We start from the raw sequence: 72,089 nt of genomic DNA on the forward strand, positions 1-72,089 counted from the left end.
TATAGGTGACAGTCTGCACGGTATTATTTATGTTAAATGAATGTCAAGCACTTGATCCAGTGAATGTTTCCGATCACCACTGGGGAAGTAATTTTTTCCCTCTTGAGGCATAATTGGCATAGGCTTCAGGCTGGGTTTTTTTGCCTTCCTCTGGATCAAAACAGTGGATATATGATAATGTATTATTATTATATGTATTATATGCATTATATTTATCATATATTATATTTATACATGTATGTGTATTATTATTATGTATTATAATTATTTGTCACAGCAGCAGTAGGACCATGCCGGAGTACTGAACAGGTAAATGTAGAATAGGGAGAAAGAAGGTTCTCTCCTGTGACTGCACGGTGGGTTGATTGATACAGACGCTGCTACGGCTTGTGCTGGGTGACAGATTGCTTGGATTTCCTATCCTTGACACACTGCATATTCAGGACCAACAGCAGGGCTGCTGAACTTCTCTCATGGTGGGAGATGCAGCTCCTGATGGTAGCAGAGTTTCGGGCCATCCTCTCTGTAGGAAGAGGCAGCCTAATACTTACTGATTGATATAATGACATAGTGCTGATCTCAAGTGAGGAGCATTGGAGAATGGCAGCGATTTCTTATGGCAGTGATCCCCAACCAGTGGCTTGTGAGCAACATGTTGCTCACCAAACCCTTGGATGTTGCTCCCAGGGACCTCAAATAAGGTGCTTATGTTTGAATTCCTGACTTGGAGGCAAGTTTTAGTTGCATAAAAACCAGATGTACTGCCAAACAGAGACTCCTGTAGGTGCCAGTCCACAAAATAGCCAATCACAGCCCTTCTTTGGCACCCCCTGGTTACAGGTGTCGCTCTCAACTCTTTTCACATTTGAATTTGGCTCACTGGTAAAAAAGTTTGGGATCCCCTATCTTATGGAATTCTGACTTTAAATATAGCCTTGGGGTGAGGCTGGCAAGGTCCTATTTATTTGATGAAATGTGATTAAATGCTTTGGTCATTTTACCCCCATGGAGCTTCTTTAAGGTATGTCACAATGGGTTTCAGTGGGAAGACTGAAAGTGAAGGGTGAATTGAGGAGTCCCGTTGTCATGATCAGGGCCAGGCCAAGGGGTAGGCAGAGTAGGCACATGCTCCAGGCACGTATCTGCTCTGTTCCCGTGTAAATGTGCTTCTGCGCATGTGCGCAAGGCAAATTGCGCTTCGCGCATTCGCACACGGCACTGCGCGCGAGCGTCAACTCGGCATTGCGCGCAGAAGTACCAGTTTGCCAGGCAAAGTTGCCTAGGGCGCCTGTCGAGTCTGGCCCGGCTCTGGTCATGATTATGCCCATGTTATCTGATTATACTTAATTACCTGCCTACATTTAGAATATAGTTCCTGTTTATACAGTAGTTCCCTTTGCTCTGCTCTGGTGTTGTGGTTTTGCTGTAATGAGTAGACACAAAGTAATACACATTCTCCTGCCATGTTCCAGTACTTTTATTTTTGCATTTATTTATTCAACACTTTTTTTTGGTTTAAAAAGTACCCCAGGATCTCAATGCATTAACGAGAGCTAAAAGGAAGCGCTCCCCCCCCCCCCATGGTGCAGAGCTATAAATGAAAAGCAGAAGTGGCAAACATGACAAATATGAGACATAGATTGTTCCGCAGAAGGTTAGCCAGGCATGACATGGAAGCTGCTAAAATAAAGAGAAGAAACCCCCACCGGCCAATGAAATGTACTGCTGGGAAATATCTTTTGTGTTTTGTAAGATTTCTAAATTACCCTGTCGTAAAGTTTTCCATTGTGAATCAGGATACGTCCCCTGCAAGGGAATTAAGGGGTTCACCCTCAGGAAATGGAATGTGCTAAAGTCAATAAAATGGTTCATTGTAGGAACTTCCTACCAACGATGGACATATAACATATAATCAACATATATGTCTTATAGTTATAGTCAGTGTGTATGACAGCTCCATGTCCTGGTGTAACCCCCTTATACTCAGTATCCTGCGATTGAATAACAGTTTAAAGATTGAGTGGACTTTATATCTCAGATAGAAGACAGAGCACGGAGACCTGCACCACTACCCCCTATAGAGCTGCCTCGATTCTTAAGGAGTGACCAATGATCCCTTTTTATATAGAAGTTGCTGGTTTTCATTGCTCTTATATCAAGAGTTCAATAATGGGAAAGATTAATGCAACTGTTGAAATAATAGACAACTTTGTGGTTGCACAAAAATGTTGCATTAAAGGGACTTGCAACTAAATTTGCTCCTTGCACTTGCAAATGTTTTCACTTTGTCTGATGTAGTGCAAGAGAACCCTGGAGCTACCACTATCCTGGACATGATGGTAAGTTGGTACTCACCAGATACCCTAGATCAGGGATCCCAAACCTTTTGATCCCATGAGCAACATTCACAAATAAAAGATGTTGGGGAGCAACGCAAGCATGAAAAATATTCTTGGTGTGCCAAATAAGTGCTTTGCAATTTGGTAGCCCCTATGTGGATTGTCAACCTCCATTGAGGCTCTGTTTGGCAGTGCACCTGGTTTTAATGCCATCGAAATTTGCCTCCAAGCCTGGAATTCAAAAATAAGCTCCTGCTTTGAGGCCACTGGGAGCAACATCTGATGGGTTGGAGAGCGACATGTTGCTCACGTGCTACTGGTTGGAGATCACTGCCCTAGGTATAGCTTGTGAAATATACACACATAAATCACCATAAATGGATACAATCCTGCAATCCTAAGTGGTGCAGTTAAGTACTTACCAGATACCCATGTCTATAAAGGCATGCATCTCCGTAGGTATCACTTGGCTCAAGTCTTAAATGTACTTTTGTCCTGCCTGTGATACTCTCCAATAACAGAAGAGGTTAAAGGAGCATGTCAAAGGTAATTATACAATATCACATAAGTAAAGTTTCATGGACAAACCAGGGGGTTTGACCCATGCACATCCCATGGAGCCATCAATGATTTTGCAATTTTATAATAATAAATCTATGTAAAATAAGACCAGAGCTTAATAAGTAAGACGATCACATGGGGTTTAATTTAACATTGATTTAGTAATTTTATGTTCACACACAAAAATTAAAACATATGTGTAGTTGCATCATGGGATGTACTTTGATCTCTAGAACTTCTCTTGTGTTTTAGTTGTATTTTAATTAGCCTTGATGTGCTCTCCTGTTCCCCCAGGATAATATACATGACTAGCAATTTACTTGGTAGGGCCTTGTACACTAATGTGCATTATCCAGATTTCTGAGCATTTAGTTGAGCTGTAAATGCAAGAACGCCTTGGTAATGCCTGTCATCAAGAACATTTCCCTTGATCCTTCCTGTCTTTCCAATTATCACCACGGTACCTCATTTGCCTTCTGCCTATCAACTTGTAGAGTGACTTGTCTTCACTTGCTCGCTCTCTTTTCTTAGTGCAGTCTTTCTACTTGACCCTTGACATCTGACTTCTGACCTGCACTCTTTACTGAAACTATTCTGACAAATTAACAGTTTTCCCTTCAGTGCAACATTCCCTAACACCCCCTGATTACCCTTGAGATTTCTATGCTGGTGTTCCCCAGAGTTCTTTACAAGGATCACTTCTCTTTTCTCTCTGCACCTTCTCTATTTGATCTCATTATGTCTTTTGGCTATACTGCCCACCTCTATGATGGATCTCCATATGAACATCTCTTTTACTGCACATTGACCCTGTGTAGTTCATACAGGGTGGAAAATGATTGATGTTATCCAATTGAAGAATGAAGAGCTCAGAACATTTTATCCTGAATAACAGGTCATACTTTTACAACTTCTTCAAACAGATGGAGGTCATGAAGTCCCTTATAACTTCAGGGTTTGGCATTCTGGCTCCATCATGGCAGTAATGCCACAGGGAATGCCATTGCACTACTTAAGAACACAAGAAATACCCTACTTATTGCATTCTCAAATAAACTGGTGGATACTCTGACACCCTTGGGTATCCCAGTCCAACAATGGACATTTGCTGGCCTCAAGCCTAGAATTATCAGCAAAATTATTCTCATTCAAGTAGTAGGGTAGAGAACTACTAGCAGGGGTCCATTACATGATTTAGGGCCACGCTGCATACATTAATTGACCATACACTGTCCATACACTTCAATATCCAATTATTTGACAAGGATTTGATTGGCTCTTTGCCCAATCTGGCATCCTATGAGCTGAGGGTCAACAAGCGTCATCATTTCTTTAGACAGTGCCAGTAAATTCAGATCATACTGGGTCCTACAGTGACCCCTCGAGCGATGACTGCATCACTGAGCCGATACAATCCTTGTCCAATGGGGTTTTCAATCCTTTCCCAAAAGACATCTACAGTATGTATGGCCAGCTTAATGGTGTCCAACAGGAGGCCACCAATTCGGCCAAAAACTGCCAGCTTAGTCTGGAGGGGCTCAGTTAGCAACTTACACCACACCAGCCAGTGTTTGGCCACCTTTACCCCCACACGTTCATGTCTGCTAGAGTTACTGACTGTAATAACTGGGTACAAGATATTACGCCATAACTAGCAGAATTTAGATCCAGTTTTGAGCCCATATCAATCACTCTTTGAACTGAAACAAATTCATTCCTAGACATTATTGTCTTTTGTTTGCCACTGTGCTCACTTGCATATGGCAAACAAACAGTGCCAATAAGTTAAACCTACAGAACTGCAAGGGGTATGCTTAGATACCAGTACCCTTTATGAATGTTTTCAATAAATTTCCATGTTAATGAGGCCTCATCCGTGGCTGAATTTTTAAAGAAGCCCTTTAATATGCAAATTTAGCAAATTTACAATTTGTCCATCTCTTAAAGGAAAACTATACCCCCCAAACAATGTAGGTCTCTATAAAAAGATATTGCATAAAACAGTTCATATGTAAAACCCTGCTTCGTGTAAATAAACGATTTTCATAATAATATTCTTTTCTAGTAGTATGTGCCATTGGGTAATCCTAAATAGAAAATTGCTATTTTAAAAAATAAGGGCCGCCCACTGGGATTGTATGATTCACTGTGCACACAAACATACCAACAAACCATACATGTTAGGTCACATGAGCCAATTAACAGATAGAGTTGTGTCTTTTGCTTCCTCACTTCTTCCTGTTACAGTTAGAGCTGCAGTATTTCTGGTCAGGTGATCTCTTCCTGTTACAGTTAAAGTTGAAGTATTTCTGGTCAGGTGATCTCTTCCTGTTACAGTTAGAGCTGCAGTATTTCTGGTCAGGTGATCTCTTCCTGTTACAGTTAGAGCTGCAGTATTTCTGGTCAGGTGATCTCTTCCTGTTACAGTTAGAGCTGCAGTATTTCTGGTCAGGTGATCTCTTCCTGTTACAGTTAGAGCTGCAGTATTTCTGGTCAGGTGATCTCTTCCTGTTACAGTTAGAGCTGCAGTATTTCTAGTCAGGTGATCTCTTCCTGTTACAGTTAGAGGTGCAGTATTTCTGGTCAGGTGATCTCTTCCTGTTACAGTTAGAGCTGCAGTATTTCTGGTCAGGTGATCTCTTCCTGTTACAGTTAGAGCTGCAGTATTTCTAGTCAGGTGATCTCTTCCTGTTACAGTTAGAGGTGCAGTATTTCTGGTCAGGTGATCTCTTCCTGTTACAGTTAGAGCTGCAGTATTTCTGGTCAGGTGATCTCTGAAGCAGCACACAGACCATCACGAAATGGTGGCTCGAGGCAAGAAATGTAAAAAGACAATATATATTGCAGTTTGGTAAGATTCTTTAATATGCCACTTAATATGATGTAAACTATCTGTTGCTGAAGTGTTCATTTTGGGGGTATAGTTTCCCTTTAAGAATAAAGAATCAGCATAGCCCTCATTTCAAGGGGCCTCTTTTTTGTTGTTATTCTAACCCTAACCCTTATCAATCACTCTTTGAACTGAAATTAATTAATTCCTAGAAATTAAACAGGGAGCATTTGTGAGCAGTGAATTTTTCCTTTCCATTAACTTTACTACTACCAATCCGCTTACTGTAATGTTGAGTCCCAAAAAGGACTAATCCAGAAACTATTAACTTCACATTCCTGTGACAACTCCCTAATGTGAGCTCTGGATTTACAACAGTGCATTTCCATTGCTGCTTTACAACACCCTTATTATGCATTAACCTAAGAGACATTGCTAATGACCTGTCTAGGGTGGCCTGTCCCCTCCAGGTGATACATAGTATTTTCTTGTCAATGAGACTGGGCCATTTAACCTGCTTCCAGGGGGAGTTATTTTGCATGACTGTACAGTGTCAATTTGGCAGTAATTTACTAGGCAAGAACTCGACCATTGAACAGTGTTTTTCTCAGCTCTATGCTTCACACTGTGGTGTAAGTTTAGGTCAGTAACAATGAGAATAGCTCCTCTGTGGGGCAAAATATCTCACAACTGATCCATCAAATGAATGATTGACATTACTCTTTACATTTGATATAAGGCTGTATCTGAGACACTAGCGATGAAGTCCTGGAAGCTCAATTCCCATCATGCCCTAAGTCTGCTCCTCCTGGGTTAAAGCTACTTCAGTCATATTGTACTTAAATCCAACTAAGATATAATTAATCCTTATTGGATGCTAAACCATCCTATTGGCTTTATTTAATGTTCACATGATTTTTTGTGGATATAGTATGGATATCTAAATTACAGGAATATCCTTTATCTGGAGAACCCAGGTCCACCAGCATTTTGGATAATAGAATTAAAGTGGAAAAATAGAGTTCACCACAGTTCCCAATACCAATAAACAAAAAACACTGATGTTTTTCTCTGGTGAACTGATGTGAAATTTTCTGTTTCCACTTTGATAAATGTACCCCGTGTAAGAAATGGCATTCTCAAAAAGAAGATAGGGTTCATCTGAGGGAAATCCCCAGCTCCATGTTCACTTTTAGAGATATTTCAACTTAAAAGGGTAAACTCTATTTTCACCCAACAAATATGCCCCTTAAAATTCTACCCAACTGAACAAAAAGCTGGGGAGTTCCTCTCTGGTTTCTCACATGGTAAGGGTTGGACTGGGCAGGTGGGACACCACAAAAAACTTGTTGGGGTTCAAGAAGAAAAAACGTATGCCTGGAGAGGGGACTAGCGGAATAAGGTTGTGGCTGGGGTGAGCATCACCATAGAGGAACTCTATTTTGACCTTAATAAATATACCTCCAGTTTAAGCCATATTTTATCAACATTTTCCTCTTGATTTTAAAAATATATGTATACATGAGATAATCAGGGTGTAGACTCTAAAAAAAAGGTTGAACTTCATGGAAATGGAGCAATTTTTCAAGCTCATCTCCTATGTAACTACGATATATGACATGATATGTGATACAGTTCAGTGATACAGAGGCTGAATCATCTCTTGAAAACGGTTGGCACCAGCAATCTATTTTATTAGAAGAGGAAGTTCTGGTTATCAAATTTTGATTCATTAACTGAAGAATGTGTCACAAAGGCGGCAGTTTCTCGATTTTTCTATTTTACTTTTTGGAGGGTCTGAGTAACTTAAGCCTCATCATATGTATGAGAATAATCATTTCCATTGCCTGAATCTTATATCAATGGCAGTAAAATGTTGGGACTGAGTATCCCATGGGGTTAAGGGTCCAAGACCTAAAGTGGCTTAGTGGGAGCTTCTGGGTGATGAAGATGAAGAAAGGACATTCTTTCAGTTTGCCACTGTGCTCACTTGCATATAATGGTGCCAATGAGTTAAAGCTACAGACCTACAAGGATACCTAGACGCAAGTACCCTTGATGAATGTTTTCAATAAATGCAATCTTTGCGCTCATGTTATTCCCGCGGCTGACTTTGCAAAGGAGCCTTTTAATATGCAAATTAGCTTCAAATTTAAAATGTATCCATCTCTTAAGAATAAAGAATCTGCATAGTCTTCATTTAAAAGGGGCCTCTTTTTTGTTGTTGTTATTCTTCTGACATTTTACATGTCACTAGTTAAATCCGGAGAAATAGCCCGTGACCTTTGAGGAAGGAAGTGCATGGCGGTGACCTGGACTAATTACTTAATTTCCTTGGAGGCTTCATCTCACCCCAATCCAGTTTCCTTCTGTCTTTATCCATATTACTATCATTATCCTGCACCAAACATCTTGCGCATCATGTACACTTCACTCCTCTATCTTGTTTATTGTGTTCCAGAGCTCATATTCATGTTACAGAATTAGAACCCAAATTTAAATGGAGGGAATCCTCGGCTTCATGATAAACTAGTAATGCAATTAATGACAAGACCCCCGTGGCACACAGAGGATTAGCAGCCGCTCTTTTGTCTATCTAGTTCCGAGGAATGCTAATTCCCAGTCTACCTGCTGAGAACAAACAGCTGCCATAAATCCTTCATCACCTGAAAAGGAAAAGAAATGCATTAGGGATTCACCAAAGGGCTTGTCAAAGACTTAACAACTCCCCGCAACCCTTTCCACTCTCTCTGCACTCACAACAGTGAGATAATAGGAAGGAAGATCAGAAACCCTTGTTCGCAAGCTGAAAGCCAGCAAATCTTATTAAACAAAATGAAAGATTTCTTTCAACACAATAAAAGAATTGGGAAACAATTTCTTTCCTAATGATCGCAGTGTGTTGCCATTAGTGATGGGCGAATTTATTCGCCAGGCGCGAATTCGCGGCGAATTTACGCAATTCGCCGCCAGCGAATAAATTCGCGAAACGCCCGCGAAAATTCGTCAAAAAAAAATTTCGCCACGCCGAAAAAAAATGGACACCGGCGTCAAAAACGAGCGCCGAACGTCAAAAACGAGATGCCGGCGCCGTTTTGTGAGTTTTTCGCAGTTTCACAAATTTCCCGCAAAATTTGCGAATTTTCCGGTGAAGCAAAACGGCGGAAATTCGCCCATCACTAGTTGCCATTCATCCAATCAGATTGCAGGTTCATGCCCCTTTGTGACAAGCTGGAAATGCTATAGAATTAATGTTTGTGTTCATGTCTAATCACAGGTGTGCATGCTCATTAAATCTGGGGTAATTCATTCATTTATAGTTCATTCGTTTTTTTAATTTAAAAAAGGGGCAGTTTTCAATCCAATTTGTCATGTTGAGGCATAGAGGCATTATCAGACTGGAGGTCTAGGGCCCACTGGGGTTGCTACATTTTCGGCCTCCCACCCCAGACATGAGATCCACCCAGCACCACGACCCCCCTCCACCCTCTCTCCCACAGTGTGTACCTGGTTGTGTGCCTAGTTTTCACTTTTTGCCACCACTATCGAGGGCTGGGGGGAGGTCAGGGGACAGCACAGTGGAAGGGGTCTCTCACGAGGGCCCCGCATGAAAGAAGAAGATTAAAATAAATAAATCATGAAAGAAAAAAAATTGCTTAATAATACAAAAACCTCTAAATATTTACGTTCCTCAGGCAATTACTAGCGAAAAAAATCCAAAACCCATAAAAGTCAGATTAAAAATGAACAAATAGGACAAGTCTTCTATGTCTGCTGGGCTCACTAACCTTCAGAGGTCATCCATAGTGTCTAGCATGTAACTGCAGGTCAAGCTCCTTTTTTAAGTCATAATTTTTATGACTTTCAGTCATGACATCAGAGCCCTTCTTAAAAATAAAGAAAATTTGAAACCAACAGCAATGTGTCACATTCTAAGTAATGGCTGCTGCTCTATGATCAAGATTCTTGGGGACTGGAAGACCCGATGAAGTGGACAGGATAGAGTTAGATGAAAAGAGAACATGTCCCTGAGCAGGTGATTTGAGGACTTGTCCTTCCGTGACATATAAATTTAAGCTATAGTGCTACAGTAGCAACTCAGAATTATATGTTCTGCTCTTTTCTGCTGTAATAGGCTCACCTAGAGCTTGCAAGGCCCTCTGGCATTGATGGAAGACCTAGACAGGAGCTTAGGGGAGTAGTGAGAAATCCGGTTCTTGAAATAGTTCCTCTGACTTTGCATGCATTTTATTCTTTTCTTCTTACTATGACCATCTTAAGCCTGTCTTGAAGTTGAAGGGAGCCAATGGCCAATATCTGGTCAATCATCTCATGGGATTGAATTGATGGATACTGTACAAGGGACCATGCATGTGCATGGCCACCTTTGCATCGTTCAGGTCGCGCCCTGCCCCCCCCCCCAAATGATAGGAACTGCAGGAAGAGGAGCCTTCAGGTCAACTGCCAAGGCCAATAATCCTCAATTCATCAGGATCACAGGATTTTTGGTCTTAATGGCCCCACAACTGGCGAAACAAAGCGAAAGGAGGAATCGGCACACAGGAACATATGCAATATGGGGTAAACCCCTATGTGTTTATTGCGTCAAATGATGCACAACGTTTCGGGGGCAAGCCCGTTCAGGCATGCCCCTATCGCCACAACTGGCGATAAATGCCTTAATGGTTGGTCAGTATTGTCTGTCTAACCAAATCAGGGCATATATGGACAGCTTGCGGTGGCAAGGGACAAAATGGCATGAGTAGATTGGATCCAATGTGATCAAAGTGGATGCAAAAATAAACATTTAGGGGTTTCACCACATGCACTAAAACTGCAATCAATTCTATTTGCAAATAAGCATCTTCAAGAAACCCTTCATTTTAATTAACTGAAAAAAACTTACTCTTCCTTATATTCTAATTCAAACCTTTTATGGATTTGGGTTTTTTTTTTTTTGCAAGACCAGAGAGGCATTAGCACAAAGCTTGTGAGCTGAATGCATGAACAAGAAGCAAAGGCGCGGTGTATAAACAACACCAGCAGCATCCTATGTAAACATGTCATCAAGCTTTGCCCCTGTCTTCCTGAAGGCACCAAGTGAAAAATAACATTTTAGTCATCCAACCTACAAGTCTTTCCTGAAACAGCATTCAAGAAAATAAACAAGTCAAGTGTTTGTCCCCCCCCCATATCAGCCTCTACCATGAAGGCCGGTTTCCAAGTGTCGGAGAAGGATTATGAAAGCAAGGGACCAGCTGTTGTGCCAAACTGGACTTAGATGGTTGGTTCTACAGCTCTTTATTTAATTGGGCTGAGTAGAATTGTTAATTTGATAGCACTGGTGAATAAATGATTCCATGTTTATCTACAGGCAAATGTGAAACTGAATTAGGAGATACATTTTATTCTCATCAAAATGAATCTAACCAGAAGGGCCTTTACATAAATATCAAAAATATTCTTTGAAGGAAATGACAGTAATTATGTAATCCTCAAAAAAACTTTCCAAGTTGTCTTCTTTTGGTGTTCCTTTGCCAGTACCATGAACCCCGGCAGGGGGTGCAGGTCTAAAACATTTTTGGGCAAGATAAATCCCATACTTCCCTTGAGCACTTCCCTTATGTGAAACCCTTCTTTACTAGACAGTAAATTAATAAATTAATCTATGGATATTTGTGGAATCCCTGAGATCCCCCAGTGCCAGTGACTAAATGGCCACCAACATTTATGACAGATGCTGTATCTAATCAAAGAGAGTGACCAATGTATCATGATGTTCCCATGGTTGATGTCCTTGTGCCCATGCCTGAGGCTGAACCACGTGCCATAAGAGCCATTTTTTGACAGTTTGATGAGACCGGTACCTTTTATTTTTATTTTATTGGCATTCAAGACACTAAATGCACAAAGCCTCCCTCTGCTGCCTAAAACAGAAAGTAACAAGATTAGCGATTTATAATAAAGTGCCAAGGAACCATCAGGAAGTCAGTTCACCACCGTTCAGTTTCACAACTGCTATGAGTGATCACCCAACTGCTGTAGCGCATTCATCTCAGGGCAGTACCAGCAAGAGACTAGCCTTGCTCAACTGAACTGAAGACTTTCCTTACTGGCGCCAGCAACTGTCACTCACTGATGTAGTTCATCCACGCAGGTAAGTCAGTTCATGTGGTCCCTGGTCTTAAAACATGTCCAGCTGTGCAACGTTGGCCGAAACTGTACAGTGTTTATATGGAAACCCAATTAAAATATATTTCTTCACAATTATATAAATAGCTCTGAGCTGTGGACTCTAAATTCCTACGTATATTCTTTCGAAGAAATGACAAATGAAGAAAGGAACAGATAAGATCATGTGTTAAACCAGAGCGGATATGAATGGCTTCAATGCGAGTAGGGGGACCGGCTCCCTTGCAGCATGGAAACCTATTGAACCTGAGACTGCCTGTGATACTTTCAGCAGAGTGGAATCCTTGGCTGGGGGTTACCTAACTGTATGTGCAATTATTTCTATTTAGTCACTGCTTTACCAGTAAAGGGGTAATTACCCATCTGAAGGTGCCGTGACTCTTTATTACACCCTGCTGTGTTGAGGGTGCAAATCCTTTCTCAAGGATACTTTAACATAGACTGGATTCAGGGGCAAAACTACCAGGGTGCAGCTGCACACAATCCGGCACAAAAATTCTGTTTGGAGGATCGTTGGGGGGGGGCTGGCATCTACTAGTTCTGTTATTGACTGAATTATTTTCTCTTATACATAAACTTGACTTTGGTAACAATGCACATTAAATGGGCAATAAACAGACATGACATAAAGAAAACCTTCCTCCTTTGTACAGTCTTACTTATATGTATGCATTGGAGCTGCTGTTGGGTTTGTAGATATTGCTGACTACATTAGTCATGTCAGACCTAGTGCTCATAAATTGAATATTCAGTTGTTGATGGAGCAAACCTTACCTACTGCAGCTCCTCTCATTCTGTATAAAGGTCAATATGCAGAATGAACAACCAAAGAAACACACTGCTCAGGAACACACAAGGGCTCAACTATTAAAGCCTCAGAAGCCAGTGCTAATGGGTAGTAACGTGCAGGTTAGTAAAAGCTCAACCCACACCCGACCCTAACCCACAAAACCTTAACTCACCGCACTTACCCCTAACCTGCCTTTGTCGTAGGACCTGTGCCCAACCATACCCCCCTCTACTTGATAGATATAAACACACATCTCTGGTTCCAACTCAAACCACTGGTTTACACTGCCCAGGAAGAGGGCAAAGTAATGGCAAGTACTGAATGAACTGCAAATATTTACTGCCTGACAGCACAACCCCACATTTGTTCCATTTAAGATTTAATAGACTCTGCAGACCACAAAAGGGGATGGGCTTACTGGGAAGTGGGAGGTATTTGGAACAGCCTAAGACAGTGACCCCGAACCAGTGACTTGGGAGTAACATGTTGTTCCCAGTGGCCTCAGAGCAGGGGCTTATTTTTGAAATCCAGACTTGGAGGCAAGTTTTGATTGGATAAAAATCAGGTGTACTGCCAAACAGAATCTCCTGTAAACTGCTAGCCAAATGGTGCTACCAAGTGGCCAGTCATATCCTTTATTTCGCATCCCAGGAGCTTTCATGCTTGTAGTACTCCCCAACTCTTTTAACATTTAAATGTGGCTTACGAGTAAAAAAGTTTGGGGTTTCCTGGTTTAAGGTGTTTTGTATTTTTATTTTCCTTGAAAATGTCCAGTAGTTTTGTATGACAAATTTTTCATAAATATTTCAATATGTGCATGAGACCTGGCTTGTTACTTACTTGGGCTAAGGGCTACCTAAGAACTATAACAACAGGATAAAGTAACAGTGATCCAAAAATCTTGTCTTATTGCAGTGTAATATCACAAAATGACCAATATTACAGAATCACCATGTGTATGCTAACATACACACTCAACCCAATTGATTCCATGCAGGATTCGACATCTTTGCAACATGATCTTGACAAACTGGCAATCTGGGCAGCTAAGTGGCAAATGAGATTCAATGTTGATAAATGTAAAGTCCTGCACCTGGGATGTAACAATATCCACTTATACCCTTAATGGGACTGCACTAGGCAAATCCATTATGGAGACGGACCTTGGAGTCCTTGTAGATGATAAACTTGGTTGTAGCAAGCAATGCCAGTCAGCAGCATCAAGGGCAAATAAGGTCATGAGTAGTGATGGGCAAATAAATTTCGACAGGCATGGATTCGCTGTGAATTTCCACGTTTCGCTGTCCGCAAAAAAATTTGTGAAACTGTGAGGAAAATTCACTGGCGAAAAATCCACCGCGACAAGCACAAAAATTGTGCATCAGAATTGCCACATGCATAAAAATTGTCTTGCGTCGAAATTATTTGGCCACCCATTGACTTTAATGCATTTGGACAAAATGTGGCGCCTCAAAATTATTTTGATGCCCATTGACTTCAATTTTTTCGCCATTTCGCGAATTCGTCAGTGAAGCAAAACGGGCCAGATTCGCCCATCACTAGTCCTGAGCTTTAGTAAAAGGGTCATAGATATTCTTCCACTCTATAGAGCACTGGTAAGGTCCCATCTAGAATATGCCGTACAGTTTTGGTCTCCATCACTCAAACAGGACATTATTGTATTAGAGAGGGGACAGAGAAGGGCAACTAAGCTGGTAAAGGGAAAATCTTAGCTATGAGGAAAGACTGGCCAAATTGGGGATGTTCACACTGGAGAAGAGGCGCGTAAGGGGTGATATGATAACTATGTATAAATATATAAGGGGATCATATAATAATCTCTCTAATACTTTATTTACCAGTAGGTCTTTCCAGCTGACACAAGGTCACCCATTCCGATTAGAAGAAAAGAGGTTCCGCCTAAATATTGGGAAGGGGTTTGTTACAGTGAGAGCTGTGAAGATGTGGAATTGTCTCCCTGAATCAGTGGTACAGGCTGATACATTAGATAGGTATAAGAAGGGGTTGGATGGTGTTTAGCAAGTGAGGGAATACAGGGATATGGGAGATAGCTCATAGTACAAGTTGATCCAGGGACTGGTCCCATTGCCATTTTGGAGTCAGGAAGGAATTCTTTCCCCTCTGAGGCAAATTGGAGAGGCTTTTTTTTTTGCCTTCCTCTGGATCAACTGGCAGTTAGGCAGGTTAAATATAGACTTAAAAGGTTGAACTTGATGGACATGTGTCTTTTTTCAAACTTACTTACTATGGTACTATACTGCTGGATAAGCTGCATTACTGCCAGACCAATAACTGATAAATCATTTTTTCTTTTTTTAGTTGACTGACTTTTAATGGAGTCATGTAACAACCAGAGAGTAGTTTGTACACTAGAGTTGAAGGGTATTTAGAGATAAGAGCAGTAATGTAACAAGATGCTACTGGGTTCCATAGCAATGTCTGTTTCTGGGCCCCTTAAACTCTGTCTGATATTTCTATAAAATAAATTAGCAAAGTCCAACCTGTGGCCCTTCATCTGTTGCTAAAATTAGTATTGCTGCATATACAGTAAGTGTCTTCTTTTACATGTCTGGCGCTGATAACAGCAGAACTTGTTGAGATAGAGAGAGTAAAATACTTTGGTTTCTGTTCTGTCCCCCCAACAAAAAAGGCAATTTTCCATTCAATTTCTTTCTTCTGTTTCATTTACTGTAGAATGATACCAAGGCTGCTGTGCCTGTGTGTGGGGGGTACAGAGCAGATGCTCATTAGTAGTAACAAACTGTTAAATCACCTGTGAAATGGAAACGTGGAGGAGGCTTCTGCCTGTTATGACTCATGACATTTTTGTAGCGGGGACTCCAATCTGTAGGTAATTTCTACTGTTTCTCATCTGGAATATCCACTGAAGGCAGGGCAGCAACAGAAAAAGCAACAAATAAAGTGCATAGGAACTCCACTACCTGCCCAGAAATGATGCTGACGTTTCACTTAAGGGTCAAACATACCAACAACCACAACACTATAATGCTATTTTATCTCCACACAGTTCTCCTGAGCCTTGTATATATTGGGAGATTGTCTGCAGTGCCAGGGATTCTTCAGCAGTTGGTCAACACATGAGCCTATTCAAGTACCATAGTAAGCCAGTGAGAGTCCCACTTCAGCAGATTACCAGGATGGGGATCACCTCTGCTATAAGTCTAAGCACTTTAGTCTCTAAGCTGGTGGGTAGCAAATCCTACACATTATTTGATCCCTTAATAGACCAACTACCTTGCTCCCCCTAGGCCTCATCTATCAAAATATGGCTTGATGCAAGGTCAAATGTAGACACAGATGGGCCAATTCAAGTACCATGTTTGGTCACTGAGGGTACCCCTCCAACAGACCACCAGCAAGGTCAAAATGTAACACAGATAATCAAGTTTTTAGCCCACCCTGCTGCATTTCCCTCCATTGACATTGGGGGCCTCAATCTCCATGCTTTGGATCTTATCCTTCTTTCTTCTCTGTTGTTGTTGAACAGGTATGCCTATCTGTTTTTCCTTTTGCAGGGGGCTCATAAATTATATAAGGATAATGACCCACTGGCACATCCCAACCTAAATTATTACAAAAGGGGTTGTTGGCAGCTTTTCTGAAAATGCTCTACAGGGATCAATGAGGCAAATCAAGCATTGAGTCACGTAGGGATTATGTGTATAACAAAGTACTCTTTTTTTATTATAGCTCAGACAGGACAACATATACCCATTTCTACATGTGTAATTGGTCCTATTCATCCCTGCAGGTTTGTACACTTCCCTCATGAGAGGGAAAAAAAACTGAACCAAGACCTAATTTTCTGTGTTCAACATCCATGTCCACCCTTCCCAAGGGCACAGACTAGTAGGGATCACAATAACAATTAATCCAGAGGAAGGCAAAAAACCCATTTGAAGCATCAGAGGGGGAAAATTCCTTACTGACTCCAAGATGCAATGGGACCAGTCCCTGAATCAACTTGTACTATGAGCTATCTCCCATATCCCTGTATTCCCTCACTTGCTAAACACCATCCAACCCCTTCCTAAAGCAGAACTAAAGCTTAACTTAGTAGCTAGAAATTTTTCCATTATGTCCTGGGCTACTGTACCAGCCCAAGGCAACCACAGCCCTTTAGCAGTAAAGATCTGTGTCTCCAAAGATGCCCCAGTAGCTCCCCATCTTCTTTTCTGCTGATTCACTGCACATGCTCTGTGCTGCTGTCACTTACTGAGCTTAGAGACCCACTCACAATATACAGTACATATAGAATAGAAATGTCACAATAATAGCTTCTCAACAGCCAATCAGAGCCCACTGAGGATATGAGTGTCACAGACACTTTCCAAGATGGTGACCCCCTGTGACAAGTTTGAAGTCCTGGATCATTGCTGCTATTGACAAGCTCAAACTTTAGCCTTGTGCAATAAGTTCATTATATAAAAAATGACATTATATATTAATTTTTAGGGTTTAGTCCTCCTTTAAAGCTATCTAATGTATCAGCCTGTACCACTGATTCAGGGAGAGAATTCCACATCTTCACAGCTCTCACTGTAACAAACCCCTTCCCAATATTTAGCCGGAACCTCTTTTCTTCTAATCGGAATGGGTGACCTTGTGTCAGCTGGAAAGACCTACTGGTAAATAAAGTATTAGAGAGATTATTATATGATCCCCTTATATATTTATACATAGTTATCAAATCTCCCCTGAAGCGCCTCTTGTGAACATCCCCAATTTGGCCAGTCTTTCCTCATAGCTAAGATTTTCCCTTTACCAGCTTAGTTGCCCTTCTCTGTCCCTCTCTAATACAATAATGTCCTGTTTGAGTGATGGAGACCAAAACTGTACGGCATATTCTAGATGGGGCCTTACAAGTGCTCTATACAGTGGAAGAATGACCCCCTCCTCCCGTGACTCTCTGCCCCATTTAATACAACTCAAGACCTTATTTGCCCTTGATGCTGCTGACTGGCATTGTTGCTACAGCCAAGTTTATTATCTACAAGGACTCCAAGGTTCTTTTCCATAATGGATTTGCCTAGTGCAGTCCCATTAAGGGTATAAGTGGATATTGTTACATCCCAGGTGCAGGACTTTACATTTATCAACATTGAATCTCATCTGACACTTAGCTGCCCAGATTGCCAGTTTGTCAAGATCCTGTTGCAAGTGCCACATCCTGGATGGAATTAATTGGGCTGGATAATTTTGTGTAGTCTGCAAACTATGCAGATGAGATGTATTTCAAATTCAAAAATGGAATGTCCTTGAATGCATGAAGCCAGAGAAACTGTGAAGGTGTTGGTGATGTGAAGGCTGGGTGTAGTGGTTAAGGTGTTACCCGCAGGCAGAGTTGAGCAGTGTTATGAGCTCACACAAGGCAACTCCAGTCTCTTGCTCTTTGCAGTATGTGTCATTGAAAGGTTGGCTTGACATTTTCTTCATTATACTGATTATTTAGACAGGTCTTCTGAGAACCTACAAATGCCAGATTTCATGGTCTCTTGGAGCCACAAGAAATAAAACTTATTTGTGTTTAATATGAGTAATAAAGAGCTGCTGTAGCCTTAAAGGGGACCCGTCACCCAAACAAAATTATCCAAATCCTATTTTATCATGTTAGTCAAGCAAAATTAACTTTAATTACACTGTATAAATTATTTGAATATTGTTTCCATCAGTCTGGGAATTCATAATTATAGCAACCAGGAAGGAGCCATTTTGTGGACACTGTTATTAAGGCAAGCCTTGTATCATCTCAGAATCTTGTTTGTGCACCAGGGGACAGGGACCCAATGTCCATCCCCATGCCCTGGTTACACAATTAAATTGTTAAGAGAACTGGGGGAATGTGGGGAGAGCAGTGACATCTAGGAAGTGCTGAATGGAAAGTGAAAGTAATTGCTTGCCCCGCCTCTATGCCTAGGCATAGAGGCGGGGTAGGCAATACTTGATTGACAGCTGATATTTTTAAATGAGTTTACAACAGCTATGAATGCTTTAATAAAAAAAAGAAATTGGATTTCATATTTAATTTAAGAAGGACTTTTATTATACAGATTTTTATGTCTGTGTGACGGGTCCACTTTAATGTTCTAGCCTAGTTCGCCTGGTTTATGGGAGTGCTTGTGCTGGTGCAATGTTGTGCTGTTTCTTTGTATAGACTATGAGAATACCATATGCGTTGTTCAAGATATGGAGAATAGTTATATCCCATACAGTATAACTCCAAATCAGTTACATCAGAGCTGCCACCCTACATTGTCAAACCATGCCTTCTGGTTTCTAGTATGGAGGATATAACAAAATGGGGTGACTATGGGAGACCATAATAGCTTAAGCAAGAGTCACTTAACAAATAGATACATACAGCTGTTTTGTCGTGGTAGATTGCAGGTGCAGGGGACTGGTAAATTAGTCTCCCAGTTTTATTTAGCAGGCAGTCCCCTAGTGTTATAGATGCCTAACTGGGTCCTAAAATACAGTTAAGAGGGGGACTTGTTCCTATTCCTGTTTAAAGCTATGCCCTTTGGTGTTCACAATAGTGACCAGTAGATGGCACTGTGCTAAAGTATAAAGTCCTGGACAGCCATGTGCTCAGGGTCCATTTTGTGTAAGCCCTGGCCTGAGCAGGCAGGCAGAGCTCGAGTGTAACCTAGACAGGTCAGGTCTAGTAAGGATAGGCTACTCACCTTAAGAGGTCACTCTAGGAGTGACAGATAGACAGGCTATTAAGTTGAGCAGCTCAAGGCTCCTCTGAGGAGTGTGAGTGGGACCAATTGCCCAGAAATAGGGACTAAGTGTACAGACCTAGGGATGTGAGTTTCCCCTCAGGTTCCACTTACAGAAAAGGCTGAAAGCTGGGTGTACCATGTGCGACTGCTGTGCATGTTCCCATCCCTTTGGGGACTGATACTGACCAAAGGTACTGTGAGTATATGCCTATCCACTGTTCTGTATGATCCTGCTTGCTCTTTATGTACACTCTACACATTCAGCATTTCAGATTCAGTTGGGAAATACGGAGCTCCCGACCCTCTCGATCGAGCTCCCAGGCATAGGGTCGCCACCCCAGCCTCAGAGGCCTTCCTGCCTCTACCTAGTGGTAGCTGAACTCACTACTCCTCAGTGACGTATAATCAGTAGAAATCCTCCAGCAGTAATGGCTGACTGAGCATATCTCCTTTTACAGGGCACAGTGACACATTGTGGCTGTTTTTGGGATCATCCATGCTGCACCAATCCAAGAGCTTTGCCCCTGGAAACTCTAGGAGACCCTGTATCCACCATGAGGCTCCGAATGAAAAGGGGAATTTAAGCCTTAAGTCTCATTTCAACTGCTACGATTCCCCCCTGAGTTCACCATTAGTCTTAAACCTCCCTTTCCCATACCACAGGTTCTGTTCTTTCTATATTGGAAAGGATGGGCAGGTCCAATAGTGCTTTTCCAGGTTCACAGGAATCCTTAGTTCCCACTTGGGATTTACAATGAAGATGATTGGTTCAGAGGGGTGTTAGAGCTCAGCAATATTGCTGAGCTTTAACACCCCATAGATCAAAATTGTATTTTGGTGCTTAAAGCACATCACTTTGATAAAGGCGTCACCTTGCTAAAACACTTTCCTGATGAAAAATATTATCAGGAAAGTGTTGGGAATGGGAAATGAACTGGAGGAGAGCTTATGCTACATTGTTCCAAGATTGAGAACTAGCTAATAGGAAGAGATAAACACATGCTTTCAATAACAATTTCATTAACAAACAACGTTTAAAACATTGAACTTTTTAAATTAAGGTACATCTGAAAATTGCTTAGAAATATATTTTCTTTCTTTATCTAGAAACTTGTTTTTGGGTGGAGTTCCTACTAATTAATAATTATTTGCTTTAAGTGTCTTCAGACCCCTCCCAATTTCTGATAAAGTAAGTTTATAAAAGCAGCTATTCAATGTTGATTCCTGCATCGGTAGTGTTCCCGCGGAATACCTGCAAAGTGGTCGGGTTTTGGCAAAAAGTCCCTGATTCCTTGACCATGTGGGCAGTGCACAGGTAATCCATCTGGGTACCCAAAAAAGGTGCAGGCTTGATTCCTTCTACCCTCTCTTGGTGTCCCCCGGGTCAGAAGGTTAGTTGGCTTATTGCTGGTAGGGTCGGGTAGCGGAAACATGCGGATCAAATTGCGGGTTGCGTTCAGGTTGCAGGTTGTGGGTACTAGTCAGGATGTGGGTTTCAAAAAATTGACCACTGTAGGATTCTATTTCAACATACTTTCCCTTATGACATTTAGCCAAAATTTGATCGAATGTACCCCATTCAACCCAGAAACCTGTTGCTTTAGGTACATCCTCTGCCCATGTACCAATCATAGAGACTGAGGGCAATTCCAGCTCTGCCCCTACAACACATGTGACATCTAAAAAAGTATGAGGGACCAGGGCAGAAGTTGAACTATAAATTGATTGCTTGTGTGAAATGACCTTATTTTTACACTCGTTACAGATAAGACCAGTTCCAGTTTAGTGGATAAAGAAACTCATAAAATCTGGCAGATGAGTGGCAAACACACATCAATGGGATTTTTGGAAAATCCGGGCCCTCGTTTTCTATGCAATGTTTCATGTTAAACAAGTAACTGGCTTCTATAAAAATCTTAATTGTGCGCCACATAGTAAAAGAGCCCATAAAGATGAAGTGTATTGATCTTCCTGGTTGACCTGGTGTGGAGCAATGCAAAAATCTGGAGGCCTGGTACCAGTTCAGGTCATTTGGAAAGGTCTCCCCTTGCATACTGAATCCAAGTCATTACTACTAATACTGGTTGTTACTACAAGTGGGAGGACACTATAGTCCTTAGTGTATTAGTATCTATAGTTCATGTGAGTGTATGAAGGGCTTAGTGTATGGATGCTGCGTTTCGTTTGGAGGGGTTAAAATTGATGGACTTTGGACTTTTTTTCAACCCGCTCCTACTATGTAACTATTATAATTACTTACAGTCAGCTGCAATTTAAGCCAAGTTTTATCCGTGAGAAAGGGCCTTTGACATCCGAAACATGTCGTGTGGACAAAAATAAAAGCTTACTATGTAACTATGTAACTATAAGTTGAAGTAGCCAAATGAGAGAATCTTTACCACCACGCAGGGTCAAAGCAGGATGTTGTAAAGATTTGGAACCGAGGCCAATGAATGGATCATGAGGGGCTTCTATGGAAAGAGGACCACATCAACATGCTGATGTAGCCATAACCCACAAGATTTTTAAACCTGACCAATAGATCTACAGGCAGATATTGTTTGGACAGGCTGGTGAGATAAGTCAATAAGCTGCCGACTTGATCTGGAGGGAACGCTTTTATCAGCCCATGTGTGGCCAGCTTAAGACCTCTAATTGTCTCTCTTTGGCCAGCCTGAACAATGTAGCTCTCCCGGTAATGTATCTGACACTGTACAATCCTTTCCACATGACTGTATAGTAATGCCAAACTTGCATCGCATGATCATCATCATCATCATTTATTTATATAGTGCAGACAAGATACGCAGTGCTTTACCTTAGTTATAACAAACAGGGAATAAATGGTGGATAACAAACAAGGGTTTACAGCAGGAATGCCCATACTTTTCTAATGCGAAGTCTACTTTTAGTGATGATGTCCCATCGTGATCTACATCCATAAAAGCATTGTTAGCATTCTGTTCCATGGAAAATATTACTTACATATTATATTGATTTATGAGAGAATAAGGTGGTAGCTGAGAAGAGATTGAAAAAGTGTTTAGATTGATTGATGCTAAGGAAACCTGGACCAACCTGGACAGAGCCGGGCCAAGCCGGGCAGGCGCCCTAGGCAGCCTGCCCGGCTGCTGCGCAGGCTGGATGAGCGCTTCTGCGCATGCATGAAAAAACGCTTCTGCGCACGTGAGAAAAAACGCTTCTGCGCACGCGCGAAAACTCGCTTCTGCGCACGCGCGAATTGACGCATGCATGGGACAGTGGGCGGCCGGCAGAGAAGGGACCGGACTAGGGGTAGGAGTAAGTACGTGCCTGGCGCCCCTCCACCATTGCGCCCTAGGCACATGCCTACTCTGCCTACCCCTAGTTCCGGCCCTGAACCTGGACATGGCAGACATTCCCACAGTGGGTTGGGCCAATAGGTATTTAAAAGGATTCTGTCATGATTTTCATGGTGTAGATTTAATTTCTAAATTACACTGTTTACACTGCAAATAATTCACCATGTGAAATGGACTGCTGGGGGGACGGAGGGTGATATCACTCCAACTTGCAGTACAGCAGTAAAGAGTGACGTTTATCAGAGGACAAGTCACATGACTGGGGGCACCTGGGAAACTGACAATGTCAGATTTCAAAATTAAATATTAAATACATGTGTTTGCTCTTTTGAAAAAACGGATTTCAGTGCAGAATTCTGCTGGAGCAGCACTATTAACTGATGCGTTTTGAAAAAAACATGTTTTCCCATGACAGTATCCCTTTAATGATCAAATAAGGCAGCCTAAATGAATACAATGTATTAGTAGGCCAAACATATCTGTGATTTAAATTCACTCCAGTGTAAAGAATTTTTGGCCCATGCTAGAAGAGATTTCCCAGTGCCTACATTGTGCCATCACAAAGCCATGATTTATATTTTACTTCTAATATGGTTCCGCCCTCTGCTCCAAACATCGTAGCCTCGCCCATGACTGTATCTCAGAATGATTCAACTCATTCATTCCTTGCACAGCAAATTTTAGAGGAACGTGAATGGCCCATAATGGGCAGTGAAATATACTATAAGGATTTTAAGAGCTTGGAGACAGTGTTTTTTATTGTTCCCTTTCGTCTTCCTTTTTCTCGACTCTCCAAACACTGAGTTATGATGCGACGGCCTTATTGCTTCTGTCAATCAGTTCTAAGGCTTTTATTTCCTCATAAACAGGGAGCGTTTCCCCGGCAGCTCATTCACAGGACGCTGCTTTGGCAATATTCGGATTTTATTAGCAGGATCTCTCAAATAATCTCTGGTATTTGGTGGAAATGAGACATTTCTATTTCATATCATCGGAGTAAGAATTGGTTGGCCGCTGTCTCTTTTCCTTAGAATTAATGGATGTAGTACTGTGGATCAGGTACAATAGCACACTGAAAATGAAGCTGCCGTTGTTTCATGTATATACACAGTATAGTGTGAGTGGGTCCCTAAGCTCAGTAAGTGACAGCAGCACAGAGTATTTTCTGGGAATCAGAAGAAGAAAAAGAAGATATTGGGGCATCTTCAGGAAACACAGATCTTCCCTTGGATTGCCTTGGCTGGTACATAAATGTGACCTATATTTTGGACACAGCTGAGTACAAAAATGAAAACCCAAATGACCGTTTGCATAGTGGAAGAATAAATTCATATTGAGCCGGCGAGTGAGTAAGAGCGTACAGTCATACAACAGGAGTGCAGAACATTTTCTGATTTCGGTTACCAAGAGTGCAACTGTGCCGATCGCTAGTGAGAAGAGTTCTGCGGTTTCAGCTTCCATTGAAGGTGTCATGTAAATTCACATCTGCAGACTCGTGCACAATCTGATTTAATGTATCTGTTCCGAATGCACCAGCCGAACATAAAGGTTTAAGTCCCTAACTGAGGACTGCCTGGCTTTGAATGAGTTCTGTAATATTCCATCTACATTTCTTGCTCCAGGTCTTCATGTGTACCATGGTGTTGATCTTTTTACCCAACCTCTAGCCCGGTGATCCCCAACCTGAATTCCAAACCCAATCTGAATCCTAATTTACATATGCAAATTAGGGGTGGGAGGGGGAAATCATTTCTTACTTCCTGACAAAAAGTCATGCGCTTTTCCCCCCTGTCCCTAATTTGCATATGCAAATTAGGATTCAGATTCGCCTCCGCCAGGCAGAAGGATTCGGCTGAATTTGAATCCTGCTGACGAAAGGCCGAATACTGTCCGAATCCTGGATTTGGTGCATCCCTACTACCAATAGCCAATCACAGCCCTTATTTGGCACCACCAATCAAATTTTTAATGCATGTGTTGCTCCCCAAATTGTTTTACATCTAAATGTGGTTTATGGATTAAAAAGGCTGGAGAATCCCATAGATTCCACAGGACTAGACCAAGGGGCAGATTTACAAAATTCGAGTGAAGAATTCGAATGTAAAAAACTTCGAATTTCGAAGTATTTTTTGGGTACTTCGACCATCGAATTGGTTAAATTCGATCGAATTCGATCGAATTCGAACGATTCGAACGATTCGAAGTAAAAATCGTTCGACTATTCGACCATTCGATAATCGAAGTACTGTCTCTTTAAAAAATACTTCGACCACCTACTTCGGTAGATAAAACCTACCGAAGTCAATGTTAGCCTATGGGGAAGGTCCCCATAGGCTTGCCTGTGATTTTTTGATCGAAGGATTTTCCTTCGATCGTTGGATTAAAAGCCTTCGAATCGTTCGATTCGATCGATCGCAGGATTTGCTCAAAATCGTTCCACTTCGATATTCGAAGTCAAACGATTTTAGTTCCCAGTCGAATATCGAGGGTTAATTAACCCTCGATATTCGACTCTTGATGAATCGGCCCCCAAGTGTTTATTTTATTTTAACGCCAGTGTCAAAATTGACGTGGGCATCAATTTTTGAGTTTCACTAATTTTTCACTGGCTTGCGAATTTTGCGGGAATTTAGTGGATTTTTGGCGAAACAGGAGAAATTCGGCCATCACTAATAAGGGGTCTTTCCAAAATTTGGGTCTTTATACCTATTAGAAAATCATGTAAAGATTAAATAAACCCAATAGGCTGGTTTTGCTTCCAATAAGGAATAATTATATCTTAGTAGGGATCAAGTACAAGCTACTGTTTTATTATTACAGAGGAAAAGGAAATACATCTTAAAAATTTGGATTATTTCATTATAATGGAGTCTATGGGGTATATTTATCAAAGAGTGAAGCTAATAGTGAAGTTCCGCCACTAGAGTGAAATTCCACCACTCTCCATTCATTTCTATGGGATTTTTATATGCGTATTTATCAAAGGGTGAACTTTCACTTTCACCCATTGATAAATACGCCTTTCAAAATCCCATAGAAATGAATTGAGAGCTGCGGAATTTCACTCTAGTGGCGGAACTCACTCTTTGATAAATTTACCCCTTAGGGACATGGCTTTCCAGTAAGTAGTGTATGATTAGTGTGTGAGTAGTGTTTGAGTAGTGTATGAGTAGGAGCTGATATATCATTTACATTCAGTGAGATGACCTCCTAATCCATCTTTCCTGCTGTGCCTAAAAAAAGCCCTTTTGATACAGAAATGTGCCTTTTTCCAAGACCCGAGTGACCCTGAGAGAGTTTTTGTTTGTTTACAAAGTGCAGGACAAAAGCAGAGACACAAATGACCCTGAAAAATCCTGCCTGGGACTAATAGAGGCATCACCTTTTTCTTTCCCTTGTTCCGGCTTGTTTTCTACATCAGGCGGAAATAAGTGAAAGTATTTCGATATAATAGTAAACATCTGGGAGGCTGCTTATCATCACTGACCTCTTGGACGTGTGAAAGTATCTCCTTCCATCTCATCTTAGCCCACCGGGAGTTAATAGGAGTGTTGTACTTCATACCAGTGCTGCATGAAACCACAACGTGAGAACATTCACCTCGTACACTATAGAGATTTAATGAAGTAATAAGACTTCATAAATGTGCTTGTAGTGTGACAAGAAGAGATTCAATAAAACTATCCCAGCATAGGTATCCTCCTCTACTAGAGAAGGAAGGTGAGGCAGAGCACACTCCTAAAGCTTATTAAATGAGAACACCTGGTGCACAGTGTTAGGAGTACGGCCTCCGCCAGTGAATCCTCAAGTAGTAAAACACTGGCACTCAAGGAACTTCATGCAGGGTTACCCCTTGCTGGTTTATTAGGTGCGGACGTGCAACGTTTCGGGGCGAACCCATGCTTGATAAAGGGGTTCGCCCTGAAACGTTGCACGTCCGCACCTTATAAACCAGCAAGGGGTAACCCTGCATGAAGTTCCTTGAGTGCCAGTGTTTTACTACTTGATCCTCCTCTACTAAGCACAATTCAGCAGGAACAGTCTCTCTTGCTAAATTGTGCTTAGTACAGGGTACAGGGTACATAGTTTTATGGGATCTCTCTGTACAGACTATGAGCAAACTTAGGGGTTGTTCCTGCTGAATTGTGCTTAGTACAGGGGAATACCTATGCTGCCATAGTTTTATGGGTTCTCTCTGTACAGACTATGAGCAAACTTAGGGGACTGTTCCTGCTGAATTGTGCTTAGTACAGGGGATACCTATGCTGCCATAGTTTTTGGGATCTCTCTGTACAGACTATGAGCAAACTTAGGGACTGTTCCTGCTGAATTGTGCTTAGAACAGGGGAATACCTATGCTGCCATAGTTTTATGGGATCTCTCTGTACAGACTATGAGCAAACTTAGGGGGCTGTTCCTGCTGAATTGTGCTTAGTACAGGGGAATACCTATGCTGCCATAGTTTTATGGGATCTCTCTGTACAGACTATGAGCAAACTTAGGGGCTGTTCCTGCTGAATTGTGCTTAGTACAGGGAATAAATGTTTCAATATTCTAATTAAGAGTAATATAATATTCTTTGCTAATAACCCCAGATAATATAATTTAGCATTCTTGATGAACATGGACGTAAGCCAGTGGCTTGTTTGAAGGAACATTTCATTTCATTGCATTGTGTTAATTGGTGTATTTCCATGTAACGGAAGGTATTGGTATGACAATAGCCGTTAGTAACATTTCACTAAAGAGGATGTGTTTCACATCAAAACAAATTTGAAAACTGCTATTAGTGGTTTCCATAGCGAAGCAGCAGTTTCTACTACACGTTATTGTTTTAGAGAGAGAGAGAATGGGTTGGCTGCGTTGGAAATACCCCTCACCGCAAACCTGAGATGTGTCACCAAATGTACATGAAAGCTACAACAGGAGGGTATGAATGACTTTGTTTTACAACAGGGAAAGTACCACAATTCCACTTCTGCTTTATAGACCTACAACTATGACAGAACAGTGTCAACAGGAACCTCCGGAATTGTGTTTCCTCTGCCTAATGGTCTTTCCACTTGAGCGAGTGTGAGTGATATATTTATCTATATATTTATCTCCTGCTGCCCACGCATTGTACTCATACTTTACTCATACTCTACTCAAAGCTGCTTACCCATAATCCTCCCACAGATTTCTGTCACATGCGTAAAAGGTGCCAGGGATTTTTCTGCCTTGATTTATTTATTCATTGTTGCTTTTTTTGTTCTTCTAAAGTTTTTTGGAAGCCGAAATGAAAATTTAAAATCTTTATGTTTGGGGGGAAAATTAGGCAACAGCCATATACTCAACTAAAAGTCAGTCACTGAAAAGATTAGTGATCATATAAAGGCACAAGGCTGCAGGCTGAGTTATACAGGGAACTCTGAGTATCACTCATGTATTATAAGGGATAATGTACCCCCTACTGTAAATGATAAGGATATTAGTAGTCATTGAGGGGTTGTTCTGTGACCATATAAAGGCACAAGGCTGCAGGCTGAGTTATACAGGGAACTCTGTGTATCACTCATGTATTATAAGGGATAATGTACCCCCTACTGTAAATGATAAGGATATTAGAAGTCATTGAGGGGTTGTTCTGTGACCATATAAAGGCACAAGGCTGCAGGCTGAGTTATACAGGGAACTCTGAGTATCACTCATGTATTATAAGGGATAATGTACCCCCTACTGTAAATGATAAGGATATTAGAAGTCACTGAGGGGTTGTTCTGTGACCATATAAAGGCACAAGGCTGCAAGCTGAGTTATATAGGGAACTCTGAGTATCACTCATGTATTATAAGGGATAATATACCCCCTACTGTAAATGATAAGGATATTAGAAGTCACTGAGGGGTTCTGTGACACATATAAAGGCACAAGGCTGCAGGCTGAGTTATACAGGGAACTCTGAGTATCACTCATGTATTATAAGGGATAATGTACCCCATACTGTAAATGATAAGGATATTAGAAGTCACTGAGGGGTTGTTCTGTGACCATATAAAGGCACAAGGCTGCAGGCTGAGTTATACAGGGAACTCTGAGTATCACTCATGTATTATAAGGGATAATGTACCCCCTACTGTAAATGATAAGGATATTAGAAGTCACTGAGGGGTTCTGTGACCATATAAAGACACAGGGCTGCAGGCTGAGTTATACAGGGAACTCTGAGTATCACTCATGTATTATAAGGGATAATGTACCCCCTACTGTAAATGATAAGGATATTAGAAGTCACTGAAGGGTTGTTCTGTGACCATATAAAGGCACAAGGCTGCAGGCTGAGTTATACAGGGAACTCTGAGTATCACTCATGTATTATAAGGGATAATGTACCCCTACTGTAAATGATAAGGATATTAGAAGTCACTGAGGGGTTCTGTGACACATATAAAGGCTGAGTTATAAAGGGAACTCTGAGTATTACATGCAAACAAATTTTACATATCATTGTTATACATACCATATTTTTATTCTATGTCGGATGAAAATTTTAGTTCAGTTCAGTGTTAAATGATGATTTTCCCAAATAGGGTACATCATTATATAAATAAATTTGATTGCAAAAGACAGAAAATATATCTACAGAACAAGCCTTGCCTATCAAACCAGTGACATTAAATTAGTAAAATGAACCAAAGCAGCTGCTTGTCCCTAATTTACACGGGATTCTAAATTACATCATCTTCAGCTTTGTTTAGAAAGCTGCAGATTTAAATACCAATGTGGGCTCCCTGGTTAGATAAGCACTGATTTAATAATGCTAATCTTAAATAAATGAAATATCATGTTCTGGTGGGATTCAAAAGACCCCAACATGGCACTGGTTACCCCCTGGTATTGAACTTCAAAGTTGACACAGATGCCCTTGTCAATCTAAAGTGGAAGCTTGCAGTGACTTTAGGGATTAGAGGGTACATTTTGGAACAGTTGGGGTTTAAGACATTTTTTAGGATTAGGCTACCAGATCCCTAAATCCTCATAAAGAACATATTTTCCTATTTGTTTTAATGATGTAAAGTCCAAGCAGAAGTCAGTTATCTACATATAAAACACTTTTTCATGATTTGGCTCAATCCCATTGTCCCTAGAGGCCTTTAATGGTAACCCCTGACCCCTGATTGTGTTACTTTGCTTTAAGACTCAACAGCTGTTGGAAGGTTCCATCTAAGCATGGAATGACTCTTTGACAGAACGTTCCTCACAGCCTCTTCTTTTCTTATCTCAAGGACTTTAATCAGCAAAATAAGGTTGTATCATGTGAAAGTGAAGATAGCTGTAAAAGGGTCTCATATGTGCTCAGATACCGTAGGGGTCATTTGATAAATTTTAGCCCTACTGCCTTTCCAGTAGTACAAGTTTGACTCTATTGGGAGGCCAATTCTGTAGATAATTATCCATTTTCATTCGGTGTTTTTCTGTTTAATTTTTATATTGTAAAACAGGAGCTATGCAGAGAGGAAATTTGGATTTGCTGCCCAGTGCACAGAAGTGACCCATCCAATTCATCGTTAACAAAGCCATCATGGTCCTTGATGAAGGTGAGGAGCTTTCTTGGAGGCTTCTCCCATTACTTTCTGAGAGGCAGATGTACCAAAGTCCAAAGGCCAGGACAGTCAAATAGTAGGACTAAAATATGATAGATTTTAGTCCTACTGCCTTTCCAGTAGTACAAGTTTGACTCTGTTGGGAGGCCAATTCTGTAGATAATTATCCATTTTCATTTGGTCATAGTTGGTTGGCCATTTGGCAGCCTCCATGTGGACTGACAGCCTAAAGAAGGTTTTGTTTGGAAGTACACCTGGTTTTTATACAAGTAAAACCTGCCTGGAATTCAAAAATAATCACCTGCTTTGAGACCCCAGGGAGCAACATCCAAGGGGTGGGTGAGCAACATGTTGGGATAAATGCAATAGGTCATTATTGCCGGTCAACTTGAAACAGCAGAGAAAGCTATACACAATGGCTAGGTATATAAGAAGATACAAAAAGCTTACAGAGACTCAGGCTATGGCTGTCTTTAGTTGTTGTGAGGCCTGGGGCAGAGTTGACTTTGTACAGCCCAATCACGTATAAGGGCAGTGGCAGATGGGGAGATTTGTTATCTATGACTATTTATGAGCCACTGCTGGCGATAAATCTCCTTAAAATGCCTCTCCATTTGAAATAACTGGTGCTATGACCAAAATATAGTTAAGTCGCCCGAAGTTTCCCCTTCTCTAAGACATAGAACTGTGAATCTTACTTCCCTCTACAAGACCCACAACTCGTATGGCTTGTGAACTCGTATGGCTTGAAATGGCTAAACTGTGCCATATCCCACTGATTACTCTATGTGGCCAATGATCATCACCTAAGAGACCCAACATGAACATAGCCAATAAAGCTTGAAGACATTACTGCCAATGGAGAGCCCAAGACTTGCTTGCATGTTTACTAACACACACAGCAGTTCCCTAATTGCCCTCTCTTGTGGTTTTAGTCGTTGGTGGCAATGCCAAATACTGTATTTCTGTTTTGAACTATTTAAACCCAAGAAAGTTCCTATTCAGCCTCAACAATTGCTACTGTTTGGATTTGACTCTCACTATTATGACATTGTTCTTTTTCTGTTTCATTTTTATATCGTAAACACGGAGCTATGCAGAGAGGAAATTTTGATTTGCTGCCCAGTGCACAGAAGTGACCCATCCAATTCATCGTCAACAAGGCCATCATGGTCCTTGATGAAGGCGAGGAGCTTTCTTGAAGGCTTCTCCCATTACTTTCCGAGAGGCAGATGTACCAAAGTCCAAAGGCCAGGACAGTCAAACAGCAACAACGGAGAGTTACTTGAGCCTGAAACTGCAAGACTAGAACTAGCAAGAGTAAAAGTATTCAACATTCGTCCTTTACTATTTACAGTAAGCAAATATAAAATGATAATAAAAGAAAGTGATGGTAGGGAAACCCTGTAGGGGTTTAAGATGAAAGGGGCGGCTTGAAAGGGATTTATATGCATTCAGTAGCCAAATTTCCTTGTTGACAGACTTGAATGGTTGATGAGCTTTATGGTTTATAGAATTGCCTGTGGCACCTGTATGTGCAGGATGTGACGGCTCTGTTACTCCGGGGCTGATATACACACAGTATTATCTTACAGAACAAGGTTTAATGATGCAGCAAACAATCTCCCTTAAAGGTGTTTGGCTGGAATCTGACAGCAGCAGGGGCACATGTATTAGTCAGCAGCACTCAACATACCAGACCATTCCAGGAACTGACAGCAGCTGGTAGAGTTTATACAGTATCAATACTGGAGAGGGTTGGGTGTTTAGCAGAGAGGAATGGTGTGACCATTACACCAGCACAGGGGCCTCCTTAACTCCTCGGTAGTGATGGGCGAATGTATTCGCCAGGCGCGAATTCGTGGCGAATTTGCCAGATTCGCCGCCAGCGAATAAATTCGCGAAACGCCCGCGAAAATTTATCGGCGTCAAAAATTTTATTTCCAAAAAACATCAACAATGGGCGCCGGCGTCAAAAACAAGACGCCGGCGTCGTTTCGCAAATTTTTCGCCGTTTCGCAAATTTCGTGCGGAATTCGCAAATTTTCCGGCAAAGCGAAACGGCGCAAATTCGCCCATCACCACTCCTCGGCTAATTTGCCTTACTGAGTGGAACGTGCCGGGTCTAGCAACAATGAAGGAAGCACAAAGGGAAGCTTTTATCCTCTACAGTTTTATATTTTAGGCCAGAAGTGCACAGGGCACTATATTTTTATGATATTTTTGACTCCATGTTTCTAGGTGCCATTTGGAGCTGATCAGCCACACATTGACCAACTCCACACCCGCAATACATTTCCGCCTCTTTAATTCCGATAATGTGTAAACTTCCATTCTACCCTCGGCCGCCCCAGCAGCGGCTCGTTCAGTAGCTTTTCCATGTTTCAAATGAAATCTGTCGTTTTGGGCGACTGCCAGCAAAGCAATTAAGGATTTCAGGAAGTCTGATCAATGACTGTATGAATTATTAACAACCTATTTCAGCTGTCTCCACAAGAAGCGGAAAAACTCACTACACGGCACATGAAACACGACAAGACTTTTATTGCACAATTTACCCCCCCCACCAAACAAAAAAGACAAATGAGCAGTGGATCTGCCGTGGCCCTAACTGCACCGGCTGTGGCCTGGGATTGACTTGCCTGGTTGAGTCTGACTGTTTTATACTCTCAGTAACATAATGGCACAAGCAGAGAATATTTCAGGGTTAATCAATCTGTTCCTCAGCAACACTGTCCCCATCAGCTGAATTCACTATTTTGGATTCGGCCAAACCCCCGAAACCTTCGCGAAAGATTCAGCCGAATAAGGAACTGAATCCGAATCCTAATTTGCATATGCAAATTAGGGGTGGAAAGGGGAAAATATTTTTTACTTCCGTGTTTTGTGTCAAAAAGTCACATGATTTCCCTCCCCACCCATAATTTGCATATGCAAATTAGGTTTCGGATTTGGTTCAGTCGTGCATAAGGATTCAGCCAAATTTGAATCCTGCTGAAAAAAGCAGAATCCTGGCCAAATCCCGAACCGAATCCTGGATTCCGTGAATCCCTAGTTTTTTGTCATGTGCAAGTCAAGTGAGACCTGGAAATTATACCTCCGTCATCACCTTCTTGCTTCTGGGTGCATCTGGCACCTTATTCAGCACAGTACAAAGGAACGGTAACACCAAGAAAGGAAAGTGTTTAAAAGTAATTAATATATAATATATCGTTACCCTGAACTGGTAAATCTGACCTAATTGCTTCAGAAATTCTACTATAGTTTATATAAACAGGCTGCTGTGTAGCCATTGGGGCAGCCATTTAAGCACAGGATACACAGTAGATAACACATAAGTACTACTATAGTTTATATAAACAAGCTGCTGTGTAGCCATGGGGGCAGCCATTCAAGCACAGGATACACAGTAGATAACAGATAAGTACTACTATAGTTTATATAAACAAGCTGCTGTGTAGCCATGGGGGCAGCCATTCAAGCACAGGATACACAGTAGATAACAGATAAGTACTACTATAGTTTATATAAACAAGCTGCTGTGTAGCCATTGGGGCAGCCATTCAAGCACAGGATACACAGTAGATAACAGACAAGTACCACTATAATTAATATAAACAAGCTGCTGTGTAACCATGGGGGCAGCCATTCAAGCACAGGATACACAGTAGATAACAGATAAGTACTACTATAATTAATATAAACAAGCTGCTGTGTAGCCATGGGGGCAGCCATTCAAGCACAGGATACACAGTAGATAACAGATAAGTACTACTATAGTTTATATAAACAAGCTGCTGTGTAGCCATGGGGGCAGCCATTCAAGCACAGGATACACAGTAGATAACAGATAAGTACTACTATAGTTTATATAAACAAGCTGCTGTGTAGCCATGGGGGCAGCCATTCAAGCACAGGATACACAGTAGATAACAGACCAGTACTGCTGTGTAGTCATGGGGGCAGACATTCAAGCTGTAAAAAAGGAGAAAAGGCACAGGTTACATAGCAAATAACAGATAAGCCCTGTAGAATGCAATGGTGTGTTATCAGTTCTCTGCTATACAACCTGTGCCCTTTCTCTTTTTTCCCAGCTTTGAAAGGCTGCCCCCATGACTACACAGCAGCTTTGCTTATATAAACTATTGTAGTCTTTCTGAAACAAGCACACAACTTTTACCAGTGCAGGTCAATACTACATTATATTATAATTACTTTGATACACTTTTAGTTTTTGGTATTACTGTTCCTTTAAGGAACAGGAACAACAATAAAATTGAATTCTTTTAAGGTAATTAGAATATAATGTATTGTTGCCCTGCTCTGCTTCAGCAACACTACTATTCTTCTAGTTATATAGTAGCATATAAATAAGCTGCTGTGAGTTATGTAGCAGATAAGCTCTTTAGAATATAACGGTGTTCTACAGAGCTTATCCACTATTTAACCTGCGTCATTTACCCCTATTTTCTTCATTGCTGCACAGCAGCTTCTTTATCTGCACAATAGTATTTTTTTCTGAAGCAAAATTTCTGAAGCAAATGTACCAGTTTTACCAGGGCAACAGCACATTATGTTATAATTATTTTTTGGTTTTACTGTTCCTTTAACTGGCATTTTAGTAGAAGGTGTAACGATAATTGTTTGTATTAGCACAGGAACCTTCAGTGCTAAATGAATGCAATTTTGAATGCAGTTGTACACATTAAAGGACAACTAAAGTAATTATTTATTTCATAGAGCCCCTGCAGTGTATCTCCCACCTCCAGTCCAACCATCCAAACCCTCTGCTCCCAGTATCTGCTCAGTAAAGGCTCAGTACATTGGGATTGGCATATGCTCTGTATGTTCATGTCCCTTTTAGTCCCTGGATCCCTGGTGTTGATCACTGACCAAGGACAGTATCATAATTAAAGGGATATGTTTCTTGCCTATCAACCATATAAAGCAAATTGAACTCCAGGATAACTTGTAATATCCTGATATATTATAGTAGGGGGTACATCATTACTTACACTATACAAGTTTCAATGAGCCGTATTACTGAGCACAATTTACTAGGCACAGTGTATACGGATATAGCAGCTCATTTTTGTATGACAGTGAATGAAAAATAAAACATATTTACTGTATAAGATGATGAGAAGCCTGGTTTAAAGAAAAGTCCCAAGAGAATGTTGCCAGTAGTGATAACTGAGTTTTGCTGGGGGCCCCAGTGCTCAATTTCATTATATGTGGGTGAAACAGATAATCTACCCTGAAGTTTTTGTGATGCAAAAATCCTTGTTTTGCCACCAGTTTGCAGAGAAAAAAACAATTGCTCTCCCCAGAATGATGGGAAGTGTAGTTCAGAGCTGGAAGGATACAGTAGTCCTCCAGCTCTTGTTGAACTACAACTTCAATTTAAGGGCATTATACTGTATATTGGGTAGAGCACTGAGAGCAAGACAGGAATAGAGTATTTGGAACAAGACAGGAATAGAGTATTGGCAGAAGGACATGAATAGATTATTGGGAGCAGGACAAGAATAGAGTATTGGGAGCTTGACAAGAATAGAGTATTGGGAGCTTGACAAGAATAGAGTATTTGGAGCAGGACAAGAATAGAGTATTGGGAGCTTGACAAGAATAGAGTATTGGGAGCAGGACAAGAATAGAATATTGGGAGCAGGACAGGGATAGAGTATTGGGAGCAAGTCAGGAATAGGGTATTGGGAACAGGACAAGAATCGAGTATTGGGAGCAGGACAAGAATAGAGTATTGGAAGCAAGAGAAGAATAGAATATTGGGAGCAGGACAAGAACAGAGTATTTGAAACAGGACAAGAATAGAGTATTTGGAGCAGGACAAGAATAGAGTATTGGCAGAAGGACAATAATAGAGTATTGGGAGCAGGACAAGAATAGAGTATTTGGAGCAGGACAAGAATAGATTATTGGGAGCAAGACAAGAATAGAATATTGGGAGCAGGACAGGGATAGAGTATTGGGAGCAAGTCAGGAATAGGGTATTGGGAACAGGACAAGAATTGAGTATTGGGAGCAGGACAAGAATAGAGTATTCGGAGCCAGAGAAGAATAGAGTATTTGGAGCAGGACAAGAATAGAGTATTTGGAGAAGGACAAGAATAGAGTATTTGGAGCAGGACAAGAATAGAGTATTCAGAGCAGGACAAGAATAGAGTATTGGCAGAAGGACAAGAATAGAGTATTGGGAGCAGGACAAGAATAGAGTATTGGGAGCAGGACAAGAATAGAGTATTGGGAGCAGGACAAGAATAGAGTATTTGGAGCAGGACAAGAATAGAGTATTGGGAGCAAGACAAAATAGAATATTGGGAGCAGGACAGGGATAGAGTATTGGGAGCAAGTCAGGAATAGGGTATTGGGAACAGGACAAGAATCGGGTATTGGGAGCATGACAAGAATAGAGTATTGGAAGCAGGACAGGGATAGAGTATTGGGTGCAGGACAGGAATAGAGTATTCGGAGCAGTAAAGAACTAGAATATTAGGAGCAGGAAAAGACTAGATTATTGGAAAGAGTAGAGTCTTGAGAGCAGGAAGGGACTAGAGTATTGGGAGCAGAAAGGACTAAAGTATTGGGAGCAGAAAGGACTAAAGTATTGGGAGCAGAAAGGACTAAAGTATTGGGAGCAGGAAAAGACTAGAGTATTGGGAGCAGGAAAGGACTAGAGTATTGGGAGCAGGAAAAGACTAGAGTATTGAGAGCAGGAAAAGACTAGAGTATTGAGAGCAGGAAAGGACTAGAATATTGAGAGCAGGAAAAGACTAGAGTATTGGGAGCAGGAAAAGACTAGAGCATTGAGAGCAGGAAAGGACTAGAGTATTGGGAGCATGGCAGTGATAAATTAGTAGGAGCAGGGCAGGAATAGGGGAGTTGATTTCAGTTCTCAGGGCACTGGAGCAGTTGGCACATACAGTAAATGTGTGAGTCAGAAGGAAAGTGCAGCGGATAGAGATAAGTTAGTGAGTGCTGATAGGAAAGGCCAGGCCCCGTTCATCTGGTTATGATCAGTTTGTTCCAACAGTCGGGCTCACACTTTATTTTTCTCTTGTTTAATGAATCAGCCCTTGTGGTAACGATTGTAACAAATAAGTGAGAGCAGGAAATTTCTGTAACACCCACAAGAGCTTCTAACACTCTGACCTAATGAAAGGGTTGAATTCATACACAGGATATTGATGTGTATTGCGGCTCATTGAACAACACAGAGCCACATGCAAAGTGCAGTTTTGGAAAGCAAATTGCCTGATTTATTTTTATCCAGAGAACACTCATTAAATAGCATCTTGAATGAAATTGGTCAATACAGATGCACTTCATTTGAGGCGCTTGTTTTTGTAACTTCATTGGAGTTTAAATGGCAACACTACCCGCTTGCACTATTGTACAATATTCATCAACATGCACACGGGTACTTCTACAAGATGCTAAATAACGCTTATAGGCACACACAGCTATTGTATTCATATTTCAGAAGGGCTGCTCGGGTCAAAAGTAGGAAAATCTGGCAGGATTCTGCAGCTGATATTGAGTTTGGCCAATGACCAAATCATACCCATGGCCCATGACATCACCACTCCTGCCTGAAATTCAGCCCCGTGATGTCACCAGACCGACCCCCTGCCCGGACTTCTCTGCCCCGAAAGGTGGCAACCTTACAACCCTAGTCGGACGGGCCCGGCTGAACACCAGCAAATATTCTTGGAAATGCCACAAATCTAATCTAATCTAAAAGAGGGTATCATTTTATTCAGGGGAGCAAACTTTTGGGAAGCCCTTTGGATAATGAGTTGTTGTTCCTTATCTCAAAGCCTAACACAGACTGCAGCTGGTGGAAGGGTTTGTTTATACAAAGGCTAGTGGATCAGTTATCTATTTCAAGCAGCTTGTATGAACCAGGAAGTTGAATTGTAACTTAAGGTGGCCATAGACATAACAATTACGATCTTTCTTTCCAAGAAAGATCGTTCGTTTCAATACACACGTGTAGTGCAAAATCATCAGATATACAGGTAGAAACAATAGAATTCAAAAGCCTTCAAAGGCACCCAATCAAAATTTTCCGTCCAGCTCGGTTGACGAGCCGACCGATATTTAAGTCTGATATAGGTCGGCTCTTTTCCCACCATAAAGCACCAAATAACGTATGAAAGTACGATATTAACTGTGCATCTATGGCCACCTTTACTTTCAGTTGCAGGCAATTTGTTACAGAATCCCAATGGATTCTATAGGTCAGCGACCCTCCTCACAAAATAATGCACCCATCTGGGGTACTTTTCTTTGACTTTCCATCTATATAAATCTTGGCATTTCAAAGATTTAAAATAATCCCTCCATTATGTACAGAAAATGACGTTTCATTGGGTGATTTCAATGACAGAAGATTGTTGGAAGTCAAATTATAGGTTCTCCAACTTAATTTAGCCACTAATAGTGGGTTGTAAATTCCCAGCAGAAATACCTCCGTGGTGCCATAAACATTCTTCAGTCAGAGGGCACGGGCCACTTTCCAGAAAGAAAACAACATGTTTGGATTCTTAATTCTGTAAACCTGATGTACAACAGTCATTGAAAGAGCTTGAACTAAATAGGAGATTTCAGGAATCCTGATGTTATTGTTGGTCCTTCCTGGGCAACGTCAGAGTGTCAGAACCTGTAAAATTAGCACTGGCCAAACAAACTGATGACGGATGAAAGCCTACAGCTAGCTAACCCTAAAGAAGTCACTATTAGGGCCATGGGATATAGATAAAGACATTTCTCACCCCTGGGCAGGATTATCCAGTCTTTCAAAGACATTCCTTAATTCTTCCAATTCTGGTGGGTCAAGACCTAGGTGACCTTTCTGCATCATATTGTTTGACCCTTACTATCAGGCATAACAATAAACAGATGCAAGAAGCAGTTATACCCGTTGTTTTTGCTTATTTGCCTCTTACTGTAATTTGCAACTTAATTAAAGGCAATAAAATATCTAAGTTGTATCCCTGTCAGCTTCGGATGGGTCGTGGCTCCAGTTTGTAGCAGTATCTGAGATACTGTTTATGGTCTGTTGAGCTTGTTGGCACGTGCAGACATTTATTATATTGACCCCGCACCATAGACAAGACATTGTAATGCAAGAGTGAAAGAAGCTTCAAGGATCAGAAAAAATCTAAAAATAAAAGATGTTCCAATCATTTGATATTCTAGATATTTCTATCCTACATTCTACATGTACAGATTTCACCTTTGAAGTAAATGTCCTGGTTTCTACTGAGCCAGTGTCGGACTGGCCCACAGGGATACCAGGAAATGTCCCGGTGGGCCCAGGTGTCAGTGGCCCCTCATGCTGCTAAACATTTGGCCTATTTCATGGCCATTCCCTATTTCTATGAGAAAAAGAGGCTAAATAGATGGAATAATTGATTATAGTATGTAAAGAAAAGAGACTAGGAGAATAGCGGTTGAGTGAGGAGAGGAAGAAAAATAGTACTGAGAGTGGCCCCTGGTCTAAGGTTTTTGGTTGGGCCCTGGTGTCCCAGTCCGACACTGTACTGAGCCATATTTGCTTCCCATGTTTGAAGGCACTTAAAAATCTTTAAAGGATAATGAAACCTTTAAAATAAGTGAATGTAAAATTGATGAGGGGGCTATTCTAAGCATTTTTGCAATGTACATTGATTATTTATTTTTCTTTAATTTCAAAATTTTATGGGATACATGTGCTGTTAATATGAATGAATTTTGTTACAACAGCGCCACCTGCTGGTCAGTTTCCCACCAGTCTGACCAGCAAGTAGTCAAGGAAGTTGTCAGGAGAAAGAAAGAGACTGCTCTGATGTTCTTCTGCTTAGGAAAGATGTGAGAAAGGTTTCTAATTTTATTACTAAGCAGAAGAACATCAGATCAGCCTCTTTCTTTCTCCTGACAACTTCCTTGACTACTTGGTGGTCAGAATAGTCAGAAACTGACCAGCAGGTGGCGCTGTTGGAACAAAATTCATTCATATTCACAGCACGTTTCCCTTAATATTTTGGAATTAAAGAAAAATAAATAATGAATGTACATTGCAAAAGCGCTTAGAATAGCCCCCTCATCAATTTTTACATTCACTTATTTTAAAGGTTTACTTATCCTTTAAATAACATATAACCTTGCAAAAATGTTTTGTAAGGGAAGTAATTGTGCTGCTATAGGAACATTCTATCCTCCTCCCAACACACACACACACCAATAGAATAGCAGACATAGTAACTGACTTTGGAAATTGTCCTGTTGAACCAGGAATGGTGAGCAAAGGCAATACTCATATGTCTTATCCTTGTGATGGAACAAGTCATTGAATAGGCCCAGGGAAAGAATGTCTGGTTCCAAATTTCCTTCAAATAGGAAGTGCACCTTAAATTTACATTGCAGCATGATCCAGATGGGCCTGTTCTAAGGCAACATTAAGAAAGGCTTTTATTTTCAGCAGACAGTAGTTTGTTTGTCTAGGCAGACTCTACATTCTGCCCCAGAGGTAGATTTCATTCTGTAATTTTCTTAAAAGTCTAAAACTGAATTGGAAATTGTAAGGCTTGCACCAATGTATGCCTTGGTGGCCACTATGACATTATTACTATCTGTATTTGGCTGTCCTGTGCATGTGCTGACCCAGTCATGTGTATGGCTAATGATGTCATGTGTAGGTAAGTTGGACCCAGCAGACACAGACATGTCAACTCAACTGAATTTATTAGGGTTAAATACGGACCCCTTCTTCTCATTGACTCTTGGTGACATACTGAAGTGCTCAAGGCATGCATGGTGCATGGTAGGTACACAGTCTAGGGAAATATAGCCTGGGAGGTTGATATTTATGAAGACAAAGTACCCCAAAAGGTACACAAGAGAGAAAATTGAGGGGCGGTTAGCTGCTATATCAGTTAGTCTGGAATTCATACGACATGATGTACAGATGCACCCTATGAATGATGTATGTATATATTATCAGTTATTGGTAAGAGCTACTTTAAGTTCCCAGGAGTAATTTTTTGCAAACAGTAGCCTTGGGTATGCCCGTAAGGCCTTCCTGAAATGTGTCCCTCTCCTACCACTTCTCTTAGGAGCAGCCAACCTATTAAAGGGCCCATGTTGTCTACCCAAAATGATTAAAATCACCCCAAGAATGAAGTTATTCTATGAGGTTTGAGTTTAGATATTATACCCCCTAGCTACACAGGGACCTTGAGAAATGCTACTTTTTACTTCCCCTCCCCCAAAAACCTTCTGTCAGTGACTGTATTAACAGAGCCTTGCCGGTGCATACCAACTTCTCATATGGTTCATCTATCAACAACATGACAAACAAGTGAAACCCTTTAGCCCTTGGGAGACAAATAGCTCCTTGGTAAAAGAGACATTACATGTGTCAGAATATATATATATCACAATAACGAATAGTTACTTTTATGTTAAACGTTTCAGAAGTGAATCCTAGCTGACCCATAATAACCTTGGTAATAGAGAAGTCAGTGAAGGCCACATGGCCACAAGAACATGCCAGACAAGTCAGAATTGTTTATGCAGTTACTGACCATTTCTTACTTTTCCATGGGTTGATTCTCTCTTTGTCTCTCACTCATCCATCCATCCATCCATCCATCCATCCATCTATCTATCAATTATCTATCTATCTATCTATCTATCTATCTATCTATCTATCCATCTATTATCTATCCATCCATCCATCCATCCATCCATCCATCCATCCATCCATCCATCCATCCATCTATCTATCTATCTATCTATCTATCTATCTATCATCTATCTATCTATCTATCTATCTATCTATCTATCTATCTATCTATCTATCTATCTATCTATCTATCTATCATCTATCTATCTATCTATCTATCTATCTATCTATCTATCTATCTATCTATCTATCTATCTATCTATCTATCATCATCTATCTATATCTATCTACTGTATCTATATATCTATCTGTCTGTCTGTCTATCATCAACGTTTGATGTGCTTTTTATTGATACTTTAGCCAAGTGTTCTCCCCCAACAGCAGTGAATCCTTATGGCTAACAGATAATGGTCCAGTTATCACTTCAGACACTCATAAGGATATTTATAGTGGTTCTCCGTGATTGTACCAAACACATTACAGCCCATTCAGAATAATGTTTCATTTACGAACGGAGACAAATGTGAAAGGAAAGGCCTCATTTGAATCCCTGTACAGAGAATTTATGACTCTCACTTTGAGTGGGAGGGGGGAAGACAAGTGCAAACATTAAAAAGAAGAAACAACGAAAGTTTATGGGCTGCAGTTGGCCAAGACTCAACATCAAACAGGGTAGGGGGGGGGTAGATGAAATTCTAAAAGAAAATCCTTCTACATAATGTTATTTCTTGGGAAAATCAAGGCAACAAACCCATCTGAGATGTTACTGGTACTGTCTCTGGCAATAACTAGAAATATGCAGCAATCCAGGTTATAATCTATGTGTTTTCAGCCAAGAACAGCAACTCTGTTTCCCATTGACTATTATGGACGGCTAAATATATTCTACCTAGAGCTTGATTACACACATGATTCCTTAGGCTTAAACTTGGGGCCCCAGCAATGCCACGAAACCCAACCATAGTAGCAGAAGAACCTTTTTATAGATCTTGGTTTGATTTTCTGCTGCAACAGGACTTTGCGAAAAACACCAAAGCTGGAGTAGAAGGAGAGGCCCAAAGTTGCCACTATGTGTGTAGAGCCCACACTGTAGTCTATATCTCTTACCACCATTTTTTCTAGAGAGAGAAGTCAACAAGATGTCAGCAAAATTTCTGGTGAGTGTAGAGAAAGGTGCTTTGGAAGGCCAAATGAAGAGGAGCTCTATGAACCCTCTTAAAACTTTTCAGGCATGTTGTCAGGGTTCCCAATCCAGAAGATGCTGAGAAACCCTCTTTGGGGTTGTTCTCAATGGTCGCAATATAAGTGTACAAAGGCACAAAGCCACAAGTCTTCTTCCAAACAGAGGTTGTTACAATCCACATGGGGCTTAAAAAAAGAAAATTACAGAAAGAGCCCTTATCCAGAAAACCCCATGTCCCAAGCATTCTGGATAACAGGTGCCATACCTGTATTCTGTCCATGGTTGCTCAGGGCTGAGCAACAGATGATATTATTTTTTCTTATTTCAATTATTATATACTATGGCCCTCCAGCTGTTGTTGAAGAGCAACTTCCATCATCCCACTGACACCACAGGATGGTGATCACCTGATTTTATAGAAATAGAATGTCGGATTTAGGCCTTAACATCCCTTCTAATGGTGACCCCAACGTCGCTGTATTACATGATGTTCCATACCCCTTTTGCCACTGCTGTGCCCACGACGCCCCTTCCAATGAGCATCCCCTTCATAAGCAGAGCCCAGTACCACCATGGAACAGATGTTCCTCAGAACATTCATCACTTGGGGGAAAAGAAAGAACTTTGGAAAGACTTCTTTCTTATCTGTGGCTCTTCAGCTGTTGTTGAAATACACCTCTCAGCCTCTCAAGAGAGCAGTTGACTATTTCAACAACAGCTGGATGGCTGAGGGATGGCTGTAACATAAGCAATTCATATGGGGAAGTCATTAAACGAGGCTCCATTAGTGTCCCAGCTAGAGTTGAACTAATGAAAGAGCAGCACTTGACTGTTTGGCCCCCCAGCAGTTAAACAGGGGCTGATGTAGGGCTGCTGCCGCTGCTGCTGTGGGATCATTTAAACAGCTGTTGGCTCAGTCTTAAAGAAATTGGCTTGTGATGGTTCCAAACAGCTGACTGGGAATGGCCAGGTGATTAGCCTCCTGCTGATATCAAAGTGATGAAGGACAGACCATAATTTAGGGAGCGATTGAGACATAATATACAACTGTTGGCTCAGAGAAATGCCAGGACTTGAGATAAATGAAAGCAACTGACTCTGGCAACTAGGTGCCACCAAGCCCTGGCTGAGATTTCCTGGGGTGCTTGATGCCACATACAACACATAGAATGCCAACGAATGAGCAAAACAATGAGCCCATTGGCTACAGACGTGCCCACCTCTAGCAGCTCCACTGGCAAAATATTCACCTAATGAATGAAATCGTCATCATCATTATTTACATAGCACCTTTGATTTCTAATTATCCAAAAATAAAAAAATCCAAAAAAGAATCCAAAAGCCTGTCCTATAATATATAAAACTGCTGATATTTTCAGTTGCTGTTTGCCATCAACCTACAGGACAATATAGAAATGACTTAAAGGGGAACTTCGGGTTCCAAACCAAAATTTGATAAAGAGGCCCACATAACACAGAAACCCCTAATATTCCCATCACAGTTACCTTTTTCTTCAAAAAGTATAAATAAATGCCATTTTCTATTCTGAAATCCAACAGTTCTTCTCTTTCTGCATCATTTGAAATCCTGGCAGGGAAGGAGGGACTAAACACTGATGTTACAAATTGTAACAACTTCTCCACAGCTTACAGACAGCATGCAGGAACTACATAACCCACAATGCATTGCACTGGGATGTTTTGTTCTTTATTGAAATCACATGTGCAGGGAATTGTGGGGTTTGGAGGTTGCAGGCTGAGGACAGATGGCTGTTGATACAAAGTAACAGTAGTCAGTCAGCTCAGCAAAGTAGTCAGACAGATCAGCAGGAGAGCAGGGGGCTGGGCTTTGGGAACTGTTCCAGATCATTAAAAATCATGAAAAGTCTGCATATTTTTTAATTGATGTATATATTGCAAAGTTGCATGAAATTATGTTTATTTTTCAAAAAGCTTAAATTATGTTTTTGTGGAGTTCCCCTTTAAAGAATTTTTTTTGCAGTCTGACACCTTCGATGTGTTTATCTGTTCCCTGACCTCAATCTACTTCGCATCTCTGTCTGTAGGTGGAGAGTATTTATAGCATAGGAAGAAACAAGGTGTTTTTTTTATTTGGGTTGGACTTTTTAAAAAAGAAATTTGTGCAGCTGAAACTGAGCCTTTTGTGGGAAATAGTGGGTGTAGAAAACAAAAAAATTATCATTTGTTGAGATTGGGCCCTAATCCCTTAAAATTATATTATATTCAGCAATTATCTGACGTTTTTTTCAGCCTACACAACAGATAAAACATATTGGGTTTTTGTTGTTAGAAAGAATTCAGAAACATGTTCAAAAAAGTGATATTTATTTCATATTTATCTTAAGAAACAGCATTAGAAGCAGAAGAAGGAAATGCCTCTAATTTAAAGGCAACACATGGGAGCTGTGCAGTGTAGACGGGTTGTAGATATAATAGATATGGTTGACAGGTTTATCAAGGTTGTTGAGTTTGGATTAGTGTTCCATTTGTATCGGTTGTTCTGCTCTTGCTGTTGGCTGAGTTGAGGAAGCACTAGCGATGGGCAAATTTATTTTAATTTCTGCGTTTCGCCGCCGCTGAATAAATTCACAAAATTGACGCGAAAATCCACTGACGAATTTTCACCGGCGTCAATTTTTTTTGCCGCCAGTGACAATTAAACAAGCCCATTGATTTAAACGCGTGTCAAATTGACGCTGAGGTGTCGAAATTCGCGTTTAGTGAATTTTTCACCATTTTGCGAATTTCACTGGAAGTTCACAAATTTTTCGGCGAAGTGGAACGAGAGAAATACGCCCATCACTAGAAGCAACGCATGTTTTATAGACAGATGTCCTGTTAGTCATGTATAAAAGTCTTTTAATCAATGTAAATTGCCGAGTCCCGAACCGAATCCTGAATTGAGTGCATCCCTAAAGTTTCTAACCATAGAAATTCGAAAAAAAACCCCGAAATTTATTTAAAAGAAGATTTAAAAAAAAACAAAAAAAAACAGGTGAATAGGATTAAGCTGCAAATTCGAATCAAATTTGAAACAAGGTTTTTCACCAAAAACATTTTTTTTTCAAAAGTCCACCAAATGACTACAAAATTGTTTAGTGACAAAAAAAGTCACGTGATTTCCCTCCCCGCCCCTAATTTGCATATGCACAGTTCGGCCGTGCAGAAGACTTCGCCCGAATCCGAATCCTGCTGAGAAAGGCTGAATCCTGGCCGAATCCCGAACCAAATCCTGAATTGAGTGCATCCCTAAAGTTTCTAAAAACTTCCATCAACCCCCATAAACTCGAAATTCGAAAAAAAGACCAATCAAAATTTATTTAAAAGAAGATTTTTTTTTAAAAAAAAACGGGTGAATAGGATTGAGCTGCAAATTCGAATCAAATTTGAATCAAGATTTTTCACCAAAAACATTTTTTTTTTCAAAAGTCCACCAAATGACTTCAAAATTGTTTAGTGACAAAAAAGTCACGTGATTTCCCTCCCCGCCCCTAATTTGCATATGCACGGTTCGGCCGTGCAGAAGACTTCCTGCTGAGAAAGGCTAAATCCTGGCCGAATCCCGAACCGAATCCTGGATTGAGTGCACCCCTAATTGAAAATGTTTTCTAAAAAATGTTCTTATTTTCTAAATCATTTACTATGTCCAATGCCCTACTGAGCGTTTTATAAAGCAACCCCTTCATTCTCTCCCTTTCTGTCTTTGTTTCAGGTTTACAGATAGGAAGGAGTTTCTTACAGTAGTGATTACACTAATAATATTTCCTCTTCTTTCAAAATAGCTACGTGAAAAATCCAAGGCGGGAGAACCTAAGCTTAAAATGATAGTAGTTTCACTGACAATACTATGGAAGGTGTGTCAAGAAATACCTGTAGCAAACACCCATGGGACATGTTATTGAGAATGCTCGGGACCGGGGGTTTTCGGAATAATGGATCTTTCCATAATTTGGATCTTCATACCTTAAGGGGCAGATTTATGAAGGGTTGGATTTCGAGTTTATGGGAGTTTCTAAAAACTCCCATCAACCCCCATAAACTCGAAATTAGAAAAAAAAGACCAATCGAAATTTATTTAAAAGAAGATTTTTTTTTTAACAGGTGAATAGGATCGAGCTGCAAATTCGAATCAAATTTGAATCGAGGTTTTTCACCAAAAACATTTTTTTTTTACATTTTTTTTTTCAAAAGTCCACCAAATAACTACAAAATTGATTGTAGGAGGTCTCCTATAGGCTAAAACACCAATTCGGCAGGTTTTAGATGGCGAATAGTCCAATTCTTAAAGGGACAGTACAAAAAATTTTTTTAAATTCAAATTGAATTTGTACTATTCCCTAGTTGAATTACACTAAAATAAACTGGTAATTCAAATTTAAAAATGTGAATTTCGACCCTTGATAAATCTGCCCTTAAGTATACTAGAAAATCATGTAAACATTAATTTAGGGGCAGATTTATCAAGGGTTGAAGTGAATTTGAGGGAATTTTCGAAGTTAGAAAATTCAAAATTCAAAGTAATTTTTTGGAAACTTTGACCATCAAATAGGGTATTACGACTTCGAATTTACTTTACTAATAGTTTGAATATCCGATAATCTAAGTACTCTCTCTTTAAAAAAAACTTTGACTTCAATACTTCACCAAATTAAACCTGCCGAAGTGCTATGTTAGCCTATGGGGACCTTCTACAGCATTTTTTATGGTTTTTTGAAGGCTAAGTAAAAAAGTTCGATCATACGATAAAATTGTTCGAAACGCTCGATTCAAAGGATTTAATCGGTCGATGGAATGATTTTACTTCGACTTCAGAGTACCCTAATTCGATGAAAAAAAGTTCGAATTCGATATTCGAAATTCAACCCTTGATAAATCTGCCCCATAATAAACCCGATAGGCTGGTTCTGCTTCCAATAAGGATTCATTATAACAAGTACAAGCTACTGTTTTATTATTACAGAAAAAAAAAAAGAAACCATTTTTTAAAAATGGTATTATTTGGATAAAATGAAGTCTATGGGAGACAGCCTTTTCATAATTTGGAACTTTCTGGATGACGGGTTTCCGGATAATGGATCCTATACCTGTACAGTTTTATTTTAATCAGAAATGCCAGTCCAATGCAAAGCCTTATATAGCGACCTCATTATAAAGGAAGGGGCGGGGTTGTATTCCAGCCACCCCTTCCTCTCTCCACTGGATTTTAGGGTCTGGCAGCAGACTGGGGTGAGGGAATTATTTTATAAAGCAAGACTTTTCTACATATGCACCCAAGGGCTGGCTCCTAAAGCAGACAAACTTGTCATGGACCTATGGGTACCTATATGGTAAATACCGCCCTGCCCAGGTGCCCCATGTAATCAACCATTTAATCAAAGTCTGCCACATCTATTGCTAGTAGTGATGGGAATAAATTCCCCAGGCGCAAATTCATGGCGAATTTCTGTGTTTCACCGCCGGCGAATAAATTCACAAAACTGGCGGGAAAATTCACCGGTGAAAATTCATCGGCGTCAAAAATTTTTGGACGCCATCGGAAAAGTTGCTTGCATCAAAACGGTAGTGCGTCAATATTATTTGGACACCCATTGGGGCAAATTCACTAAAGCGCGAAGTGGCTAACGCTAGCGCAAATTCGCCAGTGTGACGTCTTCATCGATTTACTAACGGGCGCTGGCGTAAATTTGCTAGCGAAGTGGACCTACTCTAGCACTACTTCGCACCCTTACGCCAGGCGAAGTTGCACTATGGCGAAGGGACATAACTACATTAATTCACTAACTTGCGGATTTTCAGATTTGGGATTGCTTCACAAAAAGTTGAAATTTTTTCTAAGTCCCAAAAAACGCTGGCGTCCATTGTACTTTAACTTGGCGCCGTATGCAAATTAGGCATTGCTAGCGTAACTTTGCTTTGCTTGACGAATTAACGCTAGCGCAACTTCGCTACCATTCACCTCCCTGAGCGCAACTTTGCATTTTAGTGAATTTGCGTAGCGCTGGCGAAACTACGCCTGGCAAAGTGCGGGGGAGTTTGGCGAAGGCATCGCTAGCGCATTTTCGCTGCTTAATGAATTTGCCCCATTGACTTTCATGTAGGTGTCAAATTTGACACGAGCATCAAAATTGACGCTGGAGTAAAAATTTACGCTCTGCAAATCTTCTGCAGTTTCGCTTAAAATTTGCTGAACGTGAATTTTGACGCCCGCGTCAATTTGGGACAAAGTCCCCATCACTAATTGCCACAAATGATATACCCTACTCAGTAGGTCTGGAAAGCAGGGTCTATCAGATATATATATATATATTGAATTCACACTGAATGACTTTCATACATAAAATTGACAAACTTCCGCAGCTCTCAGGCTCTGCACAATTCTCAGTCATTCTACAAAGACTGAATTTCCAGACCTTTGAAGTGTGACACAGAGAAGTGTAACCACTTTAAAATGAAACAGAGGGCGTACATGTTATATAATTGAAAAAAAAAGTTCAAAAAGTACAGTCACACTCACTCACTTCCGAAACTATTCATGTGCCGGCCAGACCTCAAACGCTGATTTTCCAGTTGCTCGAAACGCTATGTGTTTGAACGTTGATTCACATCATTTTATTCGTTTTGAATTCCTATTCTTTTTTCTTTCTGGTAATAAAACATTTCTTGTGTTTATCTGTATCCTGTGCTGGAAGTCACACCAGGAGCTTTGTGGGGCAAATTCACTAAAGGGCGAATTTTCGCATGCGAAGACTTCGCCACACTCCACGCAACTTCTTCAGATGTAAATTTGTTAACATTAGTGATGGATGAATAAATTTAACAGGCGTGAATTTGCGGTAGATTTCTGTGTTTGGCAGTCGGTGAATACATTTTTGCGAAACTGCCGCTAAAATTTGCCGGCATCAAAAAAATTTAGAACAGTTGTTCATGTCAAAACCGTTGTACATCAGCATTATTCGGGCACCCATTGACTTTAACACCAGCGTCAAATTTGACGCGGCGTTGAAAGTCGAGTTTCGAAAATTTTTCATCGTTTCGCAAATTTCACAGGAAATTTTTCAAGAGACGCGAAATGAGACAAATTCGCCCATCACTAGTTACCACTACGCTAATTCACTAAAATGCGAAGTTGTGTCTCAGCAGCCGAATGCTGGCAAAGTTTTGCTATCGTTAATTCTTCAGCGCCAGCATTTCTTAGCGATGTTTGTTTATGCCTAGAGAATCTTCGTTAAACGCTTACGCTAAGGCCAATTTGAATATGGCGGGAACATATAGATCATATATACGTCTTTATTAGAGATGTTGGTGCAAATGCTTGAAGTGGCCACTTATTATTACACATGTCCAAGGAAGCAAAATAAAGACAAAAGAGATTCTCTAATGCCCTAGACATGAGCCCACCCTAAAACAAATGTGGCATGCCCCTCAAATGGTTAAAAAAAATTTTAAACAAAAATACAATACAAAAGTTAAAACTTTTAAACACAATCCCACTTTAAAATATTAAAAAAAACCAGCTTTTTTAAAATAGTTTTTATAACTCTTCAACATACATATGATGTCCCTGACATAAGATTGAGGAGGGTGAAACTTCATCTTATCAGTTCGCCAGGTCTAAGCTGGTGAAGGAAACTCTGGCGAAAGAGGAAAATTCGCACTCTAGTGAATTTGCGGGTGTAACGATCGTTCGACTGAGTGAAAATTCACCTGGTTATAGGGCTCAAAAATGCGCTAGCAACTGTCTCTTTTGCTAGCAAATTGTCCTCTACCCCTGTTAGTAAATTGGCGATGTCCCTGCAGATGGGATTTTGCTAGCGACGGCCACTTCGCCCTTTAGTAAATCTGCCCCAGAGAGTGGCAGTTTTCATCTTTAGGATGGTGACACACGGGGGGATTCAGTCTGCGATAAATCTTCACTACTGCAGATGACTAATCTTCCCCAAACATGGCCGAATTTCTGTCCGTGTTGCTCTGAGGCCTCGCGATCCTAGTGCCTGCCAACCACGTGTGCACCCCCGGGAGTGTGCACGCTCACCTGCATGCGCCATAGCGCTGGGGAATTTTATGTTCCCAATGTGGCTGGGCAACATGCCCCCCTAAAAATTTTCGCCGCCCAGACCCGCCCCCAAATTCCTTCCCACCGGCAAGAATGTCGCTTCAGTTTTCCAAAGTCCCCCGAAGTTGCCTTACAAGGAAACTTTGGGGGACTTTCGGAAAACTGAAGCAAAACACATATGCAATCCCGCCGTCAACTCACATTCTTGCCGGAGGGAAGGCATTTTGGGAAGAATAGTCGCCCGCAGGATTAAATATTTATCACAGATGACTAAATCTCCCCATGTTTACTTATTTGTTATAAAACTCGATTGAATACAATTGTGGAAAAGAACTGGAATTTGTGAGTTTACAAGCTCAAAAAAAACCTAGAATTCGGTGAGATCACAAGCTCGAAAAACCCGAATTAAAAAAATAGTCAAAACTTGCAGGCTATTTTTGGGCAAAAAACCCCCATAAATAACCCCCCTAGTGAATCAACTTAGCTTTAAAAGAATTGAAGCCCGGAAGCAGTGCTTTATGGGATATTCCATTCTAAAGGTGCCCTTAGAACTTTAAATTCTCGTTTCATAAGGTGCAACGTGCCAAAGCATGTATAGAGCACCATTATTTTGCCCACAATGCACCTAGCCTGCCAATATACCCATTCCCATATTCATGGGTAAAACTGATCACATACAAAGCCAAAAAACGTTGAACATTTCAGGAAGAGCCTCCCTCCAAAACAATGATCTTTGAGGTTTCACTAGCAGAATAAATGGGGCAAGTTCCCCCAGACAAAAAGCAGATGTGTGCGGTTTCTACCATTTGCCTTCCATTACCCAATTCTGCCTGATCTAGCCTTGACCCCCTGGGCCTTATTTCAGAACTCACTTTTGCTTTTTGTCACAGAAATCAGAACAATGGAGAATCATCCACTGTACTCAACCTCCCACTGGCTATGAACAAGAATTCTCACTCGGTATAATGTATGAGTTTTGTGGTAGAGGATTTATCTAGACATTATCTAACATGAAGCGGTGTAGCTGTATAAAGGCTGCCAATGAGATAAAAATGAGATAATACTGTTAGTATCTTACAAATGTGATATGTGGGTTCCATTCATAATTCTTCTTAGTTTTTCTTTTGTGTTGGGAACCATTATCTGATTGCATTGACGGCTCACATTTGGGCTTTTCAAACTCTGGCAGAAACAAAAACTAGATTGTCCTTATGGGTCATTGGCCCCAATAAATAGAACAATTGCAACAGCTTGAACAAACAAATCACACACTTTGGGGCAGCTGTAAATAGAAGATGTTTATTTGTTGATGGCAGAATAAGGCAAGTCCATCTATTACACTGATTACTTCTTAATTCTAGTTTCATTAGACATCCCTCAAATTACTTAATATTTATCCCATATTTGAATTTCTTTACGTAGTCCCCACCACATGTGGAAGAAGGCTATTTAGTAAAACCATTTCCTTATGTTCCCTCCCTTCAACTTCATGTTATACCCCCTGGATCTTGCCATCTTCTTCTTCTTGATGAAATGCTTCTCTCTTGTTTTCCATTAATCTCTGAATGTTTCCATCTTATCCCCCCTTGACTTCCTCTCTTCTCTGCTTTTGGAGTTTTTCCTGTTATTCTATTATTAATGTATGACCAGAGCAGAGGCATGGTTGGGGTGTAACTAGGAATTGAAGGTTGGTCATGGCATAAAGTCTCTTTAGAAGGTTGACTTCTCAACATGGTACTCTTTATTCTACCTTTTCCTATATTTTTCCCCTGCCACTGTACTCCTATTAATTTTTAAATATCAATTCAAAAGAATACCTAGATCCCACCTTTATTTATATACCCCCTGGATCTTGCCATCTTCTTCTTCTTGATGAAAATGCTTCTCTCTTGTTTTCCATTAATCTCTGAATGTTTCCATCTTATCCCCCCTCGGCTTCCTCTCTTCTATGCTTTTGGAGTTTTCCTGTTATTCTAAATTTTCACCGCAACATTCGCGAAATGGCGTTTGTTTTTTCCAATTTTTTTTTGACGCCAGCGAAAATTCGCCCATCACTAATTATTAATGCATGAATCATCTTAGCTGCCCTTACCTAGACAGTTCCTATTCCATTAATACCTTGAAATAGATGGAGCCATCAAAACTGACCACAGTGTTCAAGTTGAGTTCACAAGTGAATATATGTCAACCCTCTGCATTGCTTGGGAGTCTCCTAGATTTATATCAACCAGACTGAGTTTGAGCAGAGGACATGGTTGGGGTGTAACTAGGAATTGAAGGTTGGTCATGGCCAAAAGTCTCTTTAGAAGGTTGACTTCTCTGCCAGTAGCCTACAACATGGTACTCTTTATGCTACCTTTTCCTATATTTTTCCCCTGCCGCTGTACTCCTATTAATTTTTAAATATCAATTCAAAAGAATACCTAGATCCCACCTTTATCTATATACCCCATGGATCTTGCCATCTTCTTCTTCTTGATGAAAATGCTTCTCTCTTGTTTTCCATTAATTTCTGAATGTTTCCATCTCATCCCCTCTCAACTTCCTCTCTTCTACGCTTTTGGAGTTTTTCCTGATATTCATGAAAACATCTTAGTCTTCACAACGGACCACAGTGCTCAAGTTGAGTTCATTAATGCAGATATGTCAACCCTCTGCATTGCTTGGGAGTCCTGGATTTATATAAACCAGACTGAGTTTGAGCAGAGGGCATGGTTGGGGCGTAACTAGGAGTTGAATATAATGGTTGGGCATGGCCAAAGGTCTCTTTATACTTCTAATACCTTTTCCTATATTATTTCCCCTGCCACTGTACTCCTATTAATTTTTAAATATCAATTCGTTAGAATACCTGGATCCCAACTTTATAGATGGGATTTATTCTCCATTCCAGAATTTTTGGGAAACTCTGCTCTCAGCTTTTCCCTTTTATTTTGCTGCATTTGATTCCGCCTCGTTGTGCAATGCCGGCATCTTACGTGTAATCATCCGGCTAATCATTTGTTTTCCTGCCCTTGTTATGTCTCCCCTTGAGATGTTTTTCCGCATTTTAATATTTACCATATTAGAAACTAAGAGGAAGCAGCTGATTTCAATGTTTTCCTTTGGGCTTATTTTTTTGGGATAATAGCTGAACTTGAGCAGACAAACAAACAAGCCTTGAGTTGCGTACCAAAATTCTTAGGATTCTAAGAAAATGTAATATTTACAAATACTACTCTTTGTGTAAATATCTGGGCCTCCTATTCGTGAGGCAAACGTGTTGTTGATCTGTTAGCAGTGAAAGAGAAAACACAACCAATAAATAATATTAGAGAAGGGCAGAGAAGGATGCTGGGGGTTGCAATTCAACCACAGCCAGAGGGCTACAGGAAAATGCCCCCTCTGCTCTATGTTAATGCTCACCCAGCAAACCTTGTCTCTGTACAGTGATGGGTAGGGTGGTTTAATGAACTTAAAGAACACTAATAGCAAAAAAACTGCATCAAAGGGGTAGTATTCTAACATCAGATGCCCAGGATTAGGAAAGGTTAGGGTGAAATAGAATAGGGATGTCGCGGACTGTTCGCCCGCGAACTAATTCGCGCGAACATCGACTGTTCGCGTCCGCCGAATGTTCGCGAATGTCGCGCGACGTTCGCCAATTTGGGTTCGCCTTAGCTGGCGCTTATTTTTGACCTCTCACCCCAGACCAGCAGATACATGGCAGCCAATCAGGAAGCTCTCCCTCCTGGACCACCCCCACACCCCCTGGACCACTCCCCTTCCATATATAAACTGAAGCCCTGCAGCGTTTTTTCATTCTGCCTGTGTGTGCTTGGAAGAGCTAGTGTAGGGAGAGAGCTGTTGAGTGATTTGAGGGACAGTTGATAGTAAGTTTGCTGGCTAGTAATCTACTTGATACTGCTCTGTATTGTAGGGACAGAACTCTGCAGGGATTTGAGGGACATTTTAGGTTAGGTAGCTTTGCTGACTAGTAATCTACCTTCTACTGCAGTGCTCTGTATGTAGCTGCTGTGGGCACTGCTGCTGATCTCTCATCTGCTGACTGCTGCCTGTAACCCAATAGTCCTTGTAAGGACTGCTTTTATTTTCTTTTTTGTTTTTTTACTTTGCTACTGTAAGAGCCCAGTGCTATTAGTCTAGCTGTGTTGGGGAGTGGGACTGGTGTGCTGCTCCTCCTAGTAGTTCACCACTACCAGCACCAACCAGAGTCAAAATTGTTACAAAGTATCTTATTTGCACCTGTTAGCTGTTCTGAGCTCTCTGCCAAAAGCTAATTAAGTTAGAAACTGTTTTTATTCTGGCTGTTCAGTTCAGAGAAAAGAGGGACTTTCCAGTACAAAAGAGGGACAGGGGGTTGAGTGGTCAAAAGAGGGACAGTTGGGAGGTATGCAAGTTCAATAAAACTTTGTGTTACCGCACACCTCCTTCCACTTATTCTGCGTAGTGGTGCTGGTCCACTGTTGACCTTGCCAGGTCACCTTGCTGCTTTGTAGTTTCGAAAAACGGTCCGCACACACCAATATTGCAGTCGGGGATTGTGCCCCTTTTATTAATGCCACCAACGATAAATTTTCAACGTTTCGGGGGGACACAGCCTCCCTTCTTCAGAATATTGGTGTGTGCGGACCGTTTTTCGAAACTACAAAGCAGCGAGGTATGCAAGTGCCACCTAGCTGTGTGAGCTTTTTCACATTCTGTCTAAATAACAATAATAATTCCGTGTCCGTAAACATCACCTGAGTGATGTTTTTACAGCAGCAATAATATATTCCGTATCCACTACTGTATACGTTGCCCTTGCAGGCATTGTATGCCCAGTCTTTAACCAAGTGCCACCTAGCTGTGTGAGCTTTTTCACATTCCGTGTCCAGAAACATCACCTGAGTGACGTAGTGTGATTTCTGCCCTTTACAGCACAAAACGCAGCGCTGTGTCAACAATGTATTTTTCAGATACATTTTTGCCCTTGCCTCTGGCATGCCACTGTCCAGGTCGTTGCACCCTTTAAACAACTTTAAAATCATTTTTCTGGCCCGAAATGTCTTTTCTAGCTTTTAAAATTCGCCTTCCCATTGAAGTCTATGGGGTTCGCGACGTTCGCGAACCGTTCGCATTTTTGACGCAAGTTCGCGAATATGTTCGCGAACATTTTTTCCGCCGTTCGCTACATCCCTAAAATAGAATTGTAATCATTCCTGTATATCCTGATGCCTGAGAATTCCCCATACTCCTATTTATGTTGATTTATGCTTAACCTTGCCAGTGTGGTCTACTATAAAGCCCACCTATTTTACGATAAGCCTTCCTTCTTTTTTAGTGGCATTGGCCACAGTTCTGTGCTTCAAGAAAAACTCTTGAGTTGAGTTCTGGAGTCAATGAGATCATGTTGGCATTGTCCTTCTGTAGTTGGTTTGTTCTCACCTTCTGATCCAGATAAGTCACTTGTTACACTGCAATTTAAATGCCTTTATGTTTTTCCTTTGTTATGCTTCACATGCTTCTGTTGATCTGCGTGTTCTTTTGCTTCTGTAAACATGATCCGGAACATTCCAGCGTTTATTTCTATTCCAGCAGGCACTTGTTTTGACTGTTAAGCCTCTGGCTGTCATTGGGTACTGGGTGTTATAACTTAACAATAGCTGAAGACCCACAGATCATGATATAGGGGCAGATTTACTAAAGGGCGAATTGTCGCAAGCGTTACTTCGGCAGTGCGAGCGTTTCAAAGGGAAATTATGCTAGTGATCACTTTTGCCTAGCAAAACTTCATTCGTTCTCTTACGCTTAGGTCAATTTGAATAGGGCGGGTACATTAAAGTTGTATGGACGTCTTTATTAGAGATGTTGGGGCAAATGCCTGAAGTGGCCACTTATTATTACACATGTCCAAGGAACCTGAATAAAGACAAAAGAGATCGTATAATGCCCTAGACATGAGCCCACCCTGAAATAAATGTTCCATGCCACTCGAATGTCTGGGGAAAGATGTTAACCCAAAAAAGTTTATTAGTTAGGACTTTTGCAGGCAAACCCGCTTACAAAAAGGACAAGACGCCAGCGTTTTTACAACTTTTTTGCATTTCCAGCAGACAGGATATGATGTCACTGACATAAGAATGAGGAAGATGCTGCTTCATTTTAGCAGTTCGCCTGGTCTGTAGGGATGTAGCGAACTGTTCTGCGGCGAACTAGTTTGCGCGAACTTCGACCGTTCGCGTCCGCCGAATGTTCGTGAACGTTTGGGAACGTTCGCATTTTGAGTTCGCGTTCGATTGGAATACATATCGTTCGACCATTCGACCATTCGAATTCCTTCGACCGCTAAAAATCGAACGATTTCCATTCGTTCGAACGATTGTAAGCATTCGATCGAATGAAAAGCATTCGATCGAATGGCTTCGATCGTTCGATTCGAATGAAAATCCTTCGATCGAACGATTAAAATACTTCGATCGTTCAAATCGAACGATTTTAGCGGGTGTTCGAAGTTCGCAAACTGTCCGCGAACGTTCGCATTTTTTGCCGGTGTTCGCGAACGGCGTTCGCGAACACCAAATCGGCAGTTCGCTACATCCCTACTGGTCTGAGGTGATGAAGTCAACTCTGGCGAAAGAGGTAACGTTCAGTAAAATTCGCACTTTGCTGAATTTGAGTAACGACTGTTTGCCAGAGCGAAAAGTCGCCTGGTGATAAAGAGCGAACGAACGCTAGCGACAGTCCCGTACGCTAGCAAATTGTCACCTACACCTGTTGGAGATGTCCCTGTGGATGGGATTTCTGGCAAAATGTCGCTAGCGTTAGCCACTTCGCCCTTTAGTAAAGCTGCCCCATAGAGTGTTACTATCAGGTGCTGCTCCCACCATTACTTGGGGTGATTCAAGAAATGCCATACGTTTCCCAGCCAAACCAGCAATGCCCAGGATTAGCTTTCAAACAACTTGAAGCAAGTCAGTTGTGTTCCATTAGAACAGTCATGTGGCTGCCCCTCAAGTGAGGCAATTGGGCACTGACGTGGGGGAAGATCTTGGTTTGAAGCCCAGTCAGGTTGAGAATTGGGAGAATTGCCTTTTGCTCATGTAGACACCTGAAAATCCAGCTTGAAGGTAATTTAGGGTTGCTGTCCTTTATATTTCTGAAGCTAAGGTGGGGCACTGGCCAAAGGTTGAACCTTAAAGCCCTAGTTAAAGGTTGGACTTTCCTGTGGAGCTTGAACTAAAAAGGTGAAAAACATTGCACTGGGGGAGGCCTAGAATTACTTCCAGGTCCAGGCTGGAGATAGTCCCAGGGTATGCTAGCATCCATGCATGTATTTGTGTCCAATTAATCAGAGCCAACTGAATGGTTTGCACTTTTTTTACTCTGTGCCAAATGGGGTTGATGTGCTATAAAATCCAAGGCCTGAAGGCCAGTTAGGATAAGTTTTGGGGGAAGGCTCATTTGCTCTCCTAGATATACTTCATTACTCACTTTGAAGGTTAGTTAGGATGAGATTTTGGGGTGAAGACTTCTTTCATGTCCTATTTAGGAAGTATGTCTAAATAACTGTAACCTTGTTATAGTCAAAGATGAGCCCCAACCAAAGATTGTACCTTCAAGGGGGCAAGTACTGAAAAAGCCACTTAAGAAAAAATGCCTTTTGCTCATGTAGACTCCTGAAAATCCAGCTTGAAGGTAATTTAGGGTTGCTGTCCTTGATATTTCTGAAGCTAAGGTGGGGCACTGGCCAAAGGTTGAACCTTAAAGCCCAAGTTAACGTTTGGACTTTCCTGTGGGGCTTGAACTAAAATGGTGAAAAACATTGCACTAGGGGAGGCCTAGAATTACTTCCAGGTCCAGGCTGGAGATAGTTCCAGGGTTTTCTAGCATCCATGCATGTATTTGTGTCCAATTAATCAGAGCCAAATGAATGGTTTGCACTTTTTCATACAGTGTCTCACTAACCTCCTACATAATGGGCATTTTCAAGCTGATGGTTTCAATCTGATACCTGATTAGAATTTTCCCATTCACATACATGTTTTCCACCATCTTTGTATAACAATAACAAGAGCCCGCTCTAATGTGACAACCATGCAATGGGAGGAATAAACATTTCCTCTAATGAAGGAAACCTGAGAGTAGAGCAGATGTTGAGGGATGATATAACCTTTCAAAGACGCTCACTCTATGGAGCTAAATATTCACTTCTAGGCACCTGACGTGGATTTGGAAAGTTGTTTTTCTTGTCCCTTTGAAGGAAAGTTTTGTGTCCAGATTGAAACCTCTATTGTGTATTTTCTTTCTACTGTAGGGATTTCATATTCTAGTAACGTATGTTGCGGTAATACAGACACCTTACAATGCTGTCATTGCTTAAATAGGGAGTTTTCAGCCTTAACATATTTTTGTTTTTTTATTAAACTGGTGAGACAAGGGTAAATACTGTGGGCTAGTTTGTTTCGACCATCTTACATATGCTGGTGTGTGTGCTTAAAATGACAGCTATCCTGAACAGATTCCAGCTGGATTATTGGCTTGGTAATACCTGATATGATGCCAAGTAAACTACGATGATCTGTCTGGTGATTTGGTGGACTGTAAATATCTCAATATTAGGTTTGTGCCTCTGTTGGCCAATGGGGTCTTCCACATGTGTATATTGGCATATCTAGATTCTCAGCAGTTGGATCAAGAAGCAAGATGTGCCAGTATGGGGTCAGCACTAGCAACCCAATTTCATTGCCCTCTGGCTTTTGTCAGCCAAGCCAATCAACCAAGAGGTGCCCATGACTTTGAAGTAGACGTCTTAATATTGACTTGTGTTGGTCATGTTGTGTTGATCAGTTGGCTTGACTTAACTAGACGGCTTATAAAGGACTACAAGTGCAAATCATGGACACAATTGTCCATGTTTTGTCTCCCATAATTCCAGGGAGGTTGTTGCTGTCTGCTGCAACTGCTGCCATTGGTTCCCTATGTATCATCTATTGATGCAGCACACACACTGCCATGTTAAAGGAGTTGGTAGTTCCTGGGTTCCCTAGCATCAATAGCTGCATTTGTGCTTGATTCAATAGAGGAGGCTGAAAGATGCACTGGTGCTGAGCATAACAATAAGGAAGTGCAAGGAGTACAACGCCAGGAATCTTGCTGTTATATTACATATGGTTGGTGATTATTGTGTGACTTTGATACTACCTTGAAATCAAACATCAGGGGGCAGGAGGTACTGCGGTTTAGGTCTTCTGTGATATAATTACTGTGTTTAAAATTTCCAGCTCCGATTCCAAAGAAAAGATTTTCACAGATCAGCTGGGATTCTCATTGGAGGATCATCTTGCATAATAATGGACCATCTGACCTGGACAACTGGGTGCAAGCTTTACCGAACAATATTGCTTTAAGAATAAAACCCTGATGTTAAAGTATGCCTTTGTTTAGCAACAATTGAGAACTAAAGCTGTGCTTCGATTTAAATACTAGTCATTGTAACCAAGCCTTGAGGGATCAGGCTACAAGTTGCGATGAGATCGTTGCTTGGAAATATTTACTCCATGGGGTTGATGTGCTATAAACTCCAAGGCCAGTTAGGATAAGTTTTGGGAGAAGGCTCATTTGCTCTCCTAGATATACTTAATTATCCACTTTGAAGGTTAGTTATGATGAGATTTTGGGGTGAAGACTTTTCATGTCCTATTTAGGAAGGATGTCTAAATATCTGTAACCTTGTTATAGTCAAAGATGAGCCCCAACCAAAGATTGTACCTTCAAGGGGGCAAATACTGAAAAAGCCACTTAAGGCAAAATGCCCTAAATCTCAAAGTTCTTCACTTACCTTAGGGGGAATGTCCTTCACTCTGTTGCAAGAAAACTTCTATGTCACACCTTCCCTCTGCGAGCACCTGCCCAGAACCTGACATGAAAACAGACAAAGGACAAATACTATTCTCATTTTTGTTTCAGAACCTGTGAATCATCTTCATCGCCGGCGAGTGGTGACTCAGAAGAACAATGAACTGAAAGAGAAAACCCTTTGAGGGCGCTGGGATTCTCACATAAACCTGCCAGAAAGATTCCCTAATGGCCACCGGTTATTCTTCACGCTTTGAAGTCTGATCAGTTTGATCCAAGTAATCTGCGTCATGTTTCCCCTTGCCGTGTGACTGCTAAAAACAATAGGTGAGGGATGTTATACAAGGAGCCGTATTTATATGTGAGAAAAAACAGCATTTGTGCCAATTTGCCAATTTGGAACCCTGTCCAGTTCTCCTCTTCCCTTAAAAGGGTGGTTCACCTTTAAGTTCATTTGTAGGATGTTATAGAATGACCAATTCTAAGCAACTTAATTGGTCGTCGTTTTTTCTCTTTTTTAGTGTTTTTAATTGTTTTCCTTCTTCTTCTAAATTTTTTCACCGTTTCAATGGAGGTCACTGACCCCCATCTTAAAACAAATTTAATTTGGACCCAGATGCTGAAACTGGAAAGCAGCTAAATAAAACACTAAATAACTCAAAAATCACAAATAAATAAAAATGAAAACCAATTGCAAATTGTCTCAGAATATCATTCTCTACATCATAAAATTTTATTTAAAGGTGACATTACACTAAAAAAATTATTGCAAGCTCTTAGGCCATTTCTATCCAGAGGATACATCTACTTTTAGTGGTGCTTTACTGTATTCTTATGTTCTTACTGTAATTGTTTTTGGGCTTGTTGGATAAGGGTAATCTCTTTGCTGCCCAACTGAAATCTTGCTGTTCCCATTCTCTGCTGTATAATAAGCCTGACATATGCCAAAGCTGATGCCCAGTGGCTGTCTATCCCTTCCATGTACAGATGAAGGTGGTGCACTAGGACATGGCAGGTGCCTGTTTGTAGGCTGTGAGCTCTCTGTACGACGCCAGATATATTTATATACAATCACCATAACTGTCTGTCACTGGATTCTTTCCCTCTCGCCGCCCCTTTACATCTCAATTCACTTAATTCTGGCCCAGTGCTTTGAGCTGAGGCTCAATAATGACAATTCCAGCCATGAAATGCTTTTCAATCAGTAATACTTACCCAGTAAAGATCCACAATTTAAATTCACTAATTAAAATGGAGCAGAAGAAATACAGCACGTTTTGGTGTAGTCCAACGCTGCCCATTTCAGCCAGTATTACCCCTAAATCACCTTCCTAATCTTCCGTAAATCTTTTTCTTTATCAGTTTGACTTCATGGAACAGCAGCCCCTCTTATCATGTCTGTAGAATATGATTATCCTGCAGAACAGCCATTGTGCCTCATTGCTCTGCCTCCCTTCTCATTTCTCTGCAGCAATCCAGTCTTCTAGCGTCTCAGTTTTTAATACAAATATAGAATAGGCTTAAAGGGCAACTTAAGCCCAAGGAACATGGTACTAGTATATACAATTGTATTGCAATACACAGCTTTTAATTACTAAGCTAGGCTGTATGTTAAAGCTCTTCATTAAAGCAGATATCCCAGGGATGTGCACTATGGGTCCTCCCCAAGTAATGCTTGACTTGCAGTTCAGTACTGTGCACAGTGAGTATCCATGAGTATCCAGGCTTTGCTGAATTTATGTTTGGATTGTTGTATCCTCCTTCCCCAGCTCAAGGCCCCGACAGCTGCAGACTGATTGCACCATTGTTTTTTAACATTACCCCTGGCCATGGTGCTGAAAGCAAGGACATAACCAAAAGCTTTTGTATTGCATTGGTGCCATGGTGGTTCTAAAGGAGATAAATTACCCAGAGCATTATTTGACCGCTATGTAGTAACAGCACCACCTTGTGGACATTAAAAAAAGCAGTAGTAGAGGGAATCAGTTTGGCAGCTCCCTCCTGTATGCAGAGAATCAGTCACCCAGAGAAGGAATCTTCTGTTTCCATTTTAAAGGAGCATTCAACCCTAAAGTTAAAAAAACCTTACCCCCCTACCCTACATAGACCCTCCTCCCCCAGTGCTACCCCTAACGTTTTACTTACACCTCAGTCCAGATTCAGGCATCAGAGTTCACGGGCGCCATCTTCAGCTGCTTCGGTAATCTTTAGAATGAGACCGGCGCTTCAGCATTTTTCGTGCGTTTTGGCGCATGCGCAGTTGTCACGAAACAGAAAATTGCTCCAATTGCACATGCGCTGACATACTGGTCTCATTCAGAAGATTTCCGAAAAGAAGAAGATGGTGCCTGTGAACTCCGCTGGACAGAACCTGCACCGAGGGGTGAGTAAAACATAAGGGGCATTTGCCTGGGGTAACACTTAGGCTGGGGGGAAGAGGGAGGGTGGGCTATGTAGGGTATGGGGGTAGGGTTTTTTTTCTAAGTTTAGGGTTTAATTCTCCTTTAAGGAGATAAATTACCCAGAGAATTATTTGACCTCTTTGTAGTACTTTGAACATTAAAAAAGCAGTAGCAGAGTGAATATAGCAGCTTCCTCCTCTATGCAGATTAAACTGGGCATCCCAGTAAAGAATGCCAGGAAATTTGCTGCAATTTGTGCCTTAACTTAGGACATGCCCACCGTTCTTGCCCTGATACCTGACACAACATTGTTAGAGATTGCCCCAATTTACTGGAGGAAATTGGCCAAGGAATGAAGATTGTGGAGGAGGTGCCCCAACATCTGAAGAGGCGGGAACAGAGAGGGAGGTTGTCCAGCCAAAATCCAGTGCTCCGTGCAGTAATGTGGAGGATAGGGCAGCAGGGAAGTTACGTAAGGGGAAGGATGAGCAGAGGGACAGTCAGCTTAGGAGGGAGAAGGAGTGGAGAGTGGTGGGAAAGAAAGCCTCAGTTAAAAAGAAAGCCACCCCCCCAAAAAAAATGGTGGCAGCAACAGCCAATAGGGTTGTTCTGCCAGAAGGTTAGAGCTGGGGAGATCTGGCTGAGGAAGAGGAGGAGAGGCCGAGGGAGGAAGAAAAGAGAGAGAAACAGAAGGCTAAGGCCGTGGGACAAAGGAACAGAAAGATCAACTGGCAGTTAGGCAGGTTAAAAAAGTTAAAAGTTTGAACTTGATGGACGTTTATCTTTTCTCTAGATGAGGAAGCAAACCAGAAAGGCAGATATGAGTGGAAAAATGTATTATATGTACAATTTAAGCTCTTACAGCTATTGATAATCTTGAAAGCACAGCATCCAGTTGGGCCTCCCTGATGTACACAAGACAAATATGGCTCAGTGGTTAGTGCAGGTAACAATGTGACTTTTAGTGGTTCCCAAAGTGTGGGTTGGACCCTCATGGGGGCTTAGAGCAATCACAGGGGGAGACAAACTTGAAAGCCATTTAAGGTGAAAATTGGGTAGAAGGGGCACTTGCTCTCCTAGATACATCTGAAAGCCCAGCTTGAAGGTTGTCAGGGCCCGAAGGTGCAATTTGCAGTTGCTGACCAAGGAGGAAGCTTGCAGAAATAAACAAAGTTTGTGGTACAAAATGGGTCAAGAAGAAGAGTCGTCAATCCAGGCAAAAGGTCAATCCAGGCAGCAAACTTTCGTCGTGGGGATACAGGCGAAGGTCAAGATCAGAAGTTCAATAATAATAGTCACACCCAGGAACACAACAGAGTTGAACCTATAATTGGGCAATGGCTGAAATCCTCTGGCGTCTTTTTAAAGGCAAATTTTCCAAAAATGTGCGTGATGACGTCATGCGCATTGACGCTGCACGTTTTTATGGTGGCTCCAGGACGTTTGATGCCGACGTCATGACGCTGTATCCAGATTGACGCGCTGGTGTCCAACGTCCTTGTGGTTCCCCCAGGGCGCCGCCATCTTGGGAAGGATGCCGCTCAGACAGGACGCACCGGTGAGCGCTGCTTACAAAGGTCAGCTAGAGATTGGGGTAAATATGTATTTGCTATCCTTCAAACTATGACTAATAAACTGATATTTTCCTTTAACTGTACTCAGGTTTCTAGGCTTATGGTCTAGGCTTATGGGGCCCTGAACAAAGACTGGACCTTTAAGTGGGAGCTTAAAAACGTTGCCAAGCAATAAAGTAAATGAGCAGAAGGGCCGAGGCATCAATCCCCACTCTTCCAGATCTCATGCATGGAAGAAGAATAAAATGTAATGTTCATATCCCTCTTCCCCCCAGGTAAATGTAACCAAATGTCAGTCCCCCACTAGAGGCGTTCAGGGGCAGAGATTTATAACACTATGATTTAGCAATTATATAATTACAGGAGATCTCTCTTACAATTATGCCTAATTTGATGTAAACATGGAATAGACTTGATCAAAGGGATTTTATAAAGACCCTTTCTTAAAAGGCACTAATTATGTTGCACATACTGTCGTCTGAAATGGCTTGTCTTTAAACCAAAACTGACCAATATAAATCCTTTTTTGACTGATATATATAATTAATTGAATGTACCTGTGTGTGTTGTTACGTATATCATGGCGGGCTTTCATATGAAAATATTGGCATGCCGGGTCATAGAACTGGGCTCCTTATCAGAAGGATGGAGGGGGAATGGATTATCACTTCCCAGGTGGCGCTAGAGTTGGTGGTCTCTAGGCAACTTCTCTTTGCTCAAATGGCACGCACTTAGGACTGGGGCACAAAAGGGGCAGTGTTCTAGAGTCCTGCACGGAACCAATTTTTGAAACCCAACCCGGACCTACGACCCGCAACCAGACCAGCAACCCACATTCTTACCTGCTTGGACCTGCTACCCAACCCGCAAGTGCCTTATATGCAATGCGATCAATGACCCAATGACCGTCAAGAAACAGGATGTGCTGTCATTATAAACTGGAAGTGACATCATTAGAAGTAGGCGTGGTCAGAAAAAAGAGTAAAACTCACTATTAAAGTGATACTGATGCTAAAAAACTACTTTTAAAAATATGAATGAACATTAAGAATTACCTATAGGTCATGTCGATCATTTTTTGCTGAGAGGTCTGTTTTTGTAAATAATTTTTAGCTGATGTTCCTAAACCTGACTGTTTTGCCAACCTGTCTGTCCCATCGCAGCCGGTCAGTTAAAATTTCTAATGCTAATGGACTCCTGTTGCACAAATATGGCAGCCCCCTCATAGGCGATCACAGGGAGTGAGATAGGTACTGTAAAAGCTTTCAGCAAATACTTTATGGCAAAAGTAGCAAACAAAGCCAATACTATGATAGATGTAAAAATGGTTTGATTTCTGGTGTCGGTATCGCTTTAAGAAGACCCATGTCTATACCCGCACCCGAAAGGTCTACCCCCAACCCGCAGGTTAACCATTTTTTTGCTGGTAACAGCGGGTACCCAACCCACATAGGACTCTACCGTGTTCTGTTGTTGACTTACGAACATTTCATGTCACATTTCACAGCAACTGTGGGAGCAGCAGAAGATTTGTTACAGGAGGTCAATGACACTATTTACTTTGGGTGAGGCTCATGTATCTTCAAAAATTCCACCTCCCAAACTTTTCTACCCAATCACTACTGTTGCCTTGGTAATCAACCAAGACCATTGAGAAACTGTTCTCTTCCCCCCCCAAATGTTTTTATTGAATTTTTCAAGAAACATAGACACAAATAATGCCAAAATATAGCAAGCAATACAAAAATACACAAAATCAAAAATATGAGAATAAAACATAAACTACCTCAATGGAATTACATTATAGAACCTAAATAAATATATTATTGAACAGAGGCTAGAAACTATTCTCTTCGGTTCTTTGATGCTATAGATCAGTGATTTATAGATTATTGAAGGCTAAAACTGACAGCAGATGTAGCTCCAAAACTTCCAGGTTGAGTTCTACCTCCCAAACTTTTCCTTCCAATAGCCACTGTTGCTTTGCTATCAAACCAAGACCGTGCAGGAACTGTTCTCATAAAGGGACACTGTCATGGGAAAACATGTTTTTTTCAAAATGCACCAGTTAATAGTACTGCTCCAGCAGAATTCTGCACTGAAATCTGTTTTTCAAAGAAACAAATGGATTTTTCTATAATTAATTTTGGAATCTGGCATGGAGCTAAGCATATTGTCAGTTTCCCTGGTGCCCCCAGTCATGTCACTTGTTATCTGATTAACTTCAGTCACTCTTTACTGCTGTACTACATGTTGGAGTGATATAGTTACATAGTTACATAATTAAATCGGGTTGAAAAAAGACAAAGTCCATCAAGTCCAACCCATCCAAATGAAAACCCAGCATCCATACACACACCCCTCCCTACTTTCACATAAATTATATATACCCATATCTATACTAACTATAGAGCTTAGTATCACAATAGCCTTTGATATTATGTCTGTCCAAGAAATCATCCAAGTCCCTCTTATAGTCATTAACTGAATCAGCATCACAACATCACCCGGCAGTGCATTCCACAACCTCACTGTCCTGACTGTGAAGAACCCCCTACGTTGCTTCAAATGAAAGTTATTTTCTTCTAGTCTGAAGGGGTGACCCCCTCCCTTCCACCCCCCCCCCCCCAAGCAGCCCATCAGCAGCAAAATGGGAAGGTAACCAGATAACAGCTCCCTGGTGATTTAGATTGAGAAGGAGAAACAACAGTCTGCCAGAAAGCAGTTCCATCCTAAAGTGCTGGCTCTTTCTGAAAGCACATGACCAGGCAAAATTACCTGAAATGCACCTACACACCAATATTACAACTAAAAAATACACTTGTTGGGTTAGTAATGACATTCTACATGGTAGAGTGAATTATTTGCAGTGTAAACAGTGTAATTTAGAAATAAAAAAAACCATTAAAATCATGACAGAATTCCTTTAAGCTCTATGATGTTATACAGTGATCAGTGATTTCTAGACTTTTTCAGGCCAAGTCCCACTTTTACACCCAACATTTGGATGAGGTCTCATTTAGCTCAGTGCTACTGAGTCATGGTTTCAAGAAGATCTAGGACAAAATCTCAGAACTGACCTTCAAGCTTGGCTTCCAAAGGTATTGAAGGGATCACAATGGTTTTCTTCCAAATCTCTTCTACCTCAACCCCCCCATAGCACAAGACCTACATTTTGGAAACCTCTTCTATAGTGAGTACCTCCTTACTGCTCTTCCTGTGACCACTGGGCTTATTATAGACACCATCTCTGAAATGGTCAGCTATTGACTGTCCTGCTAAGTGAGCAAGAAATCTCTGAGAACTCTTCTCAAAATTCTGTTCATATTGGGCTTTTTGTTTACTTCTTTACATTAAGGAAATGTATTTATTGGATATGCATTAAGGATTTTCCCTTGAGAGCCCGCCCCTCATCCAACCAGATGCAAGAGATAAAAGCTTAATGGGATTATTGTTAATGTTTCCCACACCAGGAAACTCTTTATAAAAGCCAAAAATACAACTGGCCATGCATTTTATCTTCATGGGATATGTATGCTCAGAGTCCCTAGTGATGTGCCCCAAGTATCTGCACTGTTTGCATAATGTACAGAAATAAATACTCTGACATTGGTGCACGAGAATAAAGCAATAAAAGAACTAATAAAAGACTAATATATCACTTTACAACAATGTCATTAAAATGACTATAAGACCCAACGTCAATTGGAACCTTTCTACCCTTGACTTACAGTCATATTTGTGTGCAATAATTGCTTTAATTGCCCTTGGTTAAAAAAAAGGACTGTGGGATGTCAGATCGAAGCCATGAATCAAGGACCTCCTAATAGGAACTTATTTCTAATACACCCTAAGTAGTGATGGGCGAATTTGCGCCATTTCGCTTTGCCAAAAAATTCGCGAATTTCGCGCAAAATTCGTGAACCGGCGAAAAATTCACAAAATGGCAAAAAAATTGTGAAATGGTGTCTCGTTTTTGAAGCCGGCGCCCGTTTTTGACGCCGGTGGCCGTTTTTGATGCCGGCGTCCGCTTTGTTTCAACGCCGGCAAAAAATTTTTTTGAAGCCAGCAAATTTTCTCGGGCGTTTCGCGACTTTATTCGCTGGCGGCGAATCGCGCAAATTCACCGCGAATTCGCGCCTGGCGAATAAATTCGCCCATCACTAACCCTAAGGTACAGCAGTGTGCCACAGCCCAAATTCATTCTAGCCTTCTATAAATAAATGAACGTCAATGAGCCAAATTCTGGACTTCAAAGATGGCAGCAGACAAAATGTGGCACATAAAGAATTCCCTGCTATATTTTATCCTACAAGAACTGGCAGAGCAGTGAAGAATTATAAAAAGAAAACAGTTCAATCACAACTGCGCTAATCATACGTATAGGAGGTCAATGGCACTATTTACTTTGCCATAAAATGTAATTATTTTGCTATGAGCCATGACTGTGCAAATCCAAGGATAAACAGAGATGATGTAAGAGGGAGGTCTTTAAAAAGATAAATCCAAGGTTAAGTTGTCCTTGTTAATAAGGGAAACAATTCAGTAGGATTTAAAATTGTGCTTTTTTCCAATAGTTTCCCACTTCTGAAACAATTTATAGATGTCCTGCCACAGGCTGGGCCTAAACACCACCGGCACCCTGTGTGCTACTGTACATGTGAATGTCTTTTGGTTCCTTGTAGATCTTTGTGGTGTAACTTTTATGGACTGAAACACTCAATCTTCCCCTTGTAGTTTACATCTCTCTCTCAGGCCTGAGGCCCTTAATCTGGTACTGGGTTCTTGTGAGCCCAAAGCTAGGAATTTTGCATTTGCAATATAGTCAAGTGAGCGAGTGGAACCCCTTGTTGGGTTGCTATTCTGCTTCTGGATCCCTCACATCTGTACTGCCATTTGTCCACAAACAGGGCAAACCAAAATAAGCTTCTAGAGTAACAGTGTAAAGTAAATATGCAGTGTTGTTAGAGAGGAATAATATGTTTAGGTTGTATGATTCCATGGGCAGAGCTACCAGTAGGGTTAATGTTCTCAATGTCACACATAAAGTGCCCATGCATCGCTGACCCTACTATTGTTTGGCCTAAATCTCCCGGCATTTACTTCTCTGCTTTTGATGTCGACCAGTGTTTGTTTATCAGCACCAGTGGCTGAGTTAACTTCAGAGCGACTATTCCTCCTCCTCAGTCCTTGCTCAGACCTTTGAGCTGATAAATCTCAGGGCTGCCATTCCAGCCTGGGTGTTTAAACATGAACTTCATTTAATCTGCTTTCTTTTTTTATTTGCTTCTCAGCTTTAATAGGTTGTTCGTTATGCTCGGGGCAAAGCCGTGTCAAACAAGCAAAGCATGAAGGAATTGTATTTCCTAGGCCATTGTTCCTTTGATTATGATTGTGTTCCTAACAACACAATGCTTCTTGCACCTAATGACTTAGGCTTCTCAAGTGCTGACGGCCACAACAAAAGAGGCCTTATCTGTGGGGCATCGCTCCGGCCCCTACGCAAATAAACCGGATATGCTCAATTCATATTTATATCAGCCTGTCCTTCTCCGTTACAAGTGTAAACAATGAAATTATACACAGTGTTCCTTACTCTTCTGTAACATCCCCTGTCGCACTTGTTTCAGAACTATAATATTGTATGTGGTTCTTTCCCAATTTTCGTTGTGTTTGTATCTACTTGTGACGAGAACAAAAGGCCCTATGAAGTAGATACAGAACCCCCACTCTTGGTAACATAGATTTTTTTTTTAGGTTTGATTAATTTTCTTGTGTCCTCCTCTATGACTGGCGTCACCACCAAAGCCATTAGTTCCCCTCGTCATGGAGCATGGACAGTGATCAGGATAAAGGTCAACAAAAAGTTGATCTGCACCCGACCCTAACCCACCCACTCACAACCTGGCAGGCCTCCTCTATTTATAGACCTGCCCCATCACTGACGTCAAGAAGGTAGTAAATATAAGCTGCTGGGGGCAGGAATGGATACAGTAAGGTTGTGGGAAGTGAGAGAGCTCAACCCGACCTAACCCATGGGTTTTGGGTTGACCTGCACATCACTACTGCTTGTAGCTTAATGGATGACACTTTACTGAAGAACCTACTTACTGCACATAAAAGAGCCAGACCAAGCTGAAAAGGTCTTCCTTGCAAGGTGCCCTGGAACCCACCCAATTCCCCCCTATTCCCTTTTGTTACCAACACAAAATTTGCAGGCCCAAACTTCCCCTTTCTGTCTGAAGGCCCAAACTAGGTGTAGACAGTCATAAGTTCTTAAAAACACCCCCTACACACACACACCTTTCTGTTGCAACCTAAGCACATGCCTCTTCTGTCTGTCTACCCCTAGTTCAGGCCCTGGTATCTAAACTCAATTTCTTGTTAAAGGTTTCATTTTATGTTGCGTTGTCTCGGGATTCCTGATCCTTGTCATGTTTCTGGTCTATGTCACTGTCCACTTGCTTGCCTTGACATACCGGTCCTGGCCTTGGCTGGTATTTTACCTGTTAGGCTAGTAAATTACAGACCAAGTGGCAACTCTACCTGCCATTCCTTCCTGTTTATTGTGTATGTGAATTATAGATCTGGATTCTCTTTATTGGTCCTTGACTTGGCTAAACTTGTTTATCTTTATCCCCACCTGACCTTGGCTTCTATTGGGAACATTGAAGCCGTATAAGAGAAGGCTTGATCAAAAACATTCATAAAAATAACCTTTGGATTGATCAGTTTCCTGGTTGCCGGAGTCACTGAACCCAAAAACCTGATGTTGTTTGACATTTGAGGCTTGAGAAAGGCAGAACTGAAAGGCAAATAGAGAAACATCATCAACTGTAACATAATTACCAGTGTCATTATCTACATAATACTACAATTAATTTCAAGGTGACCAGCCCTCTACAGTGTGTTGTCTCTTTTATTTCT

This window comes from Xenopus laevis, chromosome 6S (assembly GCF_017654675.1).
Source record: "Xenopus laevis strain J_2021 chromosome 6S, Xenopus_laevis_v10.1, whole genome shotgun sequence".
NCBI classification, from domain to species: Eukaryota; Metazoa; Chordata; class Amphibia; order Anura; family Pipidae; genus Xenopus; species Xenopus laevis.